Here is a 72089-nt window from a genome sequence, read left to right as displayed (position 1 = left end):
TATTTTTAGATTCACATGTAACTAAAACAAGTAAAAAGGGAAAAAAAACTAATGAGGAAGAAAATATGGAAAACATATAGTTAACATTTATATAATTTTTTTTAGAACGGTGACTTTCTTGTATTACGTACGCTACCGCACTCTCTAAACTAGAGAGCCTCGTTGCCCTACTCCGGTCAGACTATGTTGTCTTAAACTGACTCACGCTAGCTTTAAAGTTTGGCTTGAGCATTCCCTCGGGAACCCATACCACCGACTGTCACTTGACAGCCGTCGTACCACCACATGAGCCGAACACTATCTGACGTAACACACAGTGGGACGAAAGTAGGTATTGTCTAATCACCAAAGTGACAAAAGTAGGAATTGAACTAAGATCTTAATTCGAGAACCCAAACCTCCGTCCAGCTAGGTCAAGATAGAAAAAAAAAATAGAGATTCTTTTTAACCGTTGCAAACAATAAAAAAAAATATAGTTTAGTGGCATATTTGGGGTGGGATAAGGCTTTGGGACTATTAGGTCCTGAGTTCAATTCTTACAAAGAGGGTTTTTCCAGATTTATTGGGTTTCCTTCTGTATTGGTATATAGGTATTATAGCCTAGTGGTGATAGATATGATCGGGTGATTCTGTTGGTGACACAATGATACTTCAGTGGTCCGTCAATGGTCATAGTTTGCCGTTAAAAAAACAAAAACAAAACAAAGGCTATTAATGTGCGGATTAGATTGCCATACGTATGTACCACGTATAGGAATTAAGATAAACATAGAGCAGAATACCCATTATACCCCTTAAAAAGAGTTCATTTAAGAGTGGTAAAAAGGGGAGTGGCTCGTGATATACGTGGGACCAAGGGGCTTTGCTGTAAAAGTGACCAAAGTTTATTACAAATCACGCGTTTCCCCAATTGTAGCCACCGACGCCCCATTAACTCTCCATCATTATCCACTCACCGAAGATAATTATCCCTTTCTTCATCCACGTCATAATTCATGACGCCATAAATCAACAATGTTAAAAAGGTTTAGAAAATATTTATATTTATTAACTTATATAACTAATACTAATACTAATAATAATATAATATAATATAAGGGTGAGGTTCCCGTAAAAAAGACCTTTTTCGTAAGAAGTGTGAGAAGACATAGAAATTCACATGTAGGCATCATGTTTTGGACTTAGGCATGATGTTTTAGGTTGTTTTGGCAAGAAAAAAACCAAACATAACAATTTAAACACAATGAATGTATTATGGGCATGAAATTTAAAACACAACAAAAACATACTGCTTAACACTTAAAACACACCGCTTAACGTTCTTGACATGGTGTTTTAATTTTTAAGCGTAGAATTCATTGCATTGTGTCTTATATTGTTATTTTTGGTGTTTTTCTTGCCAAAACAACCCTAAACATTATACCCAAGTCCAAAATATGATGCTTACATGTCAATTCTTATGCATTCTCACACTTCTCATGAAAAATGTCATTTTTACAGGATCAATATAATATATAATAATATAAATATGAGTTTATTTCATGTATGATTGTTATTAAAGAAAAAGTATATAATGTTTAAAAAGGATAACGTTCGTATCTTGGTATGAAATCATTAAAGTTTAAAGAAATACTTTAAAAAGAACTCAAAAATCAAATATTGTCGACCATATGCATTTGATATATCCATATAAGGTCTTTTTAGCCACACATTATCCAAGTATGACTATTATTTTGGTCAAACCCATATTTTTTGACCCAAATATGTATTCACAAATGTACACCCTCATTTTATTTGTTATGAAAATATAATAAATTAATTGTTTCTATTATTAGTATGTGAGTTTACAAGTTCGAACTGATCCATTTTGCAACTTGTGTTTCTATCATATATGTGATATTCGTAATCGGCAAATCTTACGTAGAGATTTTGAATGCACACGAGCGACTTTTTAATTTGACCTTTTGACATTCTCGCTTGTTGGTAGACTAGAATGATCGCTATCCAGTTAGTGTTACAGGGACACGTGGCGTATACATTGTATATGTGTGTATTCAGACATATATTTTAACATCCATAAACTTGATACAATACGCCTATACGTAAGCATGCATGTGTATACCTAGTTGTGGCAAACTCAAATGTTGACTTCCAACTAGTTCCAATGGTTAAGCCAATAAGTCAATATATTCACATATATAGCCCACACTCTTAGGTTGCTTACATATCTTTATTTTCCCAATTTGTTACGATCTTATCCTCTAGAGTTCTAGTATCCAAAAAGCATAATATGAGTTTTTCTTAATGGAATATCATTTCACTTCTTCCCCCGAGCCTTTCGATATATTAGTGTTCACCAAAATATCGAACTGTACCAAACCGGTACCAGACTTAAAAAACGGGTACCGTACCGGTACCTGGTACCAAATACTGAATAATCAGTTATTATTATGTATACGTATTCAACAATACTGAATAAAATTTTTATCACGTACCAGTAACCATGGTTACAAAAGTCGCTAGGCGCTCCCTAGTCGTATTCGGGAGTACTCGGGAAGTACTCGGCCTAGGCGGTGATTACTCAGAGAGTAATTGGTCTAGTAACTATCATTAAGTAGTATTTTGGAAAAAATATGTTACAAACGGAATTAAATACGTATATGGGTGACAGATACAATAGTCTTGGTCTTATTGAGAAACTTTAAAATTTAAATAGTTCAATAGTCTTGCCGTCTTGGTCGTATTGATAGTTATATAATATTTGTTAATATTAAAATGATTGAAAACAATACGAAGAAATGGGACATCACACACATATATACAAATAAACATTGCTCATTGCTGTGTGTGTAATAGTGAGAGTCGTATTGATTGTTGCAATTAAAGTTTATAACCTATATTTACACAAAGTTATCTTTAGCCATTAAGGGGTTGTATACTAACCTATATTTACACAAAGTTATCTTTCTATATTTTTCATATAATGGCACCCCTAACAGGTAGGGGTGGTCATCACTCATCACTCACTCACAACTTCAATCAAGTTCCGCCATGTCAACGCTTTTTTCCATCACTAGTGATGGATTTTAGTTGAAATGTCCATCACTCACCACACACCCATCTCTATTTAAAAATAACTCATCGCTCAAACATGAATATCGCGTGATATATATAATGCGTGATATGATCCATGCATGATACTTATGACTGGCGGTGGTGTTTGGAATTCCATCACTCGTTATATTACCCCATCACGTGTTAAAAGCTGACCACCCTGGGTCCCCTAGGCCCTAACTAATCATTAATCAATTGTGTCTAATATTCGCCCGCAAGTTAAGACCGAGTACCGACCTGTAGCTTGGATCTCAAAAATTTTAACCTATGAGTAGGTAAAGGCTTTGTAAAAATGTATGCAATTTGATCTTCTATAGATATGAATTGGACCTTTAATTTTCCTCGTTTAACTTTTCCTTATACAAAGTGAAAATCAATTTCAACATGCTTTGTTCTGTGATGGAAGACAAGATTCTTGGAGAGATATGCAGCACCAAGATTATCGCACCAGAAAGTTGGAATAAAAGTTGTATCTAATCCAAGCTCTTTCAACAAAGCTTCTAACCATGTGAGTTCAACCATTGTATCGACTAGGGCTTTGTACTGTGACTCTATGGAAGACCATGAAACAATTTTTTTGTTTCCGTGCGATCCATGAAATGAGGTTGGAACCCATGTATATAGTGAGTCCCCCCATGGATCAATTGGTTGTTTGAACAACCAACCCAGTGTGACAAATGGCAATTAACCAGAAAATCCGTACAAACTAATCACTATTTTATTTACATAATCTCATGCATGTAGCGTAATTTAATTACGTAACAGTGTCGTTAATTGGATAACAATGTTAGGACAAGGAAACAATGCTTAAACATATGTTGGTTTTCGCCACATTGCGAACCCAATCAAACAATGTCCTAAAAGTGTTGGTAGAAAGTGCCACGTGCACTATTCACGGTTACACTATTCATGCCAGCAAACCGTGAAATCAGACCGAAACACTGAAAAACGACACTCGGATAACCTAACTGAGTCCATTTACATAAGAAAACACTAATACGAAAACATATCTTGCAAAAATATAAGACTTTCCGGTACAACGCCCTAAATACAAAATCGTCCGTTTCGCAAAAAATAAAACAACTTTAATTCGTCCGAACTAATAATTTAGCATTTTCGAGACTCCAAAAATATGACAAATGATGACAAACACATGAAAACAATATGAGGATATTAATGGGGTGTCCGAAACATAAACTTTCGGCGCTACGTCGCAACCACCATAACTTGTCCGTTATTGAACCGACAAGCTAGTAAACAATATTTCCGTCGCCAAAACAGCCAAACGGACAACATGGCGAACTAGTTAAGCTTATTTTGGGACTTGAAATCACTTCATACATCCTTTGGGTGCGGAATAACAACTTGCGGCAAACGTTCGTCGGTGCGAAATAAAAGTGCCGTTAACTAGCCGACGCCTAAACGGAAAGCATTTAAGGTATCAAAATACAACTTACACTAGTCTAGTGAACTAGTTAACCATATTTTGGCGTCGTAAGTATCCTAAATAAACGCCATATCATCGATGGTAAATTAGAACCATAGTTCTCGGTATTATATAGTACCTTTCGTATACCACCCGGTATCAAACTGATGAACAAATTAGTAGTATTTTTACCATCCAAAACTAATGATAACTTGTCTAGTGAACTAGTTAGACCTAGTTTAACATCTTAAACATGGTTATCTTACTAATCATACAAGAACAGGGTTAATTACATAAATATCTAACAAAAAAAAACACATGTTCATATGTAAGTTTATTAAAAAAAAACATAATCTTGCCTCCCCATGCCCAAATCGTTCACAAGGGGTCCCACCCCTCAACCTACACTAACTCATGATGATGGAAGGCATGGACTTGCATGAACTATATGACTTGTGAAAGAAATTGCCATCTTTTATATTTACCAAACCTCACCATTTCCCTCATGTTCTTTCACTCAAAAAAAAAAAAAAAAGAAGAAGAAGAAGAAGAAAACTCACAATACCTATTTTGCTTTATCTCCCTGACGTCCATTAGCCACCTCCACATTCTTTCACTTTTCAACCTTTAAACTTCTAAAAATTAAGTATTACAAGCTATTTCAAGATGTTATAAGGATGCTACAAATTATGGATGCACACTAGGAGACATTTTGGAGCTTCACATCTTCATATTCTTCTCATCATCATCTTCATCCTAGATCATCCCTAGCCTTTGTGCTAGTTGTAAGAATTCTAACCTTTTTTTTTATCATATCTTGTTATTTGTAAAAGTACAAGTAAGATTCATCTTGAAATCCCAAAATATATATATAATCAAAACCATAAAATTAACATGTTAAACATAACTAAATATATATTATTTGTGTTGATCTTGATGTTTGTGGTAGTGTAGATTATGTTAGATAAAATGATCTTGCCATATTATGTTAAAAAAAAACAATCTAAACATGAATATGTTTAGATTAAGCAAGATCATCATCTTCAACTTTATGAACTTCATATGTAAAAATGGAAGTGATTTTAGAAATGTATAAAGTCATTAATGAATTTAAAAGTATGACTTTTAAACTAGTAAACTTGTGATATAACCTAAACAAGGTTATATAAAAATATGGAACTTGTGGATGAACCAAAAAAAAAATATATATTTATTTTTAGTGGTTTTAGAAAAATATATATATATAAGCAAGTATACAAAAGAAAGAAAAAGGGATGATCGCAAGAGCATAAATATTTTTAGAAAACTTGTTAAATATATATAAACAAGTTCATGAAGGTTTGAAGATGGTTATGTGAATATCATGCATGTAAAGTTGGGGTAATGAAACTTGATTTGGAAATTGATTACGATTATGGATTTAAACATGGTTTAAACGCGTTTTTATAATGTGGGAAACATCATAATTTTAGGGGAAACTATGACGAATTTTTCTAAAAATCTAATCGCGACTAAAAAGGGGATTAAAGGGTGATTAACAAGGTTAAACGCGATTAGTGGTCTTAAACGTCATTATGGAAATTTTGATGGGAATATTTAAAGTTTAAATATTCAAGAAGTTCTTATGAACTTAAATTTATTCTTACAAAAATAAATGGGTAAATATATAAAAATGTGTAAATATAATTTTTGGTAAGAAAAATTATATATTTTCGGAAACTTGCTAAGTGCTTGCAATATGCGCTATGTATGTGTATGTATTAGATACCTATAGGGTGATCAAAATAAATACACGTACATGTTCCTACATGGTCCAAGAAATGCTAGAAAAATCAAATCGGACAATTAAAGAAAATGGCCGAAATGGAAATACATAACACTTGATGACGACAATTTGGGCGTATCGACATCATAAACAAGTTACTAAATGTTGAGTCTAAAAATAACATATTTTTATACACTAAAACGATCACATATATAAGTGACCTATAACAAGAATCCGGAAAGTCGAAAACTATAAAAATTACCAAACATTTTTCATAGGAAAAATGAACTTATTTAAGTTGCTACTTGGTAACATTTGGCAAAAATTGCAAAATTATGTTAATGGACTCATGAAGTTAGAATTGGGCCTGTCAAAGTTAGTAATGGGCTAGGCCCAAATTCCTTAATACATGGTCTAGGGCCCAATGACAACATAACATGGGCTCGGCCCAATAACAATAAAAGACATGGGTTAGGCCCAATAACATAGATAACATGGGCTCAGCCCAATGACATGGGCTCGGCCCAATAACATTAAAACATGGGTTAGATACGATAACATAGATGACATGGGCTCGGCCCAATGACATGGGCTCGGCCCAATGACATGGGCTCGGCCCAATGACATGAGCAAAGGCTCAGTGACATGCGTGCACTGCACGAGAACGTGTGAAGAACGAAGCCGATCACACATAAGTCAATACACATAGAATACATGAATACGCTTATGAATTCAATATGTATAGAATATATGTATATACATAACAATCGAGCGAGTAAACTATCAGCGCTCTAAAATACAAAGTTGTTCCAAAGATAACAAATGAGAACATAATAAAGAATTCAAGATGAACAACTTGTACGAGGTCCGAAAGACCTAGTGTCTAACGAGATTAGTACACATGTAGGTTATTGACACGTACGGACGCTCACTTCGATATCATAATACACGGAACGCAAACTTGTGAGTTCATGTCCCTCCTTTCACTGATTTCAATGTTTTGTTTTCAAAAACATCGAGGGGAAATACATGCTAAAACTATTGGTATGTTAGTTACGGAGTAGAAGATAACATGATCAATGTGCATAAGTAGGATGATAACATTAATAACCATTAATCACATAGTGACCAAGGTGCAAAAGGTGTAGATCTATTGGGCTTGAGGCACGCCCCACTCCTGGTTGGTATACCCTGGAGTGCTTTTGTGATCCCAAATGATGACAAAGTGTTCTCGGTTTGGTTATTTACTTATGGTACATTATGTCAGGGGGCTCGCTACCCACTGATAGATCCTTAACAGACTCCATGAATGAATCAGAACATACCATGATTACAAGATCTCATTTTCATGAATACTACGATTACAAGATTTCATTTTCATGAATACTACGATGACAAGGGTTCATTTTCATGAATACTACGATTACAAGATCTCATTTTCATGAATACTACGAATACAAGATTTAATTTTCATGAATACTACGATTTCATATGATAACATAAACTGCATGAACTCGCTCAACTTTTGTTGACTTTTTTAAAACTACATGTATTTCAGGAAACAAGTCTTGAGCCGGTGATACACGATTGGACGCAATGATTACCTTTCTTACGTCACACACAATACGCTTCCGCTACTAGCAGGGTGTGACAGATTGGTATCAGAGCTCCGATTGTAGTGAACCGGGGAAAAACTTTTATTAAAGTTTGGTCTACAATCACCGAGGGGCTCACACATGAAAACAAAGTCGATAACATTACAAAAGTGATTTCAAAAGTATGACAAAAATGACAAAAGGTTTTCATTGTGTCATGATAACATGAGGATCTATCACGCGAGCTCAATCATAAGTAACGGATATGGATCAATACATGTTTAGTCTTTAAGGAATAGACTCAAAACACTAGGAATTCATGTGAAACACGAGAACAAAAACAACATGAGATTTAGTGATTATATATATAATGTATTTGTATATATGTTGTACGGAATATTTGCCAAGAACGAAAATACCCTCGACTATGAATTCTGTTATTACCCATGACTCACGCGATGAGAATGACAACCTCGCGTCTGTTGCAAAGCGTATGGCGGACGTGGTCCTGGAGCGAGACCCTAAAGCATTAATCTCGTGGAGGATGGTTGTTTTCCCTCGGGTGGTATATGTCTGGCTTCGGTAGTGACGACGAGGCAGAGGTGGCGTCCTTGGACAACAACTCTACTAGTGGGACGAGGTCCCTAAGGCTCATACTAATTGTGATTGATGACACTCTCGTCCAGACAAGGAGGATGAAGGACTCATCTGAAAGGTTCCCCTCAGGTTGCTATTATTACGAATCCCCTTGTTTCTATTACGTCTAACAATGTGCCCTTTCACGAATAATGACAATGGTCGTTAGCACGTGGACCATCACAACGGTCCCTTCTATGTTGAAGGTGTGTAGACAATAGAGTCCTCTCTCTAACTGATCGTCTGCTTTGAACGAGAGACACTAGGGTGACCATGCAAGACAATTTATTATTACGGGGGCCCACGTAATAACAACTTGTAGTGCATGGGAATTCTGGTGGACTCTGCGGGTCAAAGTAAGAGATCACTATCTACTCAAAGTTCTTAAGTTGTTCAAATTTCTATCTAGTAGAACACTAACCGGAATGGTTACTATAACACTCTACGATACAGGAAGACTACACGTATTGTTTGCACTTAACATTCGATCTATAACATGAGTCGTCTGAGACTAGTCATTAAAAGCAAACAAAACTCGTTAGCCACTCATGGAGGATTTTTCCTCAACATTCTTGAAATTCTTGTACATGGGCTGGTTCTTTGGTGTCTATGACACCTTACCTTATCTTAGTTATCGGAGATGATTACATTAAACTCTGTCGTTTGATATTTGTCCTATTCCAAGGGATGCTATGGCATGTGCCATGCTACAACTCCTTCATTGCATTATTTGACATCTATGGAAATTATAACAATTTTGTCGAAGCTCGTGGAGCTCAAGGAGTATCAACGTATTCGTCACACGGGCTAGTGCGACGAAGGATTTTTCCTACTTTGGGCAATCGAGATCCATGAAGTATGGGATACACGTTGTAAAAATTGGAGACGCCCGTTTGGTTTTTCCTTCTCAACGAATTACCTCTTTTCCCATTTAGGCACATGGATAATACACTCAAGAGGTACTATACATTTTGGAATGCATTTATTCATGTATATCATTGTTCAAACATACCAGAGCAACGCTGTCTTGAGGTTTCCATGACCAATCACATTCTTAATTCTTAGGCGCATGATAGGCTATATCTGTCCAAATAAAAGCCTAGACCTAATGATATTATGTATCGGAAACAACGTGGCATCGACAAGAAAATCTACGCCTAGAAGAGGGTCAGTTAATCAGCGCCCCACTATTAAAGTTGAACTAGAGGTCATATGGAACAACATGAGGTTGTCGAGTCGACACTAGTGACGGTACTGATGGTACCAGTAGTTCAAGTGGTACAAATTCCGATGGGACGAGGACGAGTGGAAATGCCACACTTGGAGATGCAATCACACCAGGTTTTAATTCTAAGGCATCTCCGGATTACAATCCGCGTGACCTCATCGGTACGAGAGGTGCGGTAAGTTATGTCCGCTAAATAAAGACAATGAAACTAGTTAACCTTGCTAATAAATGTACTCCTAAGTAAACGTTTTGGTAAACGAATAGCCATCTGTTGAATGAGGCGTTAACTTGGTGGAATCTCCAAGTGCAAACTATATGGAGTAATATAACAAAGAGGTTATTGTGGGAAGAACTCAAGAATATTAGGCGAGAATAGTATTGCTTGCTAGTGGTAAATTCCAAGGTTGAGAACCAAACTTTAGAACTCGATCATCATTAGACTAATGTTGTTGGATACCGCTGACGCCTCTACGATCTCCCAAGGATTGTTGCATACTGGATAACACTCGAATCTAAAGCACTGAGCGCTACATTTGGGGTTTAGCCCTGAGATCCGAATCATGATCACATCATGTCACCATACCTAGATTTATTTTCAAGTAACTCTCTCAGTTAGTCTCGCCAAGGATGTGGTGAGGATGGGGGACTGCCCAAGGAGGGTGTTAAGAGAAAGATAAATCCTGTGACAAGTAAAGCGAAGGCGATTACTGCCATAATCGATGCTCGCATTAAGAAGTATGCTAATAACTTGTCAAAATTCAGAATGAGATAGGTGAAAGTTTCATCATGAGGGCACTTGCAAAAGTGACAAGAGTAGCAGTGTGGTGAGACTTGGCACAAAACAACAACTAATGAGTTAGCTATATTTAAGAATGAACGAGGTGGTTTTTACTGTGGCAAGGAGGTCACTACGAGCAAGGATGGTTAAGGATGAATCAAGCTAGTGAGTAAGCAAGTCTAGGGGTATGCTATACTCTACAACCATCATGTATCAATTCTTTGGATACCAACGTCGTCTTAACTTAGTGTCTTTATAAGCATATACACGAACTAGAGTCATGTAGGTTAAACATGTCTTGATCTATCAAGTTAGCTAATGAGGAATTAGCGAAGTCATGTGAAGTCATTAAGGGTCACTGATACGTTCCTATCAACCGACCCGTTGCATCCGTGTTGTTTAACACCGGTGTCGGTATTAGCTTCATCCCCATAAAATTCAAAGTATGCTTGGCCGAGTCAAGTAAACAAGACGTCCTCCCATTCAATAGGATTGACCAATGGTAAATTAGTCAAGTCAGGAAAGACATCAAAGGATGCACACTCGAACTTGGAGCACGAAAATTTAGTAACGACTTTTCACTCATTCAATTAGGTTGTTACGACTTAACATCTGGCATAGACTGGTTGGCCGACAACCGAGCAGAAGTAGTTGTGCTCCGAAAACTATTATTCTTTTTCCTCCTGTCTGACGAGAGAACATCTTTTGGTGCACGGAGAGAAACACGACACACGGCTGCTGACCAACAACTGTATGAAGGCTCGGAAGAGTCTGAGAACAGGATGCATCGCCTTTCTTGTCCATGTGGTCGACAAGAAGGCCGAGTAGCGCAAGGTGGAGGACATCCCTGTGGTAATGGAATACCCTGAAGTCTTTCCAAAAGACTTGTCGGGACTACCTCCGCAGCGACAAGTCGAATTCAGTATTGACCTTGTGCCAGGAGCTGCACAGGTGGCGAAAGCTTCATATAGACCCGCACCCTCGGAGAAGCAGGAATTATTTATTTAGTTTCAGGAATTGTTTGACAAAGGATTCAATAGACCGAGTTTCTCACCTTGGGGAGCTCCGGTGCTATTGTCAAGAAGAAAGACGGAACCTTTCGAATGTGTATAAATTACCGAGAACTGAACAAGTTAACCATAAAGAACCGGTATCCTTTACCAAGGATTGACGACTTGTTCGATCAGTTACAAGGTTCTAGCTTCTATTCCAAAATTGATCTAAGATCTGAACACCATCAGCTGAGGATCCAAGAGGAAAGCATTCCTATGACAGCGTTCAGGACTCGCTATGGGCATTACGAGTTCCTTGTTATGCCTTTCGGCCTAACAAACGCTCCCGCCGTATTCATGGATTTGATGAATCGGGTATGTAAGCCATATCTCGACAAGTTCGTGATCGTATTCATTAATGACATTTTAATATACTCACGAACCAAGGCGGAACATGAACAACACTTGAGAACTATTCTGGAGCTATTTAAGAAAGAACAATTGTATGCCAAATTCTCAAAATGCGAATTTTGGATTCGCGAGTCCAATTTCTCGGTCACGTTGTGAATGAGAATGGAATACATGTGGACCCAGCTAAGATAGAAGCCATAAAGAACTGAAACGCTCCCAAGACCCTAACGGAAGTAAGACAATTTCTAGGCTTAGCAGGATACTATCGTAGATTCATTGAGAATTTTTCTAAAATGGCTCAACCGCTAACCTCGCTCACTCAACAAGATAGAAAGTTCGATTGGGGTGAAAAACAAGAAATGGCATTCCAAACGCTCAAAGATAAACTATGCCAAGCGCCAATCTTATCAATCCCTGACAGCACCGATGACTTTGTTGTGTATTGTGATGCATCGCACCAAGGCTTGCGTTGCGTATTAATGCAACGTGAAAAAGTCATCGCGTACGCGTCACGACAGTTGAAAGTTCAGGAAAAGAATTATACCACTCACGTCCTAGAGTTGGGCGCAGTGGTATTCGCTTTAAAAATTTGGCGCCATTATCTCTATGGTACTAAGTGTACCATATTCCCCGATCATAAAAGTCTTCAATACATAGTCGATCAAAAGGAACTAAACATGCGCGAACGACGATGGGTATAGTTGTTGAACGACTATCATCGTGAAATCAAGTACCATCCGGGCAAAGCAAACGTTGTAGCGGATGCTTTGAGCCGGAAGGAACGAGTCAAAACATTTCGGGTACGAGCTTTGGAGTTGACAATTCAAACGACTTTCACCACTCGAGTGCACGATGTACAACAGGAAGCTCTAAAGCCGGAAAACATTTAACCAGAATCCTTGCAAGGATTAGAAAAACAAAGGGAAACGAGCAAAGATGACACTTTATATTTCATGTGAAGGATATGGATTCCATATTTAGGCGGTCTATGAGACTTAGTGCTGGATAAAACACCCAAGCCAAAATATTCAACACATCCACGATCCAGATAAAATGTATCAAGACTTAAAAGAATACCATTGGTAGCCTAATATCAAGGGAGATATTGCGACCTATGCTGGGAAATGCCTAACTTGTGCAAAGGTCAAGGCCGAATACCAAAAGCCGTCTGGCTTATTACAGTAACCTGAGATTCCCATTTGGAAATGGGAACAGATATCAATGGATTTCATCACAAAACTACCACAGACCTCTCAAGGTCATGACATGATTTGGGTTATCGTTGGTCGATTAACCAAGTCAGCTCACTTCTTACTGATTCGCGAGAAAGACAGTACCGAGGAGTTAGCTGAACTCTACCTTAGAAAGATTGTGGCATGTCATGGAGTGTATGTTTCAGTAATCTCTGACCGAGATGGTCGCTTTATGTCAAGGAATTGACAATCAATTCAAGCATCATTTAGATCTCGTTTAGATCTAAGCACAACATTTCATCCGTAAACCGATGGACAAAGCGAACGAACCATCCAAACGTTGGAGGACATGCTTCGCGCCTGTGTGATGGATTTGGGCGGAAACTGGGATACTCATTTACCCCTGGTGGAGTTTTCATATAATAACAGTTATCACGCAAGCATCAAAAGCCGCCCCATACAAAGCACTATACGGACGGAAGTGCCGATCACCGCTGTGTTGGGCGGAAGTCGGAGACAAACAACTCATTGGCCCTGAACTAGTCCAAGAGACTACAGACAAGATAGCAAAGATACGAGACGGTATCAAGCGGCTCGTGACAGACAAAAGAGCTACGCGAACAGAAGACGTAAACCATTATCCTTCAAGGTCGGAGACAAAGTCTTACTGAAAGTCTCGTCTTGGAAAGGCGTAGCTAGATTCGAGAAACACGGAAAACTAAACCCGAGATACATTGGGCCATTTGAGATTCTAGAAAGGATCGGTATCATCGCGTACAAATTGAAACTGCCAGAAGAACTCAGTAACGTACATGACACATTTCATGTGTCGAATCTCAAGAAAAGTCCGACCGTTGAAACAGTTATCATCCCAAGGGATGAAATTCATATAGATTCATATAGACGACAAACTTCAGATTACCGAAGAACCTGTCGAGGTTATGGACAGGAAAGTCCACAAGGCAAGGAGAAGTAATATCGAACTAGTCAAGGTCCACTGGAATTCACGTCACGGACCTGAGTACACCTGGGAAAGTGAAGATCAGATCAACGAAAAATATCCCCACCTGTTCGAGAAGACTCCTGCAAAGGATAACTCAACTTGAATTTCGGGACGAAATTCTTTTTAACAGGGGGAGAATGTGACAAATGGCAATTAACCAGAAAATCCGTACAAACTAATCACTATTTTATTTACATAATCTCATGCATGTAGCGTAATTTAATTACGTAACAGTGTCGTTAATTGGATAACAATGTTAGGACAAGGAAACAATGCTTAAACATATGTTGGTTTTCGCCACATTGCGAACCCAATCAAACAATGTCCTAAAAGTGTTGGTAGAAAGTGCCACGTGCACTATTCACGGTTACACTATTCATGCCAGCAAACCGTGAAATCAGACCGAAACACTGAAAAACGACACTCGGATAACCTAACTGAGTCCATTTACATAAGAAAACACTAATACGAAAACATATCTTGCAAAAATATAAGACTTTCCGGTACAACGCCCTAAATACAAAATCGTCCGTTTCGCAAAAAATAAAACAACTTTAATTCGTCCGAACTAATAATTTAGCATTTTCGAGACTCCAAAAATATGACAAATGATGACAAACACATGAAAACAATATGAGGATATTAATGGGGTGTCCGAAACATAAACTTTCGGCGCTACGTCGCAACCACCATAACTTGTCCGTTATTGAACCGACAAGCTAGTAAACAATATTTCCGTCGCCAAAACAGCCAAACGGACAACATGGCGAACTAGTTAAGCTTATTTTGGGACTTGAAATCACTTCATACATCCTTTGGGTGCGGAATAACAACTTGCGGCAAACGTTCGTCGGTGCGAAATAAAAGTGCCGTTAACTAGCCGACGCCTAAACGGAAAGCATTTAAGGTATCAAAATACAACTTACACTAGTCTAGTGAACTAGTTAACCATATTTTGGCGTCGTAAGTATCCTAAATAAACGCCATATCATCGATGGTAAATTAGAACCATAGTTCTCGGTATTATATAGTACCTTTCGTATACCACCCGGTATCAAACTGATGAACGAATTAGTAGTATTTTTACCATCCAAAACTAATGATAACTTGTCTAGTGAACTAGTTAGACCTAGTTTAACATCTTAAACATGGTTATCTTACTAATCATACAAGAACAGGGTTAATTACATAAATATCTAACAAAAAAAAACACATGTTCATATGTAAGTTTATTAAAAAAAACATAATCTTGCCTCCCCATGCCCAAATCGTTCACAAGGGGTCCCACCCCTCAACCTACACTAACTCATGATGATGGAAGGCATGGACTTGCATGAACTATATGACTTGTGAAAGAAATTGCCATCTTTTATATTTACCAAACCTCACCATTTCCCTCATGTTCTTTCACTCAAAAAAAAAAAAAAAAAAAGAAGAAGAAGAAGAAAACTCACAATACCTATTTTGCTTTATCTCCCTGACGTCCATTAGCCACCTCCACATTCTTTCACTTTTCAACCTTTAAACTTCTAAAAATTAAGTATTACAAGCTATTTCAAGATGTTATAAGGATGCTACAAATTATGGATGCACACTAGGAGACATTTTGGAGCTTCACATCTTCATATTCTTCTCATCATCATCTTCATCCTAGATCATCCCTAGCCTTTGTGCTAGTTGTAAGAATTCTAACCTTTTTTTTATCATATCTTGTTATTTGTAAAAGTACAAGTAAGATTCATCTTGAAATCCCAAAATATATATATAATCAAAACCATAAAATTAACATGTTAAACATAACTAAATATATATTATTTGTGTTGATCTTGATGTTTGTGGTAGTGTAGATTATGTTAGATAAAATGATCTTGCCATATTATGTTAAAAAAAAACAATCTAAACATGAATATGTTTAGATTAAGCAAGATCATCATCTTCAACTTTATGAACTTCATATGTAAAAATGGAAGTGATTTTAGAAATGTATAAAGTCATTAATGAATTTAAAAGTATGACTTTTAAACTAGTAAACTTGTGATATAACCTAAACAAGGTTATATAAAAATATGGAACTTGTGGATGAACCAAAAAAAAAATATATATTTATTTTTAGTGGTTTTAGAAAAATATATATATATAAGCAAGTATACAAAAGAAAGAAAAAGGGATGATCGCAAGAGCATAAATATTTTTAGAAAACTTGTTAAATATATATAAACAAGTTCATGAAGGTTTGAAGATGGTTATGTGAATATCATGCATGTAAAGTTGGGGTAATGAAACTTGATTTGGAAATTGATTACGATTATGGATTTAAACATGGTTTAAACGCGTTTTTATAATGTGGGAAACATCATAATTTTAGGGGAAACTATGACGAATTTTTCTAAAAATCTAATCGCGACTAAAAAGGGGATTAAAGGGTGATTAACAAGGTTAAACGCGATTAGTGGTCTTAAACGTCATTATGGAAATTTTGATGGGAATATTTAAAGTTTAAATATTCAAGAAGTTCTTATGAACTTAAATTTATTCTTACAAAAATAAATGGGTAAATATATAAAAATGTGTAAATATAATTTTTGGTAAGAAAAATTATATATTTTCGGAAACTTGCTAAGTGCTTGCAATATGCGCTATGTATGTGTATGTATTAGATACCTATAGGGTGATCAAAATAAATACACGTACATGTTCCTACATGGTCCAAGAAATGCTAGAAAAATCAAATCGGACAATTAAAGAAAATGGCCGAAATGGAAATACATAACACTTGATGACGACAATTTGGGCGTATCGACATCATAAACAAGTTACTAAATGTTGAGTCTAAAAATAACATATTTTTATACACTAAAACGATCACATATATAAGTGACCTATAACAAGAATCCGGAAAGTCGAAAACTATAAAAATTACCAAACATTTTTCATAGGAAAAATGAACTTATTTAAGTTGCTACTTGGTAACATTTGGCAAAAATTGCAAAATTATGTTAATGGACTCTTGAAGTTAGAATTGGGCCTGTCAAAGTTAGTAATGGGCTAGGCCCAAATTCCTTAATACATGGTCTAGGGCCCAATGACAACATAACATGGGCTCGGCCCAATAACAATAAAAGACATGGGTTAGGCCCAATAACATAGATAACATGGGCTCAGCCCAATGACATGGGCTCGGCCCAATAACATTAAAACATGGGTTAGATACGATAACATAGATGACATGGGCTCGGCCCAATGACATGGGCTCGGCCCAATGACATGGGCTCGGCCCAATGACATGGGCTCGGCCCAATGACATGAGCAAAGGCTCAGTGACATGCGTGCACTGCACGAGAACGTGTGAAGAACGAAGCCGATCACACATAAGTCAATACACATAGAATACATGAATACGCTTATGAATTCAATATGTATAGAATATATGTATATACATAACAATCGAGCGAGTAAACTATCAGCGCTCTAAAATACAAAGTTGTTCCAAAGATAACAAATGAGAACATAATAAAGAATTCAAGATGAACAACTTGTACGAGGTCCGAAAGACCTAGTGTCTAACGAGATTAGTACACATGTAGGTTATTGACACGTACGGACGCTCACTTCGATATCATAATACACGGAACGCAAACTTGTGAGTTCATGTCCCTCCTTTCACTGATTTCAATGTTTTGTTTTCAAAAACATCGAGGGGAAATACATGCTAAAACTATTGGTATGTTAGTTACGGAGTAGAAGATAACATGATCAATGTGCATAAGTAGGATGATAACATTAATAACCATTAATCACATAGTGACCAAGGTGCAAAAGGTGTAGATCTATTGGGCTTGAGGCACGCCCCACTCCTTGTTGGTATACCCTGGAGTGCTTTTGTGATCCCAAATGATGACAAAGTGTTCTCGGTTTGGTTATTTACTTATGGTACATTATGTCAGGGGGCTCGCTACCCACTGATAGATCCTTAACAGACTCCATGAATGAATCAGAACATACCATGATTACAAGATCTCATTTTCATGAATACTACGATTACAAGATTTCATTTTCATGAATACTACGATGACAAGGGTTCATTTTCATGAATACTACGATTACAAGATCTCATTTTCATGAATACTACGAATACAAGATTTAATTTTCATGAATACTACGATTTCATATGATAACATAAACTGCATGAACTCGCTCAACTTTTGTTGACTTTTTTAAAACTACATGTATTTCAGGAAACAAGTCTTGAGCCGGTGATACACGATTGGACGCAATGATTACCTTTCTTACGTCACACACAATACGCTTCCGCTACTAGCAGGGTGTGACACCCAGTCAGCATCCGAGAAGGCCCTCAATGTGGAGCCTTGCCAGTGAGCATCAATGAAGGCATGCAAATGAGAACCTGAGTCATGGCGAATGAGCAGGCCATGATTAACGGTGCCCTTAACTTAACAAAGAATGTGTTTGGTAGCTGACCAATGGTTCTCGGTAGCAGCGTGTATGTATTCGAAGACCTTGTTGACTGTAAAGGTGATGTCAAGTTGAGATATAGTGACATTGTTGTGATAAGCTCATTAGTAAGGGAAATGGTTTACAGCCATGAAGGGATGACGATATAGAATATCCAATATGTAATTCGTTTGTCACAGAAGAATTTCTTCCCTTGGGGAATTAGCTCAATCCCTAGAAATAAAATCAAGGGGGCCAAGATCTTTGGTAGTAAAGCCTTGACCGAGTAGTTGTATGACACAGTTGACAGATGTTGTGTCATATTTTGTGACGATAATATCATCAACATAAACCCAAATAGAGAAGTTTGGTGCCTTGTTTGTAGGTGAACACAGATGGGTCCGTTTTGGAACCCTAAAAACCGAGTCTATATAATGCCTCGGATAGGCAATGGAATCATGCAAGCGGTGCTTGTTTGAGACCTTATAACGATTTGTTCGAGAGAAAAACATGATCCAGGTATTTGGGATCAGCAAAGCCTTGTGGTTGTCGGATGTAAACCGTCTCCATAAGATTGCCATGAAGAAATGCATTCTGAACATCAAGTTGACAAAAGGACAACTTCTTTGTAACAACAAGAGATAGAACAACCTGGATAGGCACAAACTTGACGACTGGACTAAGTGTTTCATTGAAATCAATGCCAGGTTGTTGGCAAAACTATTTAGAAACAAGGCAAGCTTTGTATCTTATAATAACACCATGTTAATCTTGTATATCCACTTACAGTTAGGGGTGTGCATGGGTCGGTTTGGTTCGGTTTTTACTATTAACCATAACCATAACCGCTAGTTCGGTTACGGAGTTTTGGTAACCATAACCATAACCAAGCTTTGGTTACGGTTAATCGGTTATGAAGTCGGTTATGGCTCGGTTTTGGTTAATTTCGGTTAAGTAACCAAGCAAGGTTTGAAATAAATAGGGTTGTGCACGATTTGAACTTAGCTTGAGCCTATTTTATAAGATAACGGAGACTAAACTTTTTGGTTAAACTACCGATTTAGGGTTCTTTTTAAGAAGGTAATTCTTAAACAAAAAAAATTATGGGCATAACACCTTAATTCTTTATCAAAATAAATGGCATCTACATTAAGATTATTTTGTTACTAACATACTTTTATCTTAGTAAAAACCCTCTATATGGTTTTGTAAAACACAAATTCATTATGTGAAGTTAACATCACAAGTTCGGTTCGGTTTAGGTTATATCGGTTAACCAAAGCTTCATAACCATAACCATAGCCATAACCATAACCGATTGAGCGGTTATACAAAGTTTCATAACCATAACCATTGGTTATATTGGTTATCGGTTATTAGTGGTTCGATTATGTCGGTTATGGTTCGGTTATCGGTTATGGTGGTTAATTTGCTCACCCCTACTTACAGTTATTGACAATAGGATTAGAAACAGGTGGAACCAGAGCCCATGTATCCTTTTTAACAATTGATGTAAATTCCTCGGCCATCTTGATGCCATTCTAGATGTTGGTTGGCAATGGTAAAGGAAGTTGGCTCAACAATGAGGATCGCATTTGGATAGGGTTAACTTGATTTATGGAATTGTATTTAAGAAAGAATTTTTAAGGATCTACACTCATAAAAACAACATTAGAAGGATTGTGTTATTGGTATACAATGTTTATCCGTAGAACTTGGATGACAATATCATCTTTGATTGCTGACGTGTATAAATAAGCAAATAAAAAGCGCTAAATTAGATAAAAAGCAACAAGAAAATAACAAAATAGAATTTCCAAAATTAAAAAAAAAAAAATTGTTTCAAAAAGAGAAGACTTGTAAAAAGGATAGGAAGCTTAAATAACAGCAATTTGTATCCTTTTTTTGATTCTTTTGCCAGCTAGATAATATTATAACTTAATAGATCTCATACACACCAAGTCTCTATATAAGCCCATATTCTCTATTTGCAAACAATCCTCTCTTCTTCAAACCTTTTATACGTTCTCTTGTTAACCACTTCATTCATTCATCACAATAACATAACTGATAACACACTGCCATTATGGCCGGTGGTGGTATTCCTACCGCTCCCGGTGGTAACAAAGCTTACCCCGGGAACCTCACTCTTTATGTCACCTTTACTTGCGTTGTTGCCGCTATGGGTGGTCTTATCTTCGGTTACGATATCGGAATCTCCGGTAATATTCTTACACCTTCATGTTTTCACGATCTTATATGAACTGGTCATGATCTAAATAGTAGATTTTAGAGGATGCGTGTGTTTTTTTAACTCCTATAAAGTGAGTATGATTTTAATTTTAAGAGTAGATTTTAGAGGGTGGGAGTGTTTTTTTTTTTTTTTTTTTTTTTTGTTAAATTAGAATAAGATCTTAGAAACTGAAGTTTTCACTTCTTTTTTTAGTGTATTTTATGATCTTGTGATTTCTTGGTTTCTTGTTTTTTTTAAATAGATGGAATTTAAAAGTAGATTTTAAGTGTGTGTATTCATAGTAAAAATAATAATAATAATAGTATTATGTAAAACGAAACTTTCACTTTTTTATTTGTATTTTACCATCATATGATTTCTTGGTTATTATCATTATTTTTTTTTTTTTTTACTTTTTTACATTTTAAAAGTAAAACTTAAACGTAGATTTTAAGGAAGGGTAGATTTTAAGGAAGGGTGTTCACGGTAAAAAATAATTATAATAATAATAATACGATCTCGAAAACTAAAATTTTCGCTTTTTTTTTTTAATTTTATGATCGTAAGATTTCTTGTTTTTATAATAATTTTTTTTTTGTAAAAATAGGTGGAGTGACGGCAATGGATCCGTTTCTAAAGAAGTTCTTCCCATCGGTTTATCGGAAACAATCAGCGGATCATTCGACAAACCAGTATTGTAAGTTCGACAGTCAGACACTGACCATGTTCACGTCGTCCTTGTATCTCGCGGCGTTGTTGTCATCGTTGGTCGCATCGACTGTTACCCGGACACTTGGACGAAAGCTTTCCATGCTTTTTGGAGGTGTCTTGTTCTGCGCCGGTGCCCTTATTAACGGTTTTGCTCAGGCTGTTTGGATGCTTATCGTTGGTCGTATTCTTCTCGGATTCGGTATTGGGTTTGCCAATCAGGTAATTTCTTGTTCCTTTTTTTTCCCATATTCATTGTTTTTTTTTTCTTTTTATAAGGTTAGATCTAATTATATTATGACAATTTCTAATAATAATTTGAAAGGACATGCTACTTTATGGATGTATTTTGTTATATATACTTATATTCTCTTTAATCATGAGTTCATATAGAAAGAAAATCATAAGCGAACAAAGTTTGTTACAAAAATAAACGTTAGTAATTATTAAGTACTATTATTCAATATTATTATTTTTTTAGTAACTTTAATTCAAGTAAAGTTTTTAATTTCTTCTGACACTAGTTTTTAACTTTTTTGACCAACCACGCAACTTGCTTTTAAACAAAATCGGTTTTCTGATACGTTTGTTTTGTTTTATGTGTTTAATTACAACTTGATTAGAAAACAATGAAAGTTACATTATCAATAAATTGTTTAATCAACTTTAGAATATAGTTTAATCAAATATCTTTACTTTATTATTTTTGTTTTTTTCGTCGCACATGGTGTCACTTTGGTATATCCCACCACCAAAACGTTTACTTGTGTATTGTGATAGCAACCCCTACACAATTGACTTCTACAATGACAAGGAAAGTGATTTGTTTTATTAATATTAAATTAAACTAAGCGACAACCATATATAAATAATATTAAAAAAGTGTTACACTGTTATGTTAGGTGATATTATTATTTCAAATTTTAATACATTTTTTTACCAGAGTTTTGCTATTAGTAAGATTTACTGAGTATGATAATGATGATGGTTTTTTTTAATTTCAGTCTGTGCCACTGTATCTTTCGGAAATGGCACCATACAAGTACCGAGGGGCACTTAACATCGGCTTTCAGTTGTCGATCACGATTGGTATCTTAGTGGCTAACGTATTGAATTACTTCTTTAACAAACTTGATGGTAATTTGGGATGGAGGCTTAGTCTAGGGGGTGCGGTGGTCCCCGCCTTGATTATCACTGTGGGGTCCCTGATCCTCCCTGAAACCCCTAACTCAATGATCGAGCGTGGTCAAATAGAAGAGGCGAGATCAAAGCTTCGTAGAATCCGAGGTGTTGATGATATCCATGAGGAGTTTAATGATTTGGTTTACGCAAGTGAAGAGTCGAGAAAGATTGAACACCCGTGGAGGAATTTGTTGCAAAAGAAGTATAGGCCTCAACTAACCATGGCTATATTGATCCCGTTTTTCCAACAATTGACCGGGATTAATGTAATCATGTTTTACGCCCCGGTTTTGTTCAAAACCATCGGTTTTGGAGGTGATGCTTCGCTTATGTCAGCCGTGATTACCGGTACCGTAAATGTTTTGGCCACGTGTGTTTCGATCTATGGTGTTGATAAGTGGGGACGTAGATTTCTTTTCCTTGAAGGAGGCATTCAAATGCTCATTTGTCAGGTTTGTACCAAATTGGACCCTTCACTTACACATAAAGTGATAAAACTCCACAATTATTTTGACCTATTTATGTGCCACTTATTATGTTTCTTATTTTAATTTAACTTTTTTTTTTTTTTTTTTTGGAATAGGTTGCGGTTGCAATCTTCATTGCAATTAAATTTGGAGTAAATGGAGATCCTGGTGATTTGCCCAAATGGTATGCCATAGTAGTTGTGCTTTTCATATGCATATACGTAGCGGGATTTGCGTGGTCATGGGGCCCACTCGGATGGCTCGTGCCTAGTGAAATCTTTCCTCTTGAGATCCGATCAGCTGCTCAAAGTATCAATGTTTCCGTCAACATGATCTTCACTTTTATAATTGCTCAAATCTTCTTAACCATGCTATGTCATTTGAAGTTCGGACTTTTCCTATTCTTCGCCTTTTGGGTTGTTATCATGACGATCTTCGTGTACATTTTCTTGCCCGAAACCAAGAACATCCCGATTGAAGAAATGGTGATCGTGTGGAAGAAGCATTGGTTCTGGTCAAGATTTATGGTGGATGTTGATTACCCTAACGGTCTTGAACTAAGTAAAGGCGGCGATGTTGTTAAAAAAGTATAACGTTACCAAATTCAGTATCATGTCACCTTTTAGCGAACTTATACCTTGTTAAGTATTAGTAGTTTGTTTTAAAGAATCACTCCAAAAACATGAGTTTGATTTTTTTTAATGGTTAAGTAAATATATTGGTTTATGGTGTCAAGTTAAAGGGTAACATGTGTGATATTTCATATTTGATTTCTGAATATTGTTCTAGTTATATCACTCTTGAATTGGATCTTTATGTATACAATATTATCTTTCTATCTATTTTAAATTTTAAACTTAGATATTGAAAAAGTCATAAGATGGTACACAACTACACATGATTCATAGAATTGACTTGCTATATTTAATGGTTTCCAACCAAGAGACATGTCACATTTAAGTAAAAACTGTCATGGGCCAACTGCTACTTCAAAGCTGAAACAATGTTATTAATGAATACTTTTATGTGGTATCAATGATAATGTTTACTAGTAGTTATAAATTATTAGATAATAAGTTCATGCACCAAGAAAGTTAATGAAGGATCAAGTTGGCATCTATGGTATTTAGGTCCAATGATCCCCAGCCCAAGTGGTTGGGAGGAGGTCAGGAGTTTTCCCCTTGAGAGTTTCTTCTGCAGGGGTGCAGGTTCGAGTCCACTCTGGTACCAATATTGGGTAATTCCAGTGCGGCTTGACCTTAGGAGGGGCCTGGGATTCGAACCCGCAGTGCGGGCGAATTTCTTAAGGGGAGTGAACCGTTAACCGTTCAAAAAAATAATCTATGGTATTTAGACTTGGAGTGCTTTAGTAAACAGAACTTTCATAAAAAAAGGCCGATATATTTATATTGTAGTTATTGTGATTCAGGCGCGGAGGTAGTGTAGCAGCAGGGTTAGCACAGGCTACCCCTCAACTCCGTCTACGTATGTAAAAATCGTTATTTCTTCCGGTTTATGCAAATGATACCCCTGATCTCAAAAAAAAAAAAAAAAAAAAAATTGGAATACACCTGAACTTCTGGGCAAGATCTACCACTGTTGTGATTTAGTATTTGAAAACAAGACTTGTAACAAATGTAAATTCATGTATTGATTGTTAGCATGCTCATTTGTAGATTTTTTTTTATAAACTGGTAGTATTAGATATCTATTCCAAAGGCGTCGACGTAGCGTTTAGTTTTAGATTTTTTTTCGTATAAAGATGCGAATAATGCTTTTTATACGTAGACCCCTCGTAGCTTAAGTTGTGGGCATAAGTTTTTTTTTGGAGACCACATGTTCACATGTCTATTTGTCGTTTCGAACATGAAAACGTAAATTTAACTTGCTAAAGTTAGGGCTGAGCAGTATACGGTTCAGAACCGTCAGAATCGGAGAACCGAACCGGAACCGCTAGATCCAAACCGTATTTTTGTATATAGGGTCCGGTTCCGGTTCTTAAATTTGGGTAAAAACGGTTCCCGGTTCGGTTCCGGTTAAAACCACGGTTCCGGTTAAAGAACCGCTAGAACCAGTTGGGATTATAAATATTTAAAGCCCTATTTTATTAATGAGTTTTTCAACATCATACGACCATCCTCGTTCTTATTCCCTCCTCTTATATTCATTCCACGATCTCATCTTTCATCTTCTAATTCTTCTCCATCTCTCTACCCTTACCCTAATTGCTATCATACAAGTTCATCTCCATCAACACCCTGCAAATACAGGTACACTATTCTACATGAACTTTTTTTATGATTGCATATATTTTCTTTCTAGATGTTTGCTTTTTGATACATATAGCTTTATGTATGTGAAAATAAAAATTGAACAAAAATAATCAAATCAGTGTTGATCAAATTGTAAATGTGTATATAACTTGAAATTTTTTATTGTTGCTTTGCTACTTTTATTTTGGTTGGTTTGAACTTTGACTGTTGCAACTCTTAGTTAATGTTTTAAATGGTTTGATTCGTTTTTATTGAATTGTTAATTTTACGATTTAATTGTCAACCGGTTCCCGCGAGAACCGTTTACACGAGAACCGTTTAACCGGTTCGGAACCGAACCGGAACCGTTATAATACGGTTCGGTTCTGGTTCTTAAATTTAGCAATTAACGGTTCTGGTTCGGTTCCGGTTCGGTTCGATTCGGTCCAGTTCTGAACCGTTGCACAGCCCTAGCTAAAGTTGTGGATTTTATAATCCACACAAATATATAGCTTATTAGGTTATGACGCAAGATGTATATAGCTAACAGATAATATGGTTATTATATTTTAATAAAAGAAATTAATTACATGCTTAAATAAAGATTTTTCATCTACGTAATATTACTTTTATAAAAATTCATATAAAAAATGATAACTTTTAACAAAAGGCCGAGATCAGATCAGCTTGATGTACTAATTACGTCATCCGTTATTATCAATTATCAATTATTATACATAGAATACCAAGTGCCCATGAATAGTAATGATAAATTTTGAGTATCTGTTTTTTTTATTTTTTTCATATTTTTAATGTATTTAATTTGATTTTTAGTAATAAATATGAATTAATAAATTTTAAGTATTTGTGTTTTTTTTATTTTTAATAGTATTTTATTTATTATTCAACTTGATCTTTTAGTAATAACTAGTTATGCATATTATTTTTAACTTGTGATGAATAGTAAAACTTAAGTTTTAATATTATATTTCTTTTAAATTTAATTTAATTCTTTCTAATTTGTTTTTTTTTTATTGAAAATGGATACCGTGTTGCTATCGTATCAAATCGAATCGAAACGATAATGATATTAAGATGGATACCATGACACTATTGTACCAAATCAAACCGAAACCGACAATGATATTTAAAATGGATACCATGACACTATCGTATCAAAGCGAACAGGAATTGATATTTAATTTGTTTTTTTTTCTATCGTAAACTATACAAGTGCCGATAAAAATATAAGAAACACATTTTTGTATCGTAATTTGTACGAGTATTGATATGGGACTTACCGAACCAATTTCAACCGAATAACATCGGTACCAATATCGGCAATATGGGAACCAATGTTCCTTTTTATGGTTTTTGATTGATATTTTCTATCGAAAACTGTAAACTATACGAGTGACAATAAAAATATAGAAAAACAATTTTTTTTATTGTACACTATACAAGTGTTTATACGGGACTAACTGAACCGATTTCAACCGAACAACATCGGTAAACGATATTGGTAGTATCGGAACCGGTATCCTTTCTATGGTTTTCGGTTGATATAAAGTACGTATTCTTTTGGGCATAACCCGATTTATTTTATAGTTTTCTCTTTCAGCTACTATTGCGAGTATCGGTACCAGAACGAACCGAACAGATACCAACTGAGTTCCCATCGCATAGCGCGGGAGAAAACCACTAGTGAATTATATTATATTATATTATATTATATTATATTATATTATATTATATTATATTATATTATATTATATTATATTATATTATATTATATTATATTATATTATATTATATTATATTATATTATATTATATTATATTATATTATATTATATTATATTATATTATATTATATTATATTTATATTATGTTATATTATAATTATAATTATAATTATAACTTTATAACTTTTGATGAATAGTAGAAATCAATATTTTATTTATTATACGTTAATCCTTTAATTTTAAGTTTCATCTCTAATATATTAAATAATATAATTTTTTATCCATTTAGTTTTTATTTAATTTGATTTTTCTTCGATAACTCACATTAATTATCTTTTTTTAGAATGCGTGATTGTGTTTTTTTTCTCAACGTTCTCGTATAGACTTAGTAGGAAAAAAGAGTTTATTCAAAAATACCACTAAGACGAACCGAACCGAACCGATACCGACATCGGTAAAGGCATTGTTATTATCGGAATTGATACCCTTCTTCATCTTTATTGTGTTTTTATCAAAATCGGTACCAACATTGTTATTATCGAACTGATACCGGCATTCGTTTATATTGTTTTTATAATGTAAAACACATTCTTTTGTGCATATCATGACAACAAACCGAGTAACGCTACTATAGTGACACCGTGACAAACTGAATCGATACCGACTGAACCGCCGCATCGCGCGCCGGAAAATCTTGCTAGTTTGTATTAGATATAGTTTGATTAAACTAAAAAGTTTATGCGTGATAAAAGGATATAAAATGCATTAAATATTTGTGTATTTTACTTTGTTTTGGTGATCTCCAACATTAAATTCTTGTACTTTACCTTTTTTTAGTATCACATGATTCGAGCCTAATCCAAAACAAATAACACAAGAGCATCCATTTATCCAAACTTTATCCAAAAATATATCCTAAAAGATATGGTACAACTTCAAAAGTTTTGGAGACGAATGAATTAAAGCGTGTTGTTTCGTGTGATTTTTCTTTCCCTTTTCATCACTAGAAACTTTTAGACCCGTGATTTAAACCATAATTGTCTATAAATGAATCTATCTTACGTATTCAAAAGGAGTGGTGCTTGAAAAAAGTATTATTTTCTTAAAACCTAAATTGGTATTTTATTTACCAAACTTATATTTTGGAATAAATGGATTAAACAAGATTTGCTAAAGTTGCACAACTTTGAAGACGTGGCCCAGGATAGAAGGTAGAATTAAAGTTAATGACTTTTAGGGGAAGCTACAGATGTGTCGAGCCTTGTTTTAGGGGTTTAGATTCCCTACATTTTAGGTTGACTTTGATTTTTTTTTTTTTGAACGACAAATTTGGATCACTGACGGAACACTGGATTATCACGTGCCACTAGCGGAACCACCCGATTATATTTATCTCCACTAGGAAATAATGCATATACACCAATAACCCCCTTGTGGGAATCGAACCCATAACCTAATGATCATAAGTCTTATCCTACTTCCAAGATACCAGTAGGCTATAATGCCATGAGTTGACTTTGAATGTTTCTATATTGTTTTATGATGTTATATTTGTCTCATTTGTGATGACAAAGGATGCTTATCTTATCATCCTTTGTTATCACAAAGATCCGGAATTGATCTTTAGCATTAAAACAAGTTTTTTGTATATGGACCTTCGTGATTACAAAGGATGCTTATCTGATCATATGAGTTTTAGTGTTAGCACATAGAGGTTATACTTATCAATCTTTTCATATTCAAATTCATATTGATCTTTAATGGATTCTACTCATTAAAGTCAAACTTAATTCAAATGAACTTATGTTCACAGGGAGAAAATATAGAAACAAACGGGATTAGCCAAGAACTTTTGGTTGAACGCTCCTACTAGTAGTGTTTAGAAAGAGATACAAGATTTTAGGAAAAAATGATTATTTTAACCTCCAATGAACTTTTTAATGCACAAACTTTTTAAATTTTGAGTTATGTCTATTTTGGTCATTTTATACATTTCATTAAAAGCTCCAGCTACTCTGCCAAACACTAAATATATCTGAAAACCTACAACTACTAGCTACCAGCTACAGCTACCAGCTAACCGCTTCCAGCCATCAGCTATCAGCTTCCAACCACCAGCCACCAGTTATCAGCCACCAGCTACTTTTGCCAAACATACCCTAAAACAACAAGAGGAGATATTAAGCGGAAAATAACTAGAAAGTGGTAATATGTTAATAAAAAAAGTTAATAGTAAAGAAATAATATATCTAATAAGTTTAAAGGGGGAGTACATTAAGTAGAAAAGATGGAGAGGGGTACGTAATTTAAAAACAAGTCGTTAAAAAAAATGTATTATTTGAATAAGATAGTAACAATATTCCACAAGAAACTAATATTTAATTTTGATATTATAATAACTTAATAAGTATTTATACATTTTATTGACAGTAAAGTCATGGGTGTCATTGTCTTAGTCAATTTTAATAAGGGTCTTGTTGCAATTCAACGCCGTTGTCATCACAACGTTCCGATGGTAGAATAATTTGAAATAAAAAAACAATTGGGTACATGTGCAAACAAAAATAAGTTGAGATTAAACAACAAAATCACAAAAGCTTAAAATTAGAAGATTAAACTCGCTGAGTCAAAAAAAAAAAAAAAAAAAAAAAGAAAAAAAAAAACCTCGCTGAGTCAAGCTCGGCACGGACCAACTTATTTATGAAATTAGTACATAACTATTTTGTTTATATACATGAGCGTGTATAACATTTATAAATATAATTATAATAATAGGGTAAGGTTAAAATAGTTATAGCACACATATATTTTGTGAGAAACGTGAGAATTTGGTCAAAAACCATTTAAATCTATTTTTTTTTACATTTATCACTATTATTCAAATACAATACTAAATTTTTTTTACATGTATTCGTAAATATCTTTCTACACACGTGTGAGTCTGATATTCAGACGAGTAAATTTATTGTATTTACAAATGTGTAAAAAATTATTAAAAATGATTTTGAAAGTAATGATGAATTACTTAAAAAGTACTTTTTTTTAATATTGTATTTTAATTATAACGAGAGTTGTATTAAAAAATCGACTTTGATTGATTTTTTTATTACTTCTTACAATACTTGCAATTACTTAGTAGTACTTATGATTAGCAAATGTCTTTTGCCTAAGGCATCCAAGGGTGTAAAATGGTGATCTTTTCCTGAGAAGTCAAGGGTTCGAATCTTGCGGTGAACAATAGTATAGAAATAGAAATAAATTATATTGTTTTTATAAAAAACTATTGATTTGTTAAAGTTAATTAATACTTTTATGATCTAATTTTAGAAATTAAATGTTTAAGATTTGTAGTCATCATTTTATAACAATTTTCAGGTTTAACTTTAGAAATTGACATGTTTGAGATATGTTCTTTCGTTTTATAATATGTTTGTAGTCCAAAAGCAATTTTCTTAAAAAAATATTCAGGAAAATATATTGAAGTTGCAGTTTTACTATATTAGTAAAGAAAGTATATAAAAATATCAATTAAATAAGAATTTATGTGATTATGGTAGGACTAGGTCAATAGTTTTGACCATCGATTGATTGTTGTAGTCCGTAACTCAAAGCACTTACGGTTTGTGGAAGGTAAGAAATTTGAATACTAAGAGTTTAAAGTAATAATCTAGGGTATTAACTGATGCAGTTTTGAGTGTGATCAAATGGCTCAAAAGTTCCATGTAATCAAAAGCTTTCAAAACCTAAAGAAAGGTTCTCATAAAATTCAATATTAATCTAAAAATTGAGTAAACAATAAACTTAAACCCTAATTTATAACTAAGAATAAGATAAAACAAGAAATTCAAATTTTAAATAAATATAAGATATGCTTCTGTATCATACCCCTGTCTTCGAAAAAACCCCGTCTTCAAGTTTTGTCTTCGGACCAAACTCACCTGGATTAAAAGGAACATCAATCCAGTTTAACTTCATGGGTCATCTCGCTAGACTGTAGGCTTGCCCCACTTGGATCAAAGAGAGCATTAAGCAATTTTTTGTTCTCCACTTCTTGACCATTAACCACTTGTTGAAGTAATACCTTATCCCACATTTTTACTTCACATGCATATTTTAATCACTAGCTTGGTCCTCCAGATAGTGGTGCACAAATCGGGTTTTTTTAAAAACCGGTTCCGGGTATGGAACTGGGTTCAGGTAGGATCGGGTTTTACAAAATCGGGTTTTTTTAAAAACCGGGTCGGGTCCAGGTCCGGGTTTTATACCAAAAATGTATACCCTATATACCCGGGTTCGGGTAGGGTTCGAGTCGGATTTTAGAAAACTCAGGTATTATAATACCCTATTTCCGGGTTCGGGTCCGGTTCGGGTATTCGTCGGGTAGGGTTCGGGTATGCATCGGGTTGGGAAAAAACCCGCACCGGGTATTAAAAAAACCCGACCGGGTATTAATGCTTCTTTATATAATGGGTTTCTGTTGGGGATTGGCCAAATGTAATTAATTGGAGCAAAACCACTCCCTTCTGCAGTAAATAATCTTCAACCACTCTCTGTTTTAAATGTCTTCCGTGTACAGTAACAAATGTTACATCAAGTGCACTTAAGCAAGGGGAGTAGGGGACAAAAAAATTCAATCAACTTTGTGAGTGATATTCCCCCAAAGCTTAAAAGCCCTCACGAAGCCCATAAGCTTAAACAAAAGTGGAATATCCACAATTAGGTGTGTGTAATCATATTTTCAAAGATGCATCTACTTAAAACTAGAGGTAGCTATATAACCGGGTATAAAAAAAACCCGGTTTCGGGTATAAACCGGGTACAAAAAAACCCGGTTCCGGGTTCGGGTTTTAGATCAAATATGAATACCCGATCCCTACCCTATGGGTAGGGTCGGGTTTGGGTTCGGTTATAGAAAACCCGGTTTTTATAATACACGGTTCCAGGTTTTTTTCCGGGTCCGGGTTCAGGTTTTTTGTGCACCACTAGTGGTGCACAAATCGGGTTTTTTTTAAAAACCGGGTTTCGGGTAGGATCGGGTTCGGGTAGGATCGGGTTTTAAAAAATCGGGTTTTAAAAACCGGGTCGGGTCCGGGTCCGGGTTTTCTACCAAAAATGTATACCCTATATACCCGGGTTCGGGTAGGGTTCGGGTCGGGTTTTATAAAACCCGGGTATTATAATACCCTATTTCCGGGTTCGGGTATTCATCGGGTAGGATTCGGGTATGCATCGGGTTGGGAAAAAACCCGCACCGGGTATTAAAAAACCCGCATCGGGTTGGGAAAAAACCGCATCGGGTAGTGCGGTTGTGGCTGGAGAAGGCTAGACGAGTGATGCAGGTGGCTGGAGAAGGCTAGACGAGTGATGCAGGTGGCTCAAGCAATTGCATGTTGAGCCGAAAAAAATCAAATGAGAACAACCAGGACCAGCCATGCATTGTCACGAGATTTAGTGAGGTTTTGGTTTAGTTCTTTTGGGCTTTGAAAAGAAATATGTGGATTACATAATTTTGTTTATCATAAGAACTAGAAACCTAATACTTAAACAAGATTCATTACATCAAAGTGCATACATAATTTTGTAAAATCATAAGAACTAGAAGTCTTAACGCATACATAATTAAACAAGATCAAGGGCGAAGCTTAAGAGGGGCCGGGAGGGGCGCCCGACCCCCCGAACTTTTCGCTCAGTAGTGTTATACAAGTAGTTTTCGTATAGAAATTTTTGGGTATATACGTTTTCGACCCCCCGGTTCTATAGAAATTTTTGGGTATATACGTTTTCGACCCCCCCGTTTTTATGGTCAAGCTTCGCCACTGAACAAGATTACATCAAAATCGGGTTTTTTTAAACCGGGTTTCGGGTATAAACCGGGTTTCCGGTATAAACCGGTTCCGGGTTCGGGTTCGGGTATTTATAAAACCGGGTTTCGGGTATAAACCGGGTATAAAAAAACCGGTTCCGGGTTCGGGTTTTAGATCAAATATGCATACCCGGTCCCTACCCTACGGGTAGGGTCGGGTTCGGGTTCGGGTATAAAAAACCCGGGTTTTATAATACCCGGTTCCGGTTTTTTTTTCGGGTCCGGGTCCGGGTTCGGGTTTTTTGTGCACCACTATGCACCACTGCCTCCAGAAACAAGTTTTCTTTACATTTGGATCGATTTCATACCTTGGACTTCATGTTTATTATCAATCATTGGACTGAGCCCAAATTGCAGATGTTGGGCCATGGTGGAGTCCAGCGAAACAAATACTTAGTATCGAAAACTGGACTAGCCCGTACCTGCTTTACATTTTTTTACTACTATCCAATTTGAATATATCCAAACTGTACAGCACACTAAATGAAACCTCGAGATTATACTGAAGTGACAAAAATAACCTAAATTCAGGGTCTAGCATTTTACTCCTAATAAAAATATCCCCATATCCATGCATTCCACGTGAATCATGCAGTGGACTCATTATGTAATTAACTCTTATCATTTAAAATATAATTTTTTTCCTTTATTATTTAACTACACTTTCATAATTATTTAACTAAATAGTTTTTTAACCGGTAATTCAACTAAATTTTAGACAACGGAAACATAGATAAAATATACATCATGAGTTCAGCTCGGTTATACATAATGAAACATAGAAATAAAATACGTCTTAACATAGATGGCAATCTTTTAAAATATATAACTTTTCACACAACGAAACATAGAAAAAATACATCATGAATTCGATTCACACAACAAAACGTAGGTAAAAAATACCTCGTGACGTAGATAGAATCTTTTAGAATATATAATTTTTCACACAACGAAATGTAGATAGAAAAATACGTCATGAGTTCGGCTCGGTTTCACACAATGAAATGTAAATAAGAAAGATGGCGTGATGTAGATAAAATGTTTTAGATATATAACTTTTCACAATAAAACATCTTGGTTGAATACAACCAAACACATATATTAAAATCGTTGTGACATAGATAAAATCTTTTAGAATATATATTTTTCAGACAACGAAACACAAATAAAAAATACGTCATGAGTTCGGCTCGGTTTCACACAATATGTGGTGACATAGATAATATATTTTAGAATATATGACTTTTCACACTACACGTAGATAAAAATATGTGGTGAGTTAGGCTCGATTTCACACAACGAAACGCAGATAAAAATTACGTCGTGAGTTCGGCTCGGTTTCACACAACGAAACATAGATAAAAAAATACGTCGTTACATAGACATTTTTTTGGAATATATAACGTTTTTCCGTATTTCAAAATTTATTTAGTTTAATAGTTGAAAAATAGTTAAATAACAAAAAATGTGTTTTAATTGATAACAACTAATTGCACAATAACTTCTTGTGGTTTCTCTAAGGTAATAAAATTGGGCATTAAAATTGTGAAATGATGAAAATATCCGTAGTTCTTAATTAGTTTTTAACTAGAGTTAGTCTTAGTGTTCTAGGATGTTATAAAATCAAAAGTTAATACTCTAGATTGTTACTTTAACTGTTAGGATGAAAATACCCTTAGTTCTGAGTTAGTTTTTAAGATTATTTTTCATTGAAATAGAGTCAAAATTGTTCATTTACTATTCTACAGAAAGCTTTTAAATATAGTTTAAAAAAAACTTTTGAATAACAAATCCAATTCTATCAGAAACAAAACTCTGGTTCTTCGACCATAATCAAACTCTTATTTCATAAGTTAAGATTGTTTTTCATTGTAATAGTAATTAATCAAACACTTATTTAATTGAGTACACCCATTTACAGAAAATGAAAATTGTTCGCGTGACATAAAAAGAAAAGAGTAAATTACAAGTTTTGTCCTTTATGTTTACATCAAATTTCAGACGATGTCCTTACCTTTCAAAATTTGGCACGTTTTGTCCTTTAGGCCAAACCTGGTTAGAAATCTCAGTTAAAATATGTCATGTGCAAGGCACATGAGGGTAAAATGGTCATTCCCTCTCAAGTCATTTAATTCTCTATTTATATCCCATACCAACCCCTTAATTCAGACCAAAATCTTCTCTTCAATTGGCAATCAAATTAGGGTTTTCTTCATCCCTCATCTGCCACAGAATCCAGTTATGGCCTTATAAATTTTTCATCGACACCAGAATCTGCTTCTAGAACTTCGAGAACGAGTGATCTATTATCATCTGCAACACAATCATCTTCCAGAGATTCTTTTGAACTATCAAATTGGCCTCTAAGACATAACTGAAGATTCAAGAACAAATTACTCCAAATGGGCCTATGAATCGTACCTGTAGATTTTCTGAATTTATTGAGATCGATTACAGCTACAAACCCTCTCAGAATAGTTCATGGTTGTTGCGATTTGGTTAAATTTACAGACTGCTTTGATGTCCAGAAGTCAAGGTTTTTATTCTTACTCATGATGTTTTATTATCCATTATCATCTTCTTGTTTTGTGCTCGGTTCAAATCGGGTCAGTTTTGGTTTCGTGCCCCGCCGGAATCAGATGGCGTCGCCGGCGAGATGCTATAACTCCGACCAGCGAAGAAGAATGATGATGACGTCTGGTGAGGTTGTGAAGTACTAGAACATTCCGACAGAAATCTAGACGAAAACCGATTCGTTTGAAATCAAAATCTAGAACCGATTCGTGGAGGGTGTCGGGATCGAGAAGCGTGTCGCCGACGCGGCGGGGGATCGGTTGTTTGTGGTGTTCGCTGAAGAAGGAAGGTGTGAGGTCGCTGTTCAAGGGTGGTGTTTGGTTCTAGGGGTTTGTTATTTCAAAGGAAGAAGGTTATGCAAGCTTTAGATAATACAGTTTCTTCGGATCTTGAAACCGATCAAGAAGATGATAATGGATCTGGGCCGATACTGAAGAGAGATATGAAGATAGAGATCGAGTTTGAGTTTATATATTTTCAATTTTTTTGTTTTTTTAATTTGCATATATTTTAATTAAACGGATAAAATTACAAAAGTACCCTCATGTACTTACTAAAATTGCAAAAATACCCTGATTTAATAAAAAATTTAACTATGTTAGGCTCAAAGGACATAACGTGCAAGATTTTGAAACATTAAGGACATAACTTGTCAACTTTTGCGCTAAAGGACAGTGCCTGCAATTTGATGTAAACATAAAGGACAAAACTTGTAATTTACTCAAAAGAAAATAACAATTTCTGATACTCTAAACCTACTTCTAAATCTACATCGCCGTTTACTGCGTGACAAGAACTCTCAACAATTTCGAATGGAACATATTTACTTCACTCTCTACACTACAAGGAAAATATTGGATCTAGACTGCAATCACACTTAACAAGGAAAATATAGCATATGCCTTTAGCAATGTTTCTGTATACTTCTACAACTTGCCATTTTATTTGATGATATCTTTGATACTATCAATGCTTGGTTTTGCATATCATTGGTGAGATCATAATCAATATGTAATCAACATTGTTGTTTTGGATTATGTGTTGGTCTCACTATAGGCTATGACATCTATAAAAGAGGATAACATTTAACACAACAAATGCATCTCTTCAAATAGCCATCCATAGACAACACGATCTACAAACATCTATAATGGCTAAGATGATCAACAACAAAACATTCGCTTGCATGCTTTTCGTGCTCGTTCTTGTTGGTATCATGTCTACAACTGAAGGCAGAAGTACTAATACATTCGGTAAATTCTACACTTTAAGATCATACATAATTCATCTTAAAATGAAAATGTACTTTTAAACTATGTTTAAAATAATGTTTAGATTCATTTTATGATTTTATCTCACTTAATATATTATTATGATTTTTAATTCTCAGCTTTTCCAATATCATTACCCACTTGTACGTCTGTTATCGGTGTGAAAAGTGGAGATACTTGTTTTGACATCGCTCAAAAGTTCAAGTTGAGCACTAAGCTCTTCAACTCCATCAACCCGAATCTCGATTGTGACAAGTTGTTTGTGGGTGAATGGATATGCGTCGAAGGAATCTAGCTAACATCTTTCAAATGGCTCCATTAAAGGAATAAACAGTTCTTTTTGCTTATGTGATTTCGAGCTGAGAATAGTGGCTTTTTATGTAACATTGTTTTCTCTAATTTCAAGAAATAAACTGCTTTATTACATCATTGAAACTAATTGTATATACTATACTATGTTATGCTATGCTATGTTGTGTTATACTATATTATACATGCATGCTATGTATCACAACTACATAAATGGGTACGGTTTTCTAGCTAGTGATGTATATCACGGTTTTGAATTCATGTATGGTCACGAATGGCATTTGAATGATTTGTCAAGAACTTGGATTTTGCAAACTTAGAAAGGTATATATAAAGTAATTAAGCAAATGATGGATGCTATATTTTATTTTTGCTTGAACTCTGTATTGGTCTGTTAATGACATATAGAAAAGACATAACATGTTTTAGATGATGTATTATTAATTCTACTTATAATTTGAACAAATAAAGACAAGAGTTAATTACAATATTAGTCCTTGTGGTTTATGGAAATTAACAAGGTCAGGTACTAATAGTTTAAAATCACATTCTAAGGTTCTAACATTTCATTTTGTAACAACCTAGGGTATTAACACTAACTTTTGTTAAATTTTTTATTAAGTTAAAATAAAATCACTAAAGTACCCTTTTCAACTAGAAGGGCCATTTATGTAATTACTTTATTTTTAATCCAGGGACCACTTGTGTAATTACTCTACAAGGGCCATTGTGTAAAATTGCATTTCAAATCTACTATTGAAAACAAACTCAGTTGCATTTCAAACAATGTATCGAACTTAAACAAGAAATTAACCATACCTATATATACAAACAAATGTGAATTGTGTAAAATTGTAAATAACATATGTGCGGATAAACCACACGCATATCAAATCACATCAAAATCCATTGTTGAAAACAAACTCAATTCAAAATGGATCTTTATATGATGTAGTTGCTTAAATCTGCATATCAAATCATCACTGCAAAATGGTAAAAAAAAAAAAAAACAAAGTGGCTCATGTTAAGAAATTTAACCATTTTATATCTTTTACTTCATTGCTCTCAGAAGCGTGGATAAATCAATCAAGTCATTGCCGATTGGAATAACTAATTTTATGAATATTTTTGTTTTTTAAATTACTTAAAAATAATGTCATGTAAATAAGCTAATAAAACTAAAAAATATGAAAAACAATTTTGTGCTGTTATTTAACTCAGTGACTTGCTAAGAGTCCTTCTATGTGTTGTTTTGTTGAATAAAATCCTCGTTGGCTGGTCAAAAAAAAAAAAAAAACACAAACAAACAAACTCAACTGCATTTCATAATATTATTTTGAGCTTAAATCTAACTTAAACAATAAATTAACCGCAAAATAGATCAAGACTACCTGAGCCAGCATCAACGTCTCCAACATCCTCGTACACTCCACCGACGTAGTTTTGAAGAGTATGCTTGTGGTGAGGTTGTTGGTCGTCCATGTTGTGTGAGAGGAACCGGAAGGGTAGGGTTGGGTTGGTTTTAGTTTTTAATTGTAGAGTAATTACACAAATGGTCCTTGGATTAAAATAAAGTTAATTATATAAATGACCCTTGTAGTTGAAAAGGGTACTTTAGTAATTTTATTCTAACTTAACAGAAAATTTAACAAAAGTTAGTGTTAATATCCTTGGTTGTTACAAAATGAAATGTTAGAACTTCAAAATGTGATTTTAAACTATTAGTATCTGACATTGTTACTTTCTATAAATCACAAGGACTAACGGTATAATTAATTCTAAAGATAAATCTAGCAGAAAGATGAGAAATACCTTCTTACATACTAGTCTGAAAAACAAAATAACTTGAAATCATATTTCGATTAAACCCATTTACCCAAGTAAACATATTAGCCCAGATGTTTTAAACTACACTTTTCAACCCAACTAAATAAAAGTAGGAAGTGATGACAAAAAAAAAAAACCAGTCGACTAACAATTGAAGGTTTGAAGTGGGACGAAGGGATATGGCTGATGAACTAACGACTGAAAAAAAGGAGTGCAATTGTACGATTGAAATATTGAAATGGGACGAACTCTAAACTTAGCGATTCAGCGAAGTAGAGATGGCTCCGAAAATCAAGGGGTGCGATTATTAGGGGCACATTATTTCTATTTGCCCAGGACCCCGACTTCTCAGAGATGACCCTGCTAATCCGTTGATTATATCTTTAAGCTGTTGGCTAGCCTTGCTAGTTGACATGTCATAGTGATCCAATGGTATAACGTTGTCCCTTAAGAAAATGATGTACGTTTAAATTCTTACAAGTGTAAAATTTGGTGGTATTTAAATGCAATAAAAGCTTGCTAAAATATTGAAAGAAAGCATAAAATTAACCATAGAAAAACTTTAAAGGGAAACTAATATAAATATGAATAATCAAATCATCACATGAGGTGTAAGGAATTTAAAATTGATAATTTTCTGTTAACTAACAAAGTGTAACATGAAATTAAAGATGCAAATACACACGTAATTTAACGCAATATGCGATCTATGCATTACATAATACTCTAATTTGCAACATTTTATTGCAATAGAGGTTGTACACCATGCTTTGTTGGTGTTTTGTGCATCCAATAGTTGTACTATTGTTGCATTATTGTTTGTACCATGGTTTTTTGTTGCGTGATCTTCTTATCACGCAACAATGAGAGAGAGACACAGTACAGAGATAAACAGAAGAGAGAAAAACTAAACAGAGCCGCCGCTTCTCCGTCGATTGGCCAAGCTCCGGAGCGTGGTAAGCCTCAATTAACTAAACCAATAGTAAGGAATCTCATGGTGGTGGTGATGTTTGCAGACGTGGCGGCTAGGGTTCCGATGACCCTAGATGGCGAGGTGGCGTACACACGATGGCAAGAGGCTATAGGCGTGGCCATACTAAATCCACATCTCGCCATCTGGCCATTTAGGCCCTTTATGCCTACTTATAAAGAAAGAAAGAGAAGAGTGAAAGGAAAGTGAGACAGAGAGGGAGAGAAGGGTAATCGGAAAAGAGAGAGAGAGAGGGGGGTGATCTGAGCAAAGATGGCGACTTCTATTGTTGCCGGAACCAGAACCAGTTGCGGGTTTTTGGGGGTTTCGCTTCAGTTAGGTATGTATTCAATTTCTTTTGCTTATTACATAACTTATTCTGATTGTTGTGTGTTGGTTTTCTTTTTTGCTTTTTGGTCTAACGATTTTGGTTATCCTTCATGTTTTTGTTCTTTGGTGGCTTGGTTTAACCTTCTTCTACGTTTGAATTTCAATTTGTATATACTTTGATTTTTTGTTTTGCAGTGGTTGTTGACGAATTTTTGGGTTTTAATTTTTTGGGGTTAAGGTTTACTTCGATTGCCTTTATTTGTGTGTTATTAGTTTTTAAGCTTTGTGCCTTTTGTTTTGTTGTTTTTGGTAATTTATGAAGGTATGAAAAAAGAGTGAATGAAGAGCGAAATTGACACTTAAAATTCTCAATGAATCAACCTACCCTGTATTCCAGTATTCATGTCAACTAAAATGTTATTTGCTATGGGTTGGAATATGCAACCATCACCGTGTAGATGAACTCTAAAAATTAAAAATACAAGTATGAAGTGGAGAAAAAAGAAACAGTGTAGCTAATATGAGTTATTGACCCGTATTGAACTTTGAGCCGATTTATCAACGATTGTGGAATTTGATTTCATATAACTTTAACTTATGATCTTAAGTGTGTAAGACGAGAACTAAATCAACTGCAGGTACTTGAGCTATAGATGAATACAAACTATAAGTTGTTTTTTTTTTAAGCTGACTATATAAAAATGTAACTTGAGTTATATAAATGTTATTTTAGTTAATGTTTTTAGTAGGATAGTAAAATATTTTATTAATTATGAAGTATTTTTCGAGATGTACTAAAGTGAGGTATGGGTTTGCGATAACTTTTAACACAAACATTTACGTAGATGGATTTGGGAAAAATCATTATAGTTTGGTTCTTTAATTGTATCTATTGCAATTTTAATCAAGCTTCATCTATATATGATATTAAGCTTTTATTGTAGATAGCTTCATTTATTTATTTTTTATTATGATGTTTGTAAACCTTGAAGGCAATGATTCGTTGTTCCATTGCCTTTTACTAAAAATATCTTCATGTTTATCTTGTAGATTTCAATATGTCGACTGCAAATGACTTCTTGCACGCTTACAACACTTGGTAGACGAGGTTATTGTATACGATAGACGCATTATGGATAAACCCGATGAACTTACTTGAAGAATTGCTGATGTACGAGCTAAACAACTGGAACTACAGTCTGAAGTGCAGTGGCCGACCCATGATTTTTTTCTATTGGGGTCCATTTTTTGTATAAAATTTTTTCACAAACAAAAAAAAAAATTTCAGGTCGGTCATCGTAGTCGGGTCGGGTCAGGGTTAAGAAATAATGTAAAAGCCTTTAGTGGACATGAAACCACTACATTATTAAGAACCATTTTTAAGCATCAAGTTATCAAATAGTGGTGATTAATAAGTTGCTTGGAACCAATAGCTACCTAAACAACACAATTACTTCACATAACTTCAAAATTTTGTTTAAGTTTTTTTTATGAACGCCACTATATGTTGGAAGTCTCATTTGGTAATCAAATGTGAAATAAAATCATTCGGAGATGTTAAATTTATCATTTTAAAGAAGCAAATTAGAAGGCGTTTGAAAGGAGTGTGTTGTAGGAATAGTTTAAGACAAGTAAACAAGATGTTAACCACACATAGCTTAATGGTGGCCAAGGCCAGGTTTGTTTTCTTTTTGATATATTTGAATTTTGATTAAAACATGTGAATGCACATTCTCATTATAGCCGCATAGAAAGATATGTGACTGAGCCATGTTAAAAGGTTAGAAAACCATATAGGATGATCTGAAGACACTAAGGAAAAGACCGAAGTCATAGTCATTAGGTAAAACATATCAAAAGGTTTGTAAACCAAATCAAAGGGTTGGAATGGGGTTTTGCTACAATATCTTGCGTACACACATGTTTGTATATTAGTTTGTGGGATCATGGTTTAGTTATTTTAGTATTTATAGCATATTCTGCAAGAGTGTGGTGGCTCAATCGGAACGTCAACGGCGGCGATGCTTTGTAAGCTTTCTGCAACACATGGTTAACCTGATCTGATGACTATATAATCCCTACAATATCTTCTCATTCATTTATATATGGTTTTGTTTGGGTTCAGCTGTACAATCATACACGATGGGCAACAATCGACCATCTTCCGGATGCTTCTCTGCCTTAGATAATCGACCTCTGTTTCAACCACAGCTTTCGATAACAGTGAGCCCCTATCCTTCTATCCGACAATCCACTTTTTTCTAATATGAATTATTATTTAGGTTTTTATTAGACATAGATGAAGGGATTGTTTAAGTTGATACAATGCATATGTTTAAGTTATTACTATAGGGGCTGAATCCATGAAAATGGAATCTATAATTCATTTTTAAATGTTTTTTGTTTGCTTAGATTCAGACAAAATGGAATCAATTCTCAAGGATGAAGAAGAAGCTAGCACCACCAAGGGCGGTTACTTTCCGTCGTACACCATCGGCCACGGCAGCAAAACTTCTTATAGAGGCAGAGATTGAGGAGCTTTTCGCAGTAGTGGAAAAGAAAGAACAAAAGCGATTCTTAGACAAGTAAGTAGCATAAACGACATCATGTGAAGTACAATTTTTTTTTTTGAAAAGTAAACTTCATTAAAACACACCTTCGACCCAAACGGGCAAAAGGCCAAACAACAAAACAACACCCCCGACCCAAACGGGCCAAAGGCCGACAATTACAACATATACAACGGATATTTACACCAATCCAACCAACTAATATAATTACAAGGAGTTCTATTTCTAACCCGCCCATAACCCTTCGATTTAACCTCCCCTAAAATATCTTGTGGACTTCGTCTAAACTGCTTGAACACCAATTCATTTCTTCCTTTCCAGATACACCAACGCGAAATCATCACCAAACCTTGAATGATACTCTTTGCTTTCTTACTTAGACGCGTGAATTGTGAATCTCCATAATGTCTTTGAAGTCGAAAGCATATATCTGAGGCAATTTACACCAAGCGCTGAAAGCCGACCAAACTCTCTCCACCACCGAACAAGCAGTAAAAAGGTGCTCCACCGTTTCCTCAAATTCATCGCAAAAAGGGCATATAACTGAAGAAATATTCACATTCGTTCTTCTTAAGTTAACTCTCGTAGCTAATCTATCCAGATTACCTCTCTACGCCATGATATTGCATTTGATCGGAACCCATTTACACCATTCAAAGTTAGGGGGATGACTAACTCCTCTATCCTTAATAAGAGCCATTTTTACTGCCTTCACCGAGAATCCTTCTTGATTTTCGTCGTTCCACAACCATAAATCCTCATTATTTGAAAATGATGCCCTGCTGAGAACCTCCTGACATTCCTGCTATTCCTTAAGCTCAACATCTGACTCTGGTTGTCTATACTAATTCCACACAAAACCGCTATAACCTTGGATCCCATCCCTTCTGTCAGCAACCCTACACATTTTAGACAATTCCAAACCGAACAAGTGTGGCCATCTTTCCACAAAAGGCTTATCACCCAACCAAGTATCCAGCCAGAAACGAACCCCTCCCCGTTCCCTACCTTACCCAAAATCAGGTTGTTTAAACCCTTCCCGTTAATTTTCAGGTTAGAAATCGCATTCACAATATTTTTCCAACATCCCGAAATTTTTCCATTAAGCGGAAGGAAGCTCCTTTGATTGTTATTACCATGACAAGCTTCCACCACCTTTCTCCATAAATTTTGATTTTCTACTCTATACCTCCACCCCCATTTAAAAAGAATAGCCAAATTGATCTTTTTAAGTCTGTTTATACCCAACCCCCCTTTTGATTTAGGCCATGTGATCCAATCCCAAGTCACCCAGTTCATTTTGTTATTTATTTAGGCCATGTGAAGTACAATTAATTAATTAAAGTTTAAACAGTTTTTTTTATAATAATTATGCTGTTGATTTGGTTCATGTACAACTTTGATATTGTGAATGACGCACCAATAGATGGGAGGTACCAGTGGGTTGGATTAAAGCCATAACTGCCCAATCAAACAAGTGAACAAAGAGTCACATATTAAGCTAAATTGAACTCTATATAATTACTGCACCAATTTAGAAGGTTCCGCTGCAACAACTCCGTATACATCCCTACTCATATTGTCCATCATAGTGTTAGTAACTTTTGTGGGTAGGAATTTGACGTTCTTGACACACAATATCATATACAGAAAATACAACAATATCGTTTATTTTGTAATTATTTGTACAACTTGCCAAAAAAAAGATCCCTTAATATAGAGAAAAGTGCCCGAATAGTCCCTGTGGTTTGCTTATTTTTCACCTTTAGTCCCTAACTTTCCAAAATTACATCTATAGTCCCCAACTTTTTCAATTTCGTTCCCGGATAGTCCCTGATGTGTAACTGGGTTAGTTTTTAGTGTTAGGTGCGTGTGAAATGACAAAAATACCCTTACCGTCAATAATAATAAATAAAAATGAAAAAGTCAAAATTGCTCCTGATTCATTTGTCATCACCCCTATCGACGGTTTCTTACATCGATTGTTTATGGGTTTTGATTGGAGTTGGATCGATGGGTTCCTGGGCTTCTTCTTCGATTAAACCTTTGTATATTTGAATCAACCCTAGAATTTTGGTCCGCTAATCTTAATCGTGACTGCAGACTAATTGCTTAGTACGATCACAGGTTGGTTCTGTTTCAGTTAATCTTCGTCTGCTTTCTGTTGCTGGCTACCTTAGAAGCAATAATATTAGAATATACAATATATTCCTTTAAATGTATGGTTGTAAATTGAATTAAGTTCTTGCTTATTCTGTTATCTATGAAATTCAAAAGTATTTAATTAATTTTGGAGGGAATACAACATTGCATTCAGTTCTTTGCGGATCTTACTTCTATATTCTTTCTCAATTCTAACTTTAGGAAGGAAGGGGTCATGAAGAAGAAGAAGAAAGGGTAGGTGGGTGGGTCCCTAATATATTGATTTAAATGTTATTTTTTAACACTAAGGAAATTTAGGTCATTTCACATCCATTTAACTAAAAAGACTAACCTTCATCCGTGCCAGGGACTATCCGGGAACGAAATTGAAAAGGTTGGGGACTATAGTTGTAATTTTAGAAAGTTACGGACTAAAGGTGAAAAAAGGACAAACCACAGGGACTATCCGAGCATTTAACTCCTTAATATATTTTAACACCCGATGCAATAGCTGAAAATTTTTCAAGCCCCCGTCGCATCGCGGCGAGATACCTTTCTAGTTTTACACTAAAAAGAATACGCAAATGCTAAAATTGGGGGAAAATCTTGGCTGACGAAATTGAAGGCTTAATTGGTGGAATTATGGTCTGACTGTTGGGCCAAACCGACTATAGTTGTTTGTCACATGATCCGACCCTGTAACTCCACTTGTTGCTGATCAACTTGTGTTTTTTATAAGTATACATGTTTTTTTTGCCATGTTTTCATATGTCCAACTAATTTTTTTTGAAAAGTGAACTTCATTAAAACACGCGAACACCACCCAATCTCCAAGACGGAGAAAAGGGGCTGCAAAACAACATTACATCAAAAGCAAATTACACCAAGACTTCCAATCTCTATCCTTGCATTTGTATCTATTACTAAACCATAAGAACGTAACCGCCTTCACATCCGTAACAATCTCTACCACCTTGCGTCGGTTATTCTCAAAAATTCGCTCATTTCTTGCTTTCCAAATCCTCCAACAAGTTATAACTGCCCATCTAATAATTTCCTTTCGCATAGGGGATAATCCATCCATCTTATGCATCTCCATCACATCTTTTAAGTTAAACGCAAAAAATTAGGAATACAACACCATCTTAGAATACCATCTGACACCCCATCGAAAAACCACATTCGGTGAATACATGATCCACCTTTCCTCTCCATCCACGCAAAAAGCACACAATATATGTCCAACTAATTAAATATGAGTCTACTAACTTTTGAATAAATCAAATGATTTTCTAAGTGATTAAAGAATTGTAGCGAAGAAATATATGATATTCATTCTTGTACATGAGTATATATCCCTTAATTTTAAAAATAAAATAAAGCAACTTATTCATTAAAGACCGGAGAAAACAATATTACAAAGTCAATATTGTTATCTACTGAACATCACATAAACATACAATTAAGTTGCAGAAAGTACAATTGATTGTTTGGATCGTTTATGAGTCATAACTTTGAAGACTGTAATTATATTCCTTTGATGCAAATCCATTCACCTACAAACAACTTGTCACAATTCAAATTCGGGTTGATGAAGTTGAATAGTGTAGAGCTCAGCTTGAACTTTTTAGCGATGTCAAAACAAGTATCACCACTTTTCACACCAATAACAGACGCACAGATAGGGGTTGTTATTGGAAGATCTAGAAAAAAGATCATATAATATTAAGTGAGATAAATAATTCTACTCATCATTTTAGGCATGGGTTAAACCAATATTGTGACTTTAAGGTGAAAGAGACCATAAATTAATAAAGGATTATGGACTCTAAGATTGATTATATACATGTATGATTTACCTAGAGCGGTTGTTGTCATGATACCCACAAGAACAACGACAAAAAGCATGTAGACGAATGCTTTATTATTGATCTTAGCCATTATAGTATAGATCTTGTACGTTATCTGTATAATGTTTGAAGATCGAGATACATTTGATGTGCTAATTCTAACTTTATTTATAGAAGCCTTAGCCTATAATGACGCCAACTACGTAATTAAACCAAAACAACATTGTTAAACATCGATTGTGACCATTGATGTCACCAATGATATACAAAAACAAACATCAATACTATTATAATTATTACTAAACAAACATACAAAGAGAAGTTCAGTACATGCATGAAAAGAGTAACATGTTTGCAATCTGAAAATATCTTATTCTATTCGATTGAAATGGCCATGTTGAACAAGACAATTTCAAGAATAACATTGGAACTTTTTTCTTTGAAAATGGCCATTGAATGATATACGCCTTATATACTTTCGTTCCAATATGTGTCTCACGTGGGGCATGCCCCTATTGTATTGATTTTTAAATTTACTTTTTTTGATGTTTATGTTCTTAGCATTGTTAATATTACCCTAGTGTAGTTCTATTTTCCACACCCCATGTAAACTGTTATGTAGGTGCCATATATTTTCACATATAAGAAATATGGTTTAACTTCCACATCCAAGCTTTACACAAATTAAAAAAAAATGGGCCATCCTTACAAACCCTTTCCACGTACCTACATATGTCTAGGTAATATAATCCACACATGTCTTATGTGTAGGTTACACAAATATGTCATTTATAAAAAAAATAGAATAAAAAGGTATTAACAATACATTTATGTCGTTTTCTTTTGTTTGTAATTTTTTTAGTATTAGAAAAGTGAATGGTTCATTCATCTCAAGATATATTAACTATATTCTGGCATAATAAACCAATATCAACCTAATTAGTATTCAAGTTTTATCTTACACTTGTTTTATGCCCCGTCAAATTGAAAAAAATAGCATTCGACCCATATAGATTTGTCATTTCATGTTAAGACAGTGGGGTTAAGGACAAACTAATGAGACGCAATGTGTAACGATGTTTCTCTTGTTTATATCATCAATTTATCGAGACAAAGCTCGAACAAGGATAAACCCTCTATGTTTTTGTTCTTATATTGGTTCCATGTGGGTTATGGTCCTAAAAAAAGGTTAACATTTACCAAAATGTAATCATCTCTAGCTTCAAACTTCCACAAACAACATAATCATCAAAACAACGGCTAAGTGTCACACCCCAACCGATGGCGAAATCATCGGGGCATGGCACTGAGCGAAACAGATTGTCCAGAAGTTTCCATAACAATTATCATTACCAATCAATTTAAAATAACATGTCCCATACCATGTCTCAAAAGGTAAATAAATTATTACAGACAAAATCTAGGCAAATAGTTCTATTCCGACAACTCAGATTTTTAAGTAGTCCAATTGTTTATCTGCTTCTAGAGACTCTTGATTACATTAGTATAGACAACTATGTGTTGGCCTCTAGAAACTTATTAAAGCCTCGCTTTCCTAGCAGATAAGCATCCTAATTACCTGTCACATATGTTAAAATAAAAGTCAATACACATAGTGTAAAGGCAAGTATACAAGTTTGTTAATAGCATATAGAGTTCGAAATAGTTTACGCATAACCAGCACGTACACAAAGGAAAACGAAGCATGTTAATTATTGACATGGATCTATCGATACCAATGACTGCGGGTTGACTGCCCAAGGCAGTTCGTAATACATGATCACCACCGTAATCTATGCAAATAATTGTCCTTAACAACCCCCGTGTGAACGGGTGCTGAGTCTAAACTATAGTACTATTGTCGTTAAGGCAGGTAGACAGCATTCCATGTGTAAACATAACAAACAAGCATTCATTAAGTCACGTATAACATGCGGTAACGGTTAGCGTTTAAAACATTGCGTAGTGTGTTCGATGTGATTTCGTATAAGTAACGTATGTAACACCCAAAAGTGCTCAAAGCAAAAAAAAAAGGAATCGAGTATACTCACAGCGGTTGATGGATTGAAGGGAGCGCTTGAGAGTAAGGTTAGCCTGAATTGTTCGATAGCATAATGGTAAGTGGCACATAAAACAAGAATAAGCGTTGATGGGTCGAATGGTAGATCGGTCGGATGGCAATCCGATCGGACGGCCAATTCGTGCGGTTGATAATCCGTTCGGATGGTTATCCGGTCGGACGGTAGTCCGGTCGGATGACCATTCGAGTGGATTGTTTCTTCCCATGAGAAGGATGTGTTTGTGTATGATGGTTTGACTTTTGAAGTTTTTGTTGTAGCATTTGAAAACATTGAAGTATCTCTACCTTTCAGATCGGTCGATCGGACGGTAGTCCGATCGGACGGTAATCCGATAGGTTGACACTTCAGTGGGAACAAGTTCACAGCAGGTTGTCACTCGATCGGACAGCAGTCCGGGCGGGTGGCATCACTTAGTGCATTGAACATGTTGAAAAATCGATTAAGTGTTAAAGTCAAGTATCTCATGATCCGAAGAGTAATCCGGTCGGATGGTAGTCCGATCGGATAGCAATTCGTTCAATACTCAACTTTAAATGGGGTTGATTAAGTGTGGGACCCAAAGTGTCGGTCGTTCGGACGGCCAGTCACTCGGACGACTGTCTGGTCGGACAGTAGTCCGGTCGGATAGCACTCCGTGCTGGTCGTTCCGTTCGTCTTTCACTTGGTCGTTTTGGATCGTTTATAGTTTTATCGAAACGCTTTGACAACGTGTCAACCAACAGAACCCCGTCTCGAACCTAGTAACCTGACCGAACAGGAATCACCCAACGTTCAACCAGCTAACCGGTTCAAGTCGGTCGTTCTTGATTAACCCGAAATCGGTGGTCTCGCGGATAGGATTCTGGTCTTGAGCCAACACATTACTAAGAATGAGTAGAGGTGAGATCCGATCCTATCGGTTTGCGTGCGTTGAGTGTAAAAGAATTGAAAGAAAATTTGGAAAAACCTTCATTCAATCCCTTTTTACCGTGAATATGTTTAGATCTATGAAAGATCTTTGTTTATTTATATGGAAATCGGTTAGATTCAAGTTGTTCTTGAAGGATTGAAGCCAAAACATGAAGTTCTTCAAGAACACATGATGACATCATCCTAGAACCCTTGAATCTTGGTGATTTCACGGTTAAAAGTGAAGATTTAAAATATAGGAAGGTGTAGGAGTGCGTGTAGATCAAGAAAGTTCAAGATTTAGGGAGAGATCTTACCTGGTTTGAGAGAAATCGAAGAAAAGGTGAAGAATACGTGCTGCTCGGACAGAGGATTTCCAAAAGTAGAAAGTATGAAAGTGACATGGGTATTTATAGGATTCCAAAAGAGGAAAGGGTGGGTCGGTCCGATGACACCACACCCGGATGACAGGTCGGTCGGATGGCACATCGACCGGATGGCAGCCCGGTCGGATGGCAATCCGGCCGGCCAACATCTGGTTCGAGTGCGAGGCGCGACGATTTTTGATATTTCGATTTCGATTGCGAGTGATGCGAATACGATAGAGTTTTCCTATTCAAATTACTTTTAATCCCAACTACTCATATCGCGCGCTATCTCTTCTCCACTAATTATCATACTATATCTACATACAATCATCCTTAGTTCGTATTAGATTTGTGATTGCGATTCGATTGCGATGAGTTCGATTGCGATTCGATTGATTACCACACATAACGTAAATAAGCATGCACAAGTAACACATAAGGCACACACACACACACGTATAACTATCACCAAAGTGCGAAATTCGAGTTGCGAGCGCGATGTTGATTAGATTAGATTGATTATAATCGACTTTATCACATTGTTACTTCCCTATTATTCACAGTCGTAAAGCGATTCATAGCGATAAATATACTTTGATTACTGCGATTAGTTACTCCACATAATACAACTAACGTAAACATAAAATAGACTATCTACAGTCAAAGAAGTCAAAACTGGAACTGACTTCCAAAACACTGGGGTGTTACACTAAGGTCGGCAACAAAACAATCATTTGCATGTTTTTTGTGTTTGTTTTCGCGGGTATCATGATAACAACCGAAGGAAGAACTATTCCTCGTGGTAAGTCCTACACTTAAAATCTCCCATTACAAGAAAATGACCGTTAGTTTTCTTTTCCTTTTTTAACAGCTAATTCAAGCACCTACTAAACCTTTTGTCACAAATAATGATGTAGTGTACATACTATTTTGAAAAAGTTGTTGAAATGAATCTTTTACATTAATTAATAATAATATGGCAATTCTCAGGTTTATTAGGAAGAGACCCTGCTTGTACTTCGGTTGTTGGCGTGCAAACCAGAGATTCGTGCTTTAGCATTGCTTAGAAGTTTAAGTTGAGCTCTGGATTCTTCGATTACATCAACCCGAATTTGAACTGCCACAAGCTATTTGTGGGCGAATGGATTTATGTTAATGGAATCTAATCAAAGTCACTCGATCTATGAACTATATGAACCGACCAATAAATGTTTCTTTCTTTTAAAGATTGAAATACATACTAAGTTGTGGATGCATCAAAACCTCATGTTTAAAGAAATAACGCTTTTGTACTATGTGTTACTTCGGTTATTAATAAAGAAAGTTGATTTTAACTTATAAAAGGTATAACAAAGATATTCAAATTGGTATCATAATCTATGTATCTATGTGATACAACTAAGAAGTATTCTAAATGGATTTGTCCATTTATGTTTAGGAAATGGGGGTGAAGACAAAGCTAATGAGACGTGATAAAGTATTAATACTCTTGTTTTAATAAATTAACCAAGACAAAGTTCAAACAAGAATAAAATCTAGCATCCTTGGTGTGCTTAAAAAACTAAACGCTAATAAAGTGCTTAAGCAAAGTTGTCAAACAAAGTCAAACACGTTTTTACCTTGTATTTCATATTTATATACTATTATTTTGCAACAATGTTGTGCAATAGGAGTTGTATTGTGTGCATTGTGCTTTGTAAGATGATTTTCCACTTTGTACCGAACCGGTACCGGTACCGAATTTACCGAACCGGGTACACTTCGGTACCGACTTTTGAGATTTTCGGTACCGATACGGTACGATACCGGTATTTACCGATTTTTACCCTCAAATACGGATACCGAACCGTACCGTACCGGGTATATTCGGTACCGTTACCCACTTTTGGGGATTTTCGGTACCGGTCGATACCGAGCTCATCCCTATTTGCAGGAACCCTACAGTTTATAAATTTATACTTGGTTTTTGTTATGATTTTGTAACATTAATATTTTTTTATCTAACCCATTTCATTGACCTGCACTTGATTACAGTTTGCACGAACTGAAATTTATAAATATGTGTTTTTGCTTTTTGCTATGGTTCTTTAGCATCATATTATCTGTTCAACTCAAAAAGCCCCGCGACGCAACGCGCGCGGGTCTTTGTCCTAGTTTATTTTAATTTGTATTTATAAACGATAAGACATTTTATTTTCTTTTTCACAGATAAAAAAGTATCTCTCTCTCGGTAAATCATCATCAAAGACTCAAAGCTCCTAATTATAAAATCAAAACTAATATTGAACTATTTTTGAAAATATTTATATGAAAATACACTTGCATATCTATTTATAACTAGTTTTTTGGACCTGCATGTTGCGGCGGTATCGTTAAACTGAACAAAAAAATAAACGTAAAAATGTGGAACCATGCACGCTCATTGCAGCATGTTAAGTCACCAAATTTAGATCAAAACGTAAAAGATTATCGTAGATTAGAATACATGAGTCAAAACGGAAACAAACCCCACGTAAAAAAGAAAACATAACTTTCAAAATGACACGGAATTGCAAGGGTGTTAACTTTCAACATGACATGAAATTTATGAGTTTGAGAGCAACCTACTCATATTCGGCTCCCTTTCGGGTCGAACGCACCGACAAGTTTTGCTAAAGATCTCCGGTAACCCTGATTAGTTAGCATGTTATCCCATTTATATTTATAAAAATTAATGTGTACTTTATATTACAACTCAAACTGATCTGATATTTTATTTTAAAACACAAGTAAATAAGAAATGTACAAGAAGAACAAAATGTTTTCCAGACATTTCTGTTTTTCTTTATAAAATTATGACTTTAGAATAGTAATATATAAAAAAATCAGGTCAAACTAAGGGGCTGTTTGTTTACCTCGTAATGAGGCTCTTAATGGTTCAGACCTCTTACTGGTTCAGCACTTAATGGTTCAGACTGTTTGTTTCGTGAGCAGATGTCTGAATGGTTCAGACATTTGCCTTTGAATGGTTAAGTTTTATGCAGAGTCTGAATGGTTAAGACCTTTAATCTGAATTGGTCAGACATTTGCATCTGAAGGGTTAAACATTATACAGCATCTTAATAGTTCAGACCTCCTACTGGTTCAGCACTTAATGGTTCAGACCTCTTACTGGTTCAGCACTTAACCATTCAAAATTTGCCAAACAGCCCCTAAGCGTGTTTGCGTCAACCCACAATTACACGTGTCATGTTCAGGTTTATATGCCTGACATAGTGTTGGTCCTGCTTGTCTACAGGTTTGTATAAAGCTTTCGGATCTGTCTTATTCGACCCGTTTGACACCAAAGCTTCAAGCAGGGTCAAGGTGGCTCGTCCTAAATAACTCATATTTTCCCTTGATTCTCGCAATAAAAGAACAGAAATGAGGCATGCATATAAAGGGAGAAACTTTAAACTCGATAAACCAAAAGACTAACGATTTTCACGTAACCCAAAAGCCGTTGGACTGTGGTTTTGAACGGTTTCTAGCAACTAGCAGAGCTACATTGCTGGACTCAGCAAATATTTCCTCACCCAAAAAGCATACTTGAGAATTCATTTCATACGGCGCAATGAACCATATGCTAAGATAACTCTTATAACATACAAAACATACAGATTGCCAATCACACAAGAGAATTATGGTTCTACCTGTTGATGGAACCGTCGTGTGCAAGTCCAAACAGTACTTTACGTTGTTCTGACTTGTACCTCCTACGTGTAACCACCAACCGGCGTAGTTATATACGTGTAGTAATCTACCTCTCAACTTACAGATTCAACAATGGAAAGCTTTTAACAATGAGAAACAACATAAAAAGAAATATTTCATTATTATACCGAGTCGTCTCCTTCAACTTGTTGTCGAGCGAGGTATCTCTCCCGGCGTTCTTTCTACAAGGAACAATTAGTTAGGGTTATATTTTACCTATATCTTGTCAAGTAAATAAATGAGCTTAAAAGAAAACGAGTCAAAGTTATTTTTAGCGCCAAAAATCTCCATAATCGGCTATTATAAAACAATTCTTTCTGAAATAATATATAAACGTTTTGACAAAAAATGTTTGTAGGCCAACCTAGGGCTGCAAATGAACGAAATGTTCAGCGAACAGTTTGTAAACCGTTCGTCAGGAAGTTCGTTTGTGCTCGTTCATTTATTAAGCAAACGAACATGAACAAGAAATTTCGTTCGTTTAGTTAAATGACCAAACATGAGCAGAGGTTGCGTTCATTCATTTATGTTCGTAAACGTTCAGTAACATGTTCGTTTATGTTCGCTAGTTTATTAGTGTTTTTAGTTTTTGTATTTTATTTAAATACTCAAAATTTCCGACAGATAAAATATTTAATAAGTGTCAATGTATTTTATATTTTGTTCATGAACGCTTGTTTGTGTTCATTTGTGTTCATTAACGTTCGTTTTCATTCGTTGCCTTAAATTAACAAACGAACACAAACACATGCATTTTCTTAACAAACGAACACGGACATAAAATATCGTTTGTTAAGTGTTAATGAACAGTTCATGAACACATATATTTCTTAACAAACAAACACGACCAAGGTCTTGTTCGTGTTCATTCAGTTCATTTGCAGCCGCCAACCTAACCCATTACCCAGCCCGTCGACTCGTCTGTACAGTGACTCACCCATTCATCTATGACAAGTCCATCACCAACAATCTTTGGCTCGGTGTCTTCCGGAGGTTTCTTGCGGGTTTCAACAACGGCCTCAGCCTCGGCTATCTGGCGTTTCAATTTCTCTAGTGCCTGGTATGATGTCAGTAATTAAGATGGTGCAGTAAAACAATCTCAAGCAAGTGGATAGCCAAGATAAGGTTTAAAAGTAGTATCGCGTATGCATATTAGAAAACTTACTGGGCTTGGTCGTGCCACGTCTAGGAAAACAACTTGCAGTATCTGCTCCACAGTTACTAGATCTTTTTGCTCATCAAACTGAGTGAGAACACAAGTTTATATAAACGGTGGAGCATTTGCTGGTGTATACAAAAATTTACATATGTATGTATATGTTTGTATTTAAGAATATATCTCAAAAGAGTGTGTGTGACTTACTAGCTCGGGTACATAGTCCATCATTCCTTTCACTTTTAGACTCATGATTTTAAATTTCACTTTTCTCTTTCGGTCTATCGGTATTTCATTGTTTTCTGAAGGTTCCACAAACTTGAAAACTGCCATTGATAAAAGAGGTAGTGAAATTTGTAGGTAATATATATAGAAATAGAGGCTGCATTCATAAAAACAAATTAGCAATTAATATATGTCAAATGTTGTTACCCGTTGCAATAATACTCTCGCCAGGAGTTAGAATAGCACCCGGAGGACGCATGCAGTTGTTTGAAACTAACGCAACACAACACACAACATAGGTCAGAACTAATAATTTACAATATCCTAAACTTAAGCTATTTAATAGAGAAGATCTCCATAACAAGTAAAGTACAATGGTTTATACAAACTTATACTCATCCCTTAAAAGCCACATGAGACTTGCTAGTGTTCTTTATTTTAATAGCACTTTGTACTTGCTAACCATGTTCTTCTACAAAGTTCAAGAAGACAATATGAATGATTTATTGTCAACCACGTAGTGACATCCATGACATGTGTAATTGTATTACGATAGATAAGAATCATACTTAATACAACTAAAGTAAATATAGATGTTCATGAATTAAAACAGAATCAACTATAAAGTATTAATGGTAAGTGTTGAGGAATGACCCAATTCGGTCATTCCGGATCAAAACAAGCCATTAAATATGTCATAAATAGGGAAGATATTATCATATATCTCCACACGTATAAACCTCCGATAAAATAGGAGTCGCCTAACCGACTTCAAAAAATACGCGGAAACCCTAGAATCACCCATAAGTATAAACAGAAGGATCATCAAGAAGGTAAGACACATTGTTCTCTCAATACATTCTCTTTACTCCCACAAAAACGTATACTTATTTTCACACCGGAGGGTGGTTATAGGAATAATCTCATTCCTATAACGAGTCCTAACGGTGTTTTGTTTTGCAGACCAAGGATCGAATCACTTCTCATCGGATCAACCAGTTCGAGGATGTGTTCAAGTACCGTTCTTACATTGGCGCCATCCGTGGGACCTCCAAATACTAAAGAACCTGTCACAATTTTAATTTTGAGGAAAAGTTAGGTCGCTGATAACTGCAGTTGGGTGGCTTGTTTAAGACATCCTTGTTTTGAGAAATGCTATATTTTGATTTTGGATTAAAAACGAGTTCATCATAGGCTTTCGTTTCAATTTTTCGGGTTTGATTTGAGTTTGTAGATGGTTAATTTCGATTTGTAGGTTTTGCTTTAAGCTTGAACGGTTTTATTTATGGTTTGCGTAAATTACGATTTTGACCCCTGTGGTTATATCACTTTTACCCTTTTTGCCCAAAAAAGAACTTTTTAACATCTGAGCCCCCAACGTCTTTTCTTCAAACCCATTTCCCCTGATACTAACCCCTTCCATTAAATGTTAGGGGCCAAAAGGGTTAGAAAAAAAAGACGTTGGGGGCTCAAATGTTAAAAAATTCTTTTTTGGACTAAAAGGGTAAAAGTGATATAACCACAGGGGCCAAAATCGTAATTCACACAAGGTTTGATTAGGGATGATTTCATGGGAAGTTTCAGGTCGTCGGTGTGGATTTGGAAGATGAAGTACGAAGGAGAAAGGGGTATGGACGGGGTGGCGGGGCCTACTTGTATAATGTGGCTTTTCAATGGGAATAATCTGCCGCCAGAAATTGTGATGTTATTGGAGGGTTGGGGTGGGTTTGACTGATGGAGAAGAACAAGTGGAGAAGAAGGGTGGGTGGGGACGGGGACCGCATGATTATATTTGTTTTGATACTAGGGGCATTTTTGTCATTTCATACCACTTAACACAAAAAACTAACTCCCATCTATGTTAGAGACTATCCGAGAAACAGGAGGGAAAACGTTGGAGATTATAGCTGTAATTTTAGAAAGCAGAGACTATAGATGAAAATAAAGTAAACCACAGGGACTATCCGGACATTTTTCTCGTATGTAAATAAGTGAAAACTCAGTTATATCATTAATTCTAGAATTGATTTTGAGTAAATTGCCATTTTAGTCCCTGAGGTTTGGTCCAAATTGCCATTTTAGTCCAAATAATTTTTTTTCTCCTCTCTGGTTCCTAACTTTTCCATTTCCGTGCCATTTTGATCACATTGCCTAACTCAAGTCTAAAAATATGGTAATAACCAAGGGTATTTTTGGCATAACTGTTGTGTAGTGATAACCAGGGGTAGTTTACAACATAGTTTATAAACCTCATAATAATTTAATGCCAAAAATACCCCTGATTATAACCTGGTTTTTAGACTAAGTTAGACAATGTGATCAAAATGACAAGAAAAATGAAAAGTCAGAAACTCAGAGGAGAAAAAAAAACTATTTGGACTAAAATGATAATTTGGATAAAAACTCGGGGACTGGAATGGCAATTTACTCATTGATTTTCTTGAAGTTTCCTTTTTATTTTCAAAACATGAAGGGCTTAAATGGCAAATAAAGAAGATCGATGATACATATATATCTTAGATAATAGATAACCACCCACCCACCTTTGCTTGCCTTTGTTTGGTTTTGCGTTAGGGTTTGTTCGCTATGGCTCGTACAATTACTCGTGGCCGATATCTATCCAGGTACGTGCCCCTGTTCGTTCGTTCGTGCTCATGCCAAGTTTGTATTGATTGATTTCTCACAGATTGTTTCGTTTCAGAAACACACTCTCGAGGGAACAAGTGGCTAGGGTAAGAACACGATCGATTATCATCAAAACTATTGATTGCAAAATGAAGCAGTTATTGTTTGCCAAATTTTTGTATAGATAAATGAGTCGTTTGCCAGAATGCGGCATAGTATACCCGTAAAATATCGCAAGAAGAAGAACATCAAGGGACCTAGAACAAGTTATTCAGGCACACGACCTGTTACTGTTTATGTAATGCTACCGGTGAGTCTTGTATCGAAACGTACACCTGTAACCTCCCTCACCTCAACATTGCATTGCATTGAATTTTATTTTTATAAGAGTTAAATGCCATTTTAGTCCCTGTGGTTTGGGCCATTTTGCCAGTTTAGTCCAAAGGTCCAAAAAGGTTTCACAGTTGCCATTTTAGTCCACCGGGTTAACTTCATCTATTTTTTCTGTTAACGAGAAGGCCAATTTGGTCATTTTGTATGTAATTCTGTTAACTAAAAGGGCAATTCAGCCATATAAAATGACCGAATTGGCCTTCTCGTTAACAGAAAAAATGGATGAAGTTAACCCAGTGGACTAAAATGACAACTGTGAAACCTTTTTGGACCCACAGGTTAAAAATGAAACTTTTGGACTAAACTGGCAAAATGGCCGAAACCACAGGGACTAAAATGGCATTTAACACTTTTTATAATAATAAGGAAAAATTACAAGTTTTGTCCTTTATCTTTATGTCACTTTTCACGCGGTGTCCTTTTTAACGAATTTTGACAGGCGGTGTCCTTTACTAGGTATTTTGTTGCAAGTTTAGTCCTTTACATCCAACCCTGTTAATTGTTGATAGGCGGTGTCCTTTACTAGGTATTTTGTTGCAAGTTTAGTTCTTTACCTAGGTATTTTGTTGCAAGTTTAGTCCTTTACACTCAACAATTAAGAGGGTTTTTTAACTGGGTTGGGTGTAAAGGACTAAACTTGCAACAAAATACCTAGTAAAAGACAGCGTCTGTCAACATTCGTTAAAAAGGACACCGCCTGAAAATTGGTATAAAGATAAAGGACAAAACTTGTAATTTTTCCTAGGGTAAATTACTTTTTGAGTCCCTGTGTTTTAGTGGTTTTAACTAGTTGAGTCCAAAAGCAAAAAGTTTAACGACCTGAGTCCCTATAAGCATTTTCATTAACCATTTGAGTCCTTTTGAGTCCAAATTTTAACCTTTTGAGTCCAATTTTTTGGACTCAAATCGTTACAAAATGAACAAAATTGGACTCAAAATGTTATAAAATAAATGGCTAGGGACTCAGGGCATTAAACTTTTTGATTTTGGACTCAAGTGGTTAAAACCACTAAAACGAACTCAAAAAGTAATTTACTCTTTTTCCTAATAATAATTTCAGTTGGGGATCATCAACATGGAATGTGAGCTGGTTTATAGTCCTCATGATCTGATGACTCAACTAACAACACTCAAGTCAGTTGGAGTTGATGGTATAACCGTTAATATCTGCTGGGGAATTGTTGAGGCCAACAAGCCCCGAGACTACAATTGGGAAGGTTACAACCAACTCTTTTCGATAATCCGTCAGTCGGGTTTTAATAAGATGCAGGTTTTAATGTCGTTTCATGAATGTGTTGGCGACGATGCTCATATTCCATTGCCTAAATGGATTAAAGAGATTGGCGAAAAAAACCCGGATATCTATTTCACAGACGGACAAGGAACGCGAAACACTGAAACGCTTACTTGGGGAATTGACGAGGAGCGTGTTTTGGGAGACCGTACTGCTGTCGAGGTATACACCGACTATATGAGAAGCTTTCGGGATGAATTTGATGAATTATTCCAGGATCGAAGCATTTTCAAGGTTGAAGTTGGTTTAGGTGCTTGCGGAGAATTGCGTTACCCCTCGTCTTTATCTGGTGAATTCCATTTACAGTGCTATGATAAATACCTAAGAAAGTCTCTTGAGAAAGCTGCAGAAACAGCACAAGACTCGAGTTGTTGGGGTACACCGCCTGATTGTTCAACGTTCTTTTGTGACGATCACGACTACGATAGCCCGCGTGGTACCTTTTTTCTAAAATGGTACTCCCAGTATCTCATTGATCATGGTGTCAGGGTACTAAAGATGGCCGTGCCGTTGTTTAAACCTGCTCGCACTTCTGTAAAGGTAAGTCGGTTATTTCAACACTGGTTGTTTAACTGTAAGCAACTAATTCCTATAATTCTTCATGGATGATCAGTTATCAGGTAACGCAACTGACAACCATGCGGCTGAACGGGCAGCTGGATTCTATGATGGCTATAAACCAATTGCTATAATGTTAAGGCGGCATGAAGCTCATTTAAACTTTACATGTGTTGAAGCCGATGAGTTTGTTTGCAAGGTAGTTAGTTAGTTAGTTATCTTCAAACTGATGGAAAATTTCAGGTTTAGGGGCTGTTTGTGTACCTCTTAATGAGGCTCTTAATGGTTCAGACTCTTACTGGTTCAGCACTTAATGGTTCAAACTGTTTGTTTCACGAGCAGATGTCTGAATGGTTCAGACATTTGCCTCTGAATGGTTAAGATTTGTACAGAGTCTGAATGGTTAAGATCTCTAATCTGAATTGGTCAGACATTTGCCTCTGAACGGTTAATCATTATACAGACTCTTAATGGTTCAGACCTCTTACTGGTTCTGCACTTAATCGTTCAGACCTCTTACTGGTTCAGCACTTAACCATTCAGATGTTGCCAAACAACCCCTTAGTATTTACTAGTGATGATTTTTAATACTTTAGGTAGAGAATGCTGGATGGGTTTCTGGTATAGCTGTTTCGGGTCAAAATGCGTTTCCATGCTATGATAGGCAAGGATACGGGAAGATACTAGAAGTTGCAAAACCAAGAAATGACCTTTTCGGTAGATGTATATGTTCTTTTACCTACCGTGGCCTCGATCAAACTCTCCTTGAACAACACAACTTAAGAGAATTTGAACTCTTTGTCAAGAAAATGCATGGTACCCAATCTCCGTCTGTCTGATATGTGTTGTTACTTTACGTGCATATGCTTTAAGTTCTGTTTTTATAAACCATGTGGTTCCCTAACTAATCTTTTAATATTTTCTATAGGAACCATAAAGAAATATGAAGATTTCGTTGCTGATGATCCTGTTGCTTTGCGCACTAGAGCGGGATTAAAGAAATCTGAACGTGTTTGATGCCTAAATTTTCGATAACATGTTTAGTGTTTAATGTTTTATCTTTGGACAACTTGTTCCTAGGGGAAGGTTCAAATGAAAACCGCTAGTTATCGCGAAAACTCGAAAGCTAACTAAAAAAGCCTAAAAAACATACAATTTTTTTTTTTTGCATACCAATTTTCACTATTTAAATTATATATAAAAAAAATTGTAGTGCACATGTGTAATAGTACTACACATGTGAATTATTACACATGTGCACTACAATTTTGTTTTTTTTTTTTTTGAAAAATAGTTTATATATATATATATATATATATATATATATATATATATATATATATATATATATATATATATAAAAACTAGCGGATTTTAATAAAAAAAATTGTAAAAGAAAATCTGGTGTGTTTTTTAGGCTTTTTAGAGTTAGTTTTCGAGTTTTCAAAATAAAAGTGGTTTTCATTTGAACCATCCCCTTGTTCCTAAAGGTCAAACCATTTGACTGTTGGTGATGATTTGCTTTTTATTTTCAACCCTTGGGTTTTGGTTTTGGTTTTCAATTTTCAAAAACCTTTGTAACGGTTTCACCTAAAAGCTATCCAAACCAACCTCCTTACCAGAATTCAAAGTGATTTTGTTGGTAAGATACATCGGCAATGTGCCATGAAACTCTTCTGCTTAACGATCTATTTACCCCCAAAATCATGTATTTGCGGTAGAGGGGGCAATTCTGACCCAAATGCATAAACATGGGTCGTTTTGGACCGTAACACCTTTTGATTATTTTATAAATAGTTAATAATGTTCTAGGTATAAATTATAGTAATAAAGTACTTTCTTTCTTCAGTTAGGGTGAAGATTGTTCATTCAGTTAGTTTATGGTTTTGTCAGTTAACCATGCTTGGTTTTGTTGTTAAGACAGGCTTTTTTCAAGCTGCTGAATGGCCTGAGGATTCCAAAAGTGCATAATTCAAAGTTATAGGTTCTCATATATTCATATTCAAAATTATGTGTAAGCTTGATTTTTTAATGTATATGCATTATAATTGTAATTTTACTTTTACATTAGTTTATATAAAATGTAATTACTTTGTATCTTTTTTATTTATACACTTATGTTTAAAGCAAATTAAATGGCGTAGCCCGTGTAGTATACTGGGTTTACCAAATAAAAATATTATAAAGCTTTAATTTATAATCAAGTGAAATAAAATATATTTACTTAAATAAGTGGAAAATTAAATACACATGATTTATAAGCAAAATATATAAATTGTTCATACTTCTCTAAATAAGTCCGAACAATTTCATTTAGTTATAGTGGTATAAACTTGGTATCATCATCAAAACGTCTTCATGATATGCTTGTAAACCATAAAATTTAGTGAAACAAAACGTTTTGACATATTACAAACCCGACATAAACGGGCTACTAATTACTATGGGCCGCTCAGCATTACCAATAACCCCTTATTCCAAGCAACAACTTTTGTTTCAAACTTTTTTGATCCCGCCTGAATTGTGTATCCACCTAATAAAACCTAATGAACGCTATCATTTCAATATCAATAAATGTGAATACTATTACCTCAAGAAACCAAACATATTCATTAGATTTGGAGTTCTTTTTAATGATCAAGATTCTATCTTCATTCAAAAGAACACATAAATTGTGTGGGTAATTCTGGTTTTGTTCCTACCCTGTAAGCAACAAAAAACACGACCTTTATTGCATGAATAGTCAATTCAAACTACAATGAAAATAAAAAAATAAAACAATATTCAAAACTCACCATTCACCGGTTAATTTAGTGAATTCAAATCAAACCATTACTTCACAAAACGTTTTGACATATTACAAACCCGACATAAATGGGCTACTAATTACTATGGGCCGCTCAACATTATCAATAACCTCTTACTCATATTTTACAATTTAAATGTTGGGTATCTTTTAAATAATTTTTATACTTTTTTTATAAATAGTTTTTCTTTAACCTGATAACAATTGTCACATTTTTTAAATACATAGATGTCAATAAATAACCATATTTTATTCGCCCTTTGGGATGCTTCAATTGCTTCCCATCGGACGATCTAAAATAAATCCAAATCATCGTCAACCATCCGAAATTGCTTATGTTATGTTTATGCAATCTTCCTATTGCTTCATAGTTTTGGTTCGGTTCGGTTCAATTGTTTATAAAAGTCGCTACTTTCGTCAAGAGCTACCATGGTGGTGGTGTTGATCGGAAAAGACCCGAATAATTGTTAATAATAAATGATAAAGGATGTGCAATTTATTCATTCAATTTCAAATATATCAATACAGGAAAAGTTATTGTAACTAGTTACCTATAGTTTATCATATATTTTGTATCTTTATGCTTACAAATAGGGATGAGTTTGGTACCCTACCGATACCGAAAGTGTCTGATACGGTACGATATTTCAAGGTAAAAAGTGTGTATTGAACCAAAAGTACTGATCCCGAAAACCGTCAAAAATGGTACCGAATTGGTAGCGACATTCGATTGATACGGTACAATTTGATACTGTTACCGGTATTCTTTGGTACCGAGGACCAGTTGCTCATTCTTATTACAAATATTAATCAATTCAAATCTCATATTGGCTTAGTATTTATAGCATAAAGATATATAATATATGATAAGAGGTGGCGGGGTGGGAACGTTATAGCATCACGGAATGCATGACCACGCCGTTATACACGGCCGCCGGCCACATCCACCACGCGTGAAGAGTTAACGCGTTGTGGTGGTCACGCGTTGAACTTTGGAACTTTGTGTATGGTGGGTTGTACTCTGTGCCTGAGGAGTTGTACACCGATGGAATAAATAAAAAAGGTTGTGATACTATCACTAGTGATACCACCCCCTCTACATTTCTATCACTAATGATAGAATATTGGTTGTGCACATGGCATGACTTGATTGGATAGTGGGAGTGATAGATTCTATCACTAGTGAACCACCCCTAGTCCCCTAACTTATAGGTAGATAATTGCATTAACTTTGAATATATCAATATATTTGAATTTGAATGAATTGCATATCCTTAACAATAATAACCAATATAGCCATGAGATTCTTTAGTTATTCACAACCCGTTGTCTAGACACGTAATGTTAATTATATAAAAAAAGATATGTAATTAAAACTTACCCTAACAGAATTTGTTACTTCATTAAATATAAGTACGCCTTTTGGATTCCTTCAAATTTTTATATATGGTAAGGATATATTGACAACCAATTACCATCCTGTTACAACTAGGATTTACAATTCAAATTTCGTACAAGTATTATACCTCTCCCCTATATATATATATAAAGCACTTACTGGTCATAGATACATGCACTAGTTCGTATTCTTATTGTTTTCTTGAAATCCATTAAGTTGTTATTTGAATAACAATGGGTATTCCAAAGAGAACAAGAAAAATCACCAACGATGATACAAGTTTGAGTGTTCGTAGACATGAAGAAAAACGAGTTCGTAAACTCGTTCATCCATCAACAACGAGTGTTGGATCGCTTCCAAGAGATCTTTTAGTTGATGTTCTTGGTCGGGTTGCATCATCTTCGTTCACTGATCTTTTCAATGCTAAACTCAGGTACGTTTTTTTCTATGCAACTAACTTCGATTTTGTATACATTACAACTTATTTTATTTTTGTACTAATTTCTAACTTTGCTATTATAATAAGTAATTTTCATGTCTTTTAAGGGTTCCTCTAAAGAAGAAAAAATAATCTGTAATCATATTAGCCTAGATTTATATATTAATCATCATCATATGTACTTGATTTCCTAGACAATGTTTTTTGTATAGTAAATAAATATTTCTGTGCAAACAAAAATCAATGATAAAATGTTCGGTTACTGCTATTTTGTTTCTTTTGTTAACTATTGTTGTATAAAAAAAGTTTTTATACATATTTACAGTTACTAATGAGATAAATAGATGTATAACTTTTAAGCTTATCTATGTTAACCAATTTATTTTTGTTATTACACAGTTGTAAAGATTTTCTTGAATCAACAACAAATGACTACATCTCTCAACGTATTTCGATCGAGAAGTTTCCAATAACAAATTGGTTTACACGGAATAAAAGGGTGCTTGCTTTCTTATCTCAATGCTTCAACAAAGGAAACCCTGAGTCTTTGTTCAGAAAAGGAATGGTAAGCATAATTTAAAATATATAACTTATCGGACTGACCCTTTGATCTTTTAGTTATTGTTCTAATTTTAGTTAACCATAATGAGGAATTCTTTTACAGATAGATTATTTCACGTCAGTTAACGTTGAATCTGGACTATTATATTTGAAAAGAGCAGTTGCGAAAGGACATTTAGAGGCGACATATGTATATGGCATGATTCTTCTTTCAAGTGGAGATCAACAAGGATTAAAACTTCTGAATTCCATGAATTGCTCAAGGTCAAGGCGTTGGAATGTGCGAGGTTGTAGAGACAAAATCGATTCGATATTTAAACAAATATGGATTAACAACCCGGTTACTCTAGCCAAAGTCAACACAAAATGTCGAGAACGAAATCATGCCATTCGTTTTGAAAGAAGGGGTTGGAGCTTAGATGACCATGAAGAAATTGCAAGTTGTGATGTGTGTTTATGGTACCGTGAACTTGTTTATTTTTGTAAAAGCATGAATGTTATCGTTTGAAGATTTAAGTGGCATCATGAAAACAAAAGTGTAATTAAACTAATCATGTTATTAGATTATATGCAGTGTAATTGAACTTCATTTTATTGGATTATATGCATGGTTATTAATAATGATTGTGGTTGATTATCTTTATAGATTATTTTTTAAATCTAGTAAACGTGTTAATTACCATTACTTTAATAATCTGTATTCATCACTAAAAAGATTCAATTTATCCTCTTTTCTAATTAAATTAAACTAGTGGACTTTCTCCGCGCGTTGCAGCGGGGAAGTCGGTTGGTATCGGTTCGATTTACTAAGGTATCGGTATAGTAATCAACCATTTATATGGTGATCGAAAGATAAGCCCCAAAAAATAAATCATGATACGCATAAAGGATAACGGCACATGTTTTACATCGATCAGAAACCAAAAGAATATTGATAAAGGTCTCAAAAGTACAAATACTGGTACCGATGTTCACTTGAAAGCAACATGGTACCGATGTTGTTCGAACAGTATCAGTTTTGTTCATCACCGACACTCGCTATAGCTTATAATATAAAAAAGTTACTCCCACGCGCTTTGCGGCGGGAAGTCGGTTGGTATCAGTCCGATTCAATAAGGTATCGATACAGTAATCGGCACTTTGTATGGAGATCATAAGATAAATCCAAAAAAATAAAGTCATGATATGCCTAAAAGGATATCGACACATCTTTTACACTGATAGAAAACCATAAGAATGTTGATAAAGGTATCAAAAGTACGAATACCAGTACCGATGTTCGGTTGAAATCGACAGGGTATCGATGGTCGGCCGATATCAGTTTTATTCATCACCGATACTCCCTATAACTTATGATATAAAAAAGGCACTCTATACGGCTACCAAAGTTGTTCGAACAATATTGATTCAGTTTGTCATAGTAAAGGAAAAAAAACAATTATAATTGACTCGTTCAATTTTGAACAAAGCTTTTATCCAAATAGAGATAACATAAACATGTCACAACAGTATATTCAGAATTTTATAAAACATTACACAATATTATTAGGGTAATGAAAAATAGTAAACGACGTTAATTTATAAAACATCAAGTCTTTAAAAATTCTAAAAGAAACAAAACATATTTAAGATTAATTATAATAATAAAATGTAAATAAACACTATAAGTTATTATCATATCAACTCAAAATTATAATAATATTTAAATATTATATTACTATTCATGAAGACTAGAATTTTATAAAACATTACACAATATTATTAGGGTAATGAAAAATAGTAAACGACGTTAATTTATAAAACATCAAGTCTTTAAAAATTCTAAAAGAAACAAAACATATTTAAGATTAATTATAATAATAAAATGTAAATAAACACTATAAGTTATTATCATATCAACTCAAAATTATAATAATATTTAAATATTATATTACTATTCATGAAGACTTTAGTTTAATATATATAATAATAATATATAAAGATTTAAAAACTATAACAATATTTAAATATTATATTACTATTCATGAAGACTTTAGTTTAATATGTATAATTTGGTTAGATTGTTAGACTATGGGGTATGGGGCGGGGTTGGGGCCGGGGTTGGAGAGAAACACCCAAGTCACCACCCGGGGTGGGTTTGGGTTTGGGCGTGGCCCCTTGGGTGGGAGTTTAAGGCCGGGCGTGAGGCATACTAGCAATCCTATGTGGCCGGCTCTTATTGGCTTGTTGGCTAGGGCATAGCGGGCCATGTTGTGTGTATTTTTTAATTTTAGATTTTTTTTTATTTTAATACACATGGCCAAGCCACGCCGGGCTAGCCACGCCCCGCCATACTCCACGGACACGTCACTCACCAGCGGAGGAGCTCGAACTCCACGTGTTAACCCATGCCCTAAACCCCCGACCCACCATAGCTCATGTTCTTATTAATTTTGGAGAAACGATATATAGTCCGGACCATCTCTGTGAATTTAGGGAACTTTTATGACTTAAAAAAATGAGCCCTCGAGAATGCCAAAAAATATTTTGTTATTTAAGTAAGTTTAAGGTTTTAAGGTTCTCAATTGGGTTACAAAGGGTTAGACGTTAGTAAGGTTAAACAAAAGATAGATTTAAATGGGTCAAAACTAAATAAGTTAAAAATCACATTGGGTTGTAAATAGTTTTAGGTTTTAAATTATATGGGGGGAAACATGTTTGTGTGGACCTCACGAGGGCTTCCCCTCTGGTTGGTTTAAGAGAAAACGAGTTTGTAGCTGGACAAGCAGCAAGAAAGGCAGAATCGAAGAAAGTTGATAAGCACGCTAAAGTTTGTGCAGAGAACCAGCATGTTTTTGTCCCTTTTGCCTTTGACACATTTGGCTCCCTAGCGCCAGAAGCTATCCAATTCCTGACCAGGGTCCAACGGGTCATCCACAACAATTGCTTGGGGACGGGGTTTTGTCTTTGGTAGATTAGGGTTTGCAATTCAGAAAGGGGTGACGGTACAGCTTGTTGCCCATCTATCTTATGTTTTGATGTAACTTGGCAAGTTTTAAATTTGAATGAAAGTTGACTTTGTGTACCATAGGCTCTTAATTTAAAAAATATGTAAAAAAAGTTTAAAACTTTTGAGCCCAGAGAAAGTAGGCCTTGAGCGGTTGCCGTTGCCCACGGCCCACCTTTCCCTTGGCAGGGGACCGTCACAGATATATTAAAGGCAACAAAGATGAGTTGGAAGAATTGCTATTATAATAACTAGTTGATTTTTAGTCGTGCGTTGTGGCGACGTGTTTTGTGTAGGTTTTGCGTTTGTTACCGGATTGTTTGTCTCACAACAAGCTGGATTCTATTATCTTATCAAACAGAGTTTACAAATATGTTATAGTATGCTTCTCGCCAAACTCTCTTCGATATAACCTTGATGACTTGCATGAACTATACAACAACCATATACTTTGTAAAATTCCACCAAATGGCGTTATTCAAGGGCGATGCTTTGAAGGGGCCGGGAGAGGCGACCGACCCCTCGAAATTTTCGGCCAGCAGTGTTATATATGTAGTTTTCGTATAGAAATTTTTGGGTATATATGTTTTCGACCCCCGGTTCTATAAATTTTTTTGGGTATATACGTTTTCGACCCTCCGTAAAAAATTTCAAGCTTCGCCACTGGCGTTATTGATAGGGATTGAAAATGGTGAGACGTAGAAAAATCATCTCCAAATCACTGAATAACTTGTTATTTTTTTCACGCCTGAATGTTCAAACTATATATAATAAATTGGAATAAGCCCTTTTTTTGTAGGAATATAACAATTAATTTGTTTTATAAATACTTCGATGATAACTGACCACTAATTGACCAACACAATCCAAGCCACAATTGAACCACATATGATACTTGACCCGGCCCATTGAAGAAAAAGACCATCTTGTCCCTCTTATCTCTCAATCTTGACTCTTGATGATTCTCATTTGTAGAGAAAAAGACAACTTTACCCTTCTTGAAAGGTGGTTCAGTTAAGTGGACCCCCAAGAGCTCAAATACATGACGGTCTTAAAAGACTCTTCACTTTGATTCGACTTCTTCAAACCAGACGACGTCGTAGCATCATCAGAAAACAACCTTGATGCCTGCTTTAAGTTAGTTGCAGTCAAGTCCCTTAACTTCTTGATTATGACACTAGTGCTCTCACACTTTGAAGAAATTTGATCTTTTTGTTTCATCCTTAGCTCCCTTGATTAATTGTATAATCAGCCACTAATCTTCATTGAACACCATCCCGAATGAAATTGGATGTTTAGAAACGTCTATAATATATAGTTTTCTAACTTGCACTTTAGTTACTTGTAGTTTTACCTATTTGCCATTTAGACTTTAAGTTTCTAAGTTTTACGTTACGGTCCCTATAGTTTGTCAAATGATAAAGCCACTAATCTTCATTGAACACTAACACAACTACTTGAAATAGGATATATAAGTTGAGAGTTTATAACAAATGGAGTATTAAAGTTTTTATATATAAAGTAGAGAAAGGTGATTTAGATTTAATTTGTTAAACATGTTTTATTTGTGTATGTTATTAATTCGATACACAACTATATGGGTAAAAAAAAAACGAATCACTTATTGTAGTGATCGTAAAAAGGAATATGACTATATGGGTAAAAAAAAGACGAATCACTTATTGTAGTGATCGTAAAAAGGAATATGACTTGAGGATCTTGCTCCTGTATAATTAGCAAGCACTAGATAACAAGATCAATCCCCACACTCAAGGTTCTATAGGTAGGCGAAAGGCTCTTCATGCAATTATACTTACAGCCCTCTGGTGTCTTTAGAACCTAAGGAATGAAGTGATTTTTAATGGTAAATTGCCTGTCATGTCGAAGATAATCGAAGATGATAAGTCGTTCAGTTTTCTTTGGGTTAATTACCGCTCTAAGGAGTACATGATGACATGGGAACAATAGAGAACTTTTAATATATATGAATAGGTGGTGTAGTTTACTTTGCAATGCTTGGTTGATGTAATTTCTGTTTGGTTTCTGGTGTATTGTAAGTGTTTGGCTAGCTTCCGCTTGCAAACTTGTAATTATTTAATAATATTTGTTGACCGTTAAAAAAAACATCAAATTCTTAATAGGAATGTTTCATTGGGTGTTGAAATAATTTAAATGTATTGAGTATTGTACTATTATTATTGGTCATTTGTAGGTTAGTTGTGTCATCTATCTCTTAAATGTTATAGACATATTTATGAGGGCTTACTCTCACTAGAACATAGTAATCTACTTCTAAAGGTATTCATTATAACCATTTTATTAGTTTGGTGACGAATTACACCTCGAGTTGAACATATATTTATGGATAAACACTCTTGATTCATATAAAACAATGTAACATGTCTAATATTGTCACAATTAAGAGATTAATTGTTGAATTTTACATAGAATGAAAGCTAATATATGAATAATAAAATTGTCTGGTTCTTAGATATTAAAAAACATCAAAAAGGGCTGATATATGAAAAATATCCTTTCCTTATGTTTTAAGCTCATGAAGAACGAGAGGAAATAATATTTCCAAAATATCTAATAAAATAATATTAAACTCCACAATAACCCATATTAAAGGCTTTGGGTCATGACTAAAATATTATTTCCTCCTGTTCTTTGTTAACTTAACGGTGTTAAAAGGGGTTGGTTTTCGTTTCTTTTAGCGTTTCATCCATTTGAATAGTTTAATAAATACATGGACCTTTCTGTATAAATTTGAAAGCTTAGGGGTTGGAAGTGAAAGTGGTCACCGTGTTGTTTCTTGATGCATGAATATATTGGAAACTGTGGACTGTGGGCCAAGGTTTGGAAGAAAACAACCGGCTGCGAAAAACGGTTACCGGCGGAATGGGCAAAGAAAAGACAGAAAACCGGAGCTTGGTTCCACTCTAGGAGCTGAAACCGTCATCTGTCGGTTACATTTTTTGGAATGTTCGATAAGGACAAGAAGTTATTTAACGTATCTCACTTTATAACACAAAAGTTGCAATCTTTATTTATAGTCATAATACCTCTATTTCATAAAATTACATTTAAACTTATCACATACATTTTATCATTCATACCTCCTTTTCATAAAATTATATTTAAACTTAGGATGTAATGAGTGGTTAAACACTTGAGAGTGACAAACTAAAAAATCAACAAATTAGAGTATGCCACATCAATCAGTGAAAAGTGTTTAAACTTTGCTGAAAAGTGTTGGCAATAGTTTAAACACTTGCTGAAGTGGTAAACTTTTTTAAAAAAAAGGAAAATAGTGTGATTGGTTGAGAGATTGCATGGACCCCACCACACACACACACACACACACTTCACGCCTCATCAACCCACCACCGATTTGGTAAAGTTTGAGCGGTAAACTAGTGTTGGTGGTGGTGTTTACCGAGTGGTAAACTCACTTTACCACACTTTGCCGACTCCACTGCGGATCCCCTTATCACATTTATCCCTATACATTTCATCATCTTTTAAAAGTATTCTTTTTGTTATAAAAACAAATTCAAAAGTGTTAAAAAATATTATAAACGTTTTCTTTTTCAAAAATTTTGTTTGTTTTCTATATTTATTTAAAAACATATTTTTTTAAGTGTTCACTTCGATCAGAAGTCTTAAACTGCTTTTAATTTTTTTATAACA

General features: G+C 35.1%; 5 protein-coding genes and 1 non-coding gene across 9 annotated transcripts; 4 read left to right on the top strand and 2 right to left on the bottom strand.

The window, feature by feature from the left end:
• Positions 1–20589: 20589 nt before the first annotated feature.
• Positions 20590–24003, top strand: LOC110939767 (sugar carrier protein C). Its single transcript, XM_022181333.2, has 4 exons — positions 20590–20815; positions 21434–21756; positions 22539–23168; positions 23300–24003. Exons 1-4 carry the CDS (start codon positions 20680–20682, stop codon positions 23774–23776), a joined length of 1566 nt encoding a protein of 521 aa, XP_022037025.1. The 5' UTR covers positions 20590–20679; the 3' UTR covers positions 23777–24003.
• A 14208-nt stretch (positions 24004–38211) lies between these two features.
• LOC118479437 lies at positions 38212–38296 on the bottom strand. Its single transcript, XR_004859572.1, has one exon. It is a non-coding gene; the product is annotated as a small nucleolar RNA U36a (small nucleolar RNA).
• A 1557-nt stretch (positions 38297–39853) lies between these two features.
• On the top strand, positions 39854–51576 carry LOC110938454. Of its 4 annotated transcripts, none has more exons than XM_035990617.1 (6): positions 39854–39976; positions 40040–40333; positions 41374–42351; positions 42449–42546; positions 42736–42908; positions 45021–45176. In XM_035990617.1, exons 3-6 carry the CDS (start codon positions 42345–42347, stop codon positions 45127–45129), a joined length of 387 nt encoding a protein of 128 aa, XP_035846510.1. In that variant the 5' UTR covers positions 39854–39976; positions 40040–40333; positions 41374–42344; the 3' UTR covers positions 45130–45176. The 4 variants fall into 4 exon arrangements, with proteins under 4 accessions (XP_035846510.1, XP_035846508.1, XP_035846511.1 ...); XM_035990616.1 differs by having other exon boundaries at positions 39887–39979; XM_035990615.1 differs by having other exon boundaries at positions 39880–40333.
• A 2224-nt stretch (positions 51577–53800) lies between these two features.
• Positions 53801–55624, bottom strand: LOC110938453 (vesicle-associated protein 4-2). The gene is made up of 5 exons (XM_022180776.2): positions 55543–55624; positions 55318–55436; positions 55120–55197; positions 54892–55011; positions 53801–54136 (listed from the first exon to the last, which is right to left on the bottom strand). The coding sequence occupies exons 1-5, from the start codon at positions 55592–55594 to the stop codon at positions 54077–54079; spliced, it is 429 nt and encodes a 142-aa protein (XP_022036468.1). The 5' UTR covers positions 55595–55624; the 3' UTR covers positions 53801–54076.
• Positions 55625–57866: 2242 nt separating this feature from the next.
• LOC110939766 (beta-amylase 2, chloroplastic) lies at positions 57867–61284 on the top strand. The gene is made up of 7 exons (XM_022181331.2): positions 57867–57959; positions 58037–58067; positions 58145–58270; positions 59414–60187; positions 60261–60404; positions 60802–61021; positions 61134–61284. Exons 1-7 carry the CDS (start codon positions 57922–57924, stop codon positions 61220–61222), a joined length of 1422 nt encoding a protein of 473 aa, XP_022037023.1. The 5' UTR covers positions 57867–57921; the 3' UTR covers positions 61223–61284.
• A 3318-nt stretch (positions 61285–64602) lies between these two features.
• LOC110938452 (putative F-box protein At1g67623) lies at positions 64603–65994 on the top strand. The gene is made up of 3 exons (XM_022180775.2): positions 64603–64843; positions 65249–65414; positions 65514–65994. Exons 1-3 carry the CDS (start codon positions 64644–64646, stop codon positions 65916–65918), a joined length of 771 nt encoding a protein of 256 aa, XP_022036467.1. The 5' UTR covers positions 64603–64643; the 3' UTR covers positions 65919–65994.
• The last annotated feature ends 6095 nt before the right edge of the window (positions 65995–72089 follow it).

Source organism: Helianthus annuus, chromosome 5, assembly GCF_002127325.2.
Source record: "Helianthus annuus cultivar XRQ/B chromosome 5, HanXRQr2.0-SUNRISE, whole genome shotgun sequence".
In the NCBI taxonomy this organism is placed as follows: Eukaryota; Viridiplantae; Streptophyta; class Magnoliopsida; order Asterales; family Asteraceae; genus Helianthus; species Helianthus annuus.
This window is presented reverse-complemented; position numbering and strand designations above follow the sequence as displayed.

Coding starts and splice junctions, on each gene's coding strand:
- LOC110939766 (XM_022181331.2), top strand. CDS start 57,922: ATGGCTCGTACAATTACTCGTGGCCGATATCTATCCAG. Junction 60,188..60,260: donor CTGCTCGCACTTCTGTAAAG/GTAAGTCGGTTA, acceptor ATGGATGATCAG/TTATCAGGTAACGCAACTGA. Junction 61,022..61,133: donor CTTTGTCAAGAAAATGCATG/GTACCCAATCTC, acceptor TATTTTCTATAG/GAACCATAAAGAAATATGAA.
- LOC110938453 (XM_022180776.2), bottom strand. CDS start 55,594: ATGCGTCCTCCGGGTGCTATTCTAACTCCTGGCGAGAGTATTATTGCA. Junction 55,012..55,119: donor ACGTGGCACGACCAAGCCCA/GTAAGTTTTCTA, acceptor ACATCATACCAG/GCACTAGAGAAATTGAAACG. Junction 54,137..54,891: donor GACTTGTCATAGATGAATGG/GTGAGTCACTGT, acceptor TGTTCCTTGTAG/AAAGAACGCCGGGAGAGATA.
- LOC110938454 (XM_035990617.1), top strand. Junction 42,547..42,735: donor AACCACAGCTTTCGATAACA/GTGAGCCCCTAT, acceptor TTGTTTGCTTAG/ATTCAGACAAAATGGAATCA. Junction 42,909..45,020: donor CAAAAGCGATTCTTAGACAA/GTAAGTAGCATA, acceptor GTACGATCACAG/GTTGGTTCTGTTTCAGTTAA.
- LOC110938452 (XM_022180775.2), top strand. CDS start 64,644: ATGGGTATTCCAAAGAGAACAAGAAAAATCACCAACGATGATACAAGT. Junction 64,844..65,248: donor CTTTTCAATGCTAAACTCAG/GTACGTTTTTTT, acceptor GTTATTACACAG/TTGTAAAGATTTTCTTGAAT. Junction 65,415..65,513: donor CTTTGTTCAGAAAAGGAATG/GTAAGCATAATT, acceptor ATTCTTTTACAG/ATAGATTATTTCACGTCAGT.
- LOC110939767 (XM_022181333.2), top strand. CDS start 20,680: ATGGCCGGTGGTGGTATTCCTACCGCTCCCGGTGGTAACAAAGCTTAC. Junction 20,816..21,433: donor TTACGATATCGGAATCTCCG/GTAATATTCTTA, acceptor TTGTAAAAATAG/GTGGAGTGACGGCAATGGAT. Junction 23,169..23,299: donor TTCAAATGCTCATTTGTCAG/GTTTGTACCAAA, acceptor TTTTTGGAATAG/GTTGCGGTTGCAATCTTCAT.